We start from the raw sequence: 60,948 nt of genomic DNA, 5'->3' as shown, positions 1-60,948 counted from the left end.
TGTCTTTTTCTGTCTCTCTGATCTTCCAGTATTCACCCCAATAACTGGCCTTAAGTTTGATTTTATTAATAAGAACTTTATTTTGTCAATTTTAAGAGATTTGCTATCATCCTGGAAACATACCTCTTAACATGTCTATGAGGGATTGTCTACACTAGGTTAGCTGAGTGGGAAGACCCTCTCACTATTGTAGGCATTGCTATCCCACTGACTGGGGTTCTCCACTGAATAAAACAGAAAGGCAGATAAGCCTCCACAGTCATTTCTCTCTGCTTCCTGATGACAGATACAAAGTGACCAGCTGCCTCATGTTTTTGCCACCACCCCATGCCTTCTCTGCCATGATGGATGGTACCCTGAAACTGTGGGCCAAAATAGACCCTTCCTTCCTTAAACCCCTTTCCTTGGGTAATTTGTCACAGAAGAGTGACAGATATACTGAGTAATGAAGTTTTTTCTCTCATTGCTGAGGATAAACCTCCACAGCCTCACCAAAAAATGAACTTTTAAGAGTCCCTCTACAGACAGAAGTCTCACATATTCTCTCTGTTCTTTGCACAGTACTTCTGACAAACTTTACCATCACAAGAATCAATTCTAACTTTATGAGGAAGGTGAATATGGTAGCCTTAAAACATGAACTAGAGAGTCAGAATACAATCTACCTGTTGAGAGAAATTGTCAAAGCCTCTCAGAAGGTGATAGTCTGAACTGTCAGGAGGCAAATGAACTCTCACTTTACTGAATGTCATGACTGCTACAGGACTCTCTGAGTGTGAATCCTGCACCTTAGTGGGTGCAAAATAAACTCATTCCACCTGAACACTACGTGTGAGCAATTTGTTTCACCATGGCTACAACTGCCTAAATGTACATAGTTAGAACCAGGATACCTGGTTCCTCTATAGTCCATGACAGAGATTCACCACAAAGACATCTTGGCTGGCTAGGATCTTGAGGATAGCCTGCCTAGAGAGGTTCATGGTGATGGAGACAGGGGATATCTCAGGCTCAGAGATCACATGTTTTGTATGTTGTGATAGAGATATATCAGGGCTTGTTTATGCTATGTGAGTACATGTTTACTAATCTGCACCACAACTCTGGTTGTGCCCTGCTCAACTAAGGTTATTGAACAGATATTATAGTCTTCTACAGAGGAGGAGTTCCCTTTATCTCCCCTGACTTCACATGTGGCTTCACTCTGTTTGTTCCAGATAGTACCAACAACTTGATGATATTCCTCTCAGGTATTGATTTGTATCCAGAGTCAACTCTCAACCACTCCTCAAATATTGCTTCGTACCCACCTGCACTATACTCCTGGTTTATCAATGGAAAACCCCAGATACCAAGACAAGAGCACTTTATCCCCAACATCACTTCTAATAATTGCAGATCCAATGTTTCCTTGTCCAGAACTTAGGCACTATTGTCCATAGGACAAAAGTGAAAAAAAATAGGCCTTGGAACATGAATACCTGCAATGACAGCATTGAGCTTTGTGGTAAAGCCTTGTTTTTATGGATAAACATAGAAAGTAATTCCAAGTCTGTTTCAGGGGTTGAACAAATCCCAGTCCTCTTATGAGATTCCAGTTATGATTCTTTCTCTTCTCCTTGCATGTCTGCTTTCTCTTGGCTCACCTTGTATTGGTATTGAAATGTGAAGCAGGGGCTTCCCCCAGGAAAAAGGAACTTCACAGGCAGGGTAACATTGTTCTCTTTATTGTACTTGATCTTATAGTCAAGTAGACTTTCCTATTGTTAACTGAAATCATCCTGCCCCCTCCTTTTGCTTTCATGATTGCCATTACTCAGAAGGATTCTGCAAAGCTTTGAACCATGCTCATGTTCCTTTATTCCAAATGCTCCCAGATCCTGTCCTGTCTAATCATTGACTGGTTGGTCTGAATCCAATGCAGGCAAAAGAGAAAGGTGATAAACAAGCCTGGGAGACCTCTCCTGAGTAAGGGTGAAACCAGTGTTTTGATGATGCTGTTTCAATAACTTTTGACAATGTCTGTGGTGGACATCACAGTGTCCCTCAGGGACACATGGAGTGGGAAAAGTGACACTCAGGGAAGATGTTCTTGAGCTGTTCCCTGAGTGGACAGCAGCACTTGTGATGACCATGACAAACAGAGGTAGAGGCTAACTTGGAGAATGGAGAATGTCCTATGGATTCTACCCTGTGGAAGATGAGGGTTTAAACAGATTTAAAGACTGTCATAGTTAGCATTAGCTATCACCTTGACACATCCCAAGTCACCTGGTTTCAGGAATAGAGTCTTGAAGCTCAGGCCACACCAGTCAGATGAATATATGAGTGACCTATCTGCCTGACAAACTGACCCACTCCCTAGATTCTGCTCCCAGAGTCTCATCCCTCAACTTTATCTTTCCTGGTTCATCAACCACATTGCTGTGGGTTCCTTTCCACATTCCTAACTAAATTCTGATATTCATGCACAGTACACACATGTCTAAAGAACAGATACAGACCACACCACTCAAGGGAACAGAGATGCCCCTGCTGCACCAAACAACAAGCTAATCAACCATCTCCCAACTTGGACAGAGGCTCCATATTAGACCAGAAGTCATGCTGGACACAAGAAATCCAGGCCATGAAGATTAGAAGACCAAGGAGGGAACAGTAACCAAGGAATAAACTGCCAGTCCTACAAAGACAAAATCAGAAATAAGGCCCTAGATCTAATCCAAACCCAGAAGCCTGAACATCAGTGTAGGGATGCAATTAACAACAGTCAGGGCAATATGAAACCACCAGAGCCCAGCCTTTCAATGATAGCAGTCCTGAATATTCCAACTCTGTCAAATCAAAAGAAAATGACCTTGAATACAACTTTAAGAATATGAAAGAGGTCCTTAAAGAGGAAAAGAGAAACACTCTTAAACAATCGAGGAAAAAGGTAACCATAATTGTAGGAAATATATGAATTCCTTAGTGAATGCCAATGAAGCAAAAAAATGACAAGCAACCAGGTGAAACAATTATTGATGACCTAAAAGTTGAAATCAAAGCAATAAAGGAAACAAAAAAGTAAGAGAATTGTAGAAATGAAAAATCTAGGTAAATGAACAGGAACTACATATGTAAATACCACCAACAGAGTAAAGAGATGGAAGAGAGAATTTCAAGCATTGAACATATGATAGAAGACATAAACTTATCTGTCAAAGAAAATGTTAAATCTAAAAATATAGCACAAAATATTCAGAAAACCTAGGACACTATGGAAAGGCTAAACCTAGGAATAATAATAATAGAAGAAAGAAGAATCCTAAATCTAAGCCTCAAGGAGAAGGACTGTACTTTAGGTCAAATATATTTAGATCATCAATTCATGCCTTCCTGTTCCCACCATTTGCTTTCATGTTCTCTATGACCCAGAAGGAACACCCAGAGCCTGGAAACATGCTCATGTTTCTTTATGCCATATGTTTCTAGATTCTGCCTTGTCTCAGCTGGTGATTGGCTTCTACTCTTATTTCAATGGAGCTAGAAGGGGCAGGTGATGAATGTGTGTGGGAGGCTAGACTTGATTAGGGATGAAGCTAATGCTTTGATGATGTTGTTTCACATACTCCTCAGAGTGTCTGTGGTTGACATCACAGTGTGGCTGGGCTCAGGATCTGGGAAGTGTGAAAAGTGAAGCCCAGTTCAGATGTCCTTGAGCTGTGTCCTGGCTCTGAGGGTCCAGATGTGAAGGGCAGTCAATACCAGCACATGTGATGGGCACAGCAAACAAAGAGAAAGACTCCCTTGGAGAATGGAAAACTTCCTGTGGAATATCCATGTGGAAGAGGAAGACTTGGAAGTTTAAAACATTTTCCTAGTTAGCATTAACTATCACCTTGACACAGGCCAAAGTCACTTGGTGGAAAATGATGCAACAGAGTAACTGTCTTTATCAGGTTAGGCGATTGACACATCTGTGAGGGATTGTCCTAATTGATTCAGGAGGTCCCATACCACTGTGGGCAGCCTCATCCCTAGGCATATGGTCTTTTAGTTTTATAAGAAAGCTAATTAAGCATGAAGCAGAGAGGGAACATCAAGCAGCATGTTCTCTGGCTTGACTTCCTCCAGTGCTACACTCTGTTCCAAACCAGAAAGAAAATGGACTGTTTACTCTCTCTTAAACTGTGGTTGCTTTATTCCAGCAAGAAAAATAAATAGAACAGGGTTTAGGGAAGAGCAGAACACACATCCATGTGAATCAATGTTCTTTGTACTAAAGAGCAGACCCTTCAGCACCTTGTGGGCAAAGAGAAGGAAGGATTTAGACAGCAGTGATGGGCCCAAAAGTGCATGTGCCACCATACATTGTTGTCCTGTATGTTGAGAGAAATTTTTAGGACTTTCCTCAAAAATTTTCTGATAAGGATGCCTAACCTCTGTATGCACACTATTTCAACTTTTGTCATTGATTTCCCAGGAAAAACCTGAAACATTACTTAGACCCACTATTGAGCTGCTGGTAGCAAAGTCCATGGGAGTATGCAGGAGGTGACAAGTGGTGTTCAGAAGGTCAACCTCTGAAAACCAAAGTTCTGTTGGAGGAATCCATCATACAAGGTGTTTTGGAATTATTGCCTTTTGAAGGAATTGGCTGTTTCTTGTTGCAAATTTCTTGTACAAGAACAGCAAGGATCTTCCCATTACCGTGCATCTTCATGTAATGTATTTATGTCATCTCATGATTACATCTCAGTCTTATGGGCACATGTATCCCTGGGTGGTGAGGAACATGACTTTTCATTTAGCTGTATAATTTTGATATATAGAAAATATACTAGGATATGCTTCGTAGGTAGATCCATTTTCCCATGAGACTGTAGACACTTAAAGCCTGCTTTGTTCCTTTTGCTCAGACTAACAGAGAAAATAATAATTTCTCCTCAGTCTAACACAAATTGCATACATTTAGCTCATTTCTACGTCAGAGAAATTTCAAACTAGACTAAAGTTCTCTGTATTGATTATAAGTTTAAAACTTCACAGTTGTGCACAAGGTAAGAGTTGCAGGTGTCTTCCAAGGTTACTAACACAAAGCACCCTAAAAAAAGCCTGCCAATTCCTTGCTTTCTAAATCTGCTGAAGAAAAGCTATGTCTCAGAGTTTGTTGCATTGGGCATTGTACCCTCTCCCTCTGGTCTTGAGACTTAAAACCTTGTGTTACTATGGTAATGGCTCTGCTCCTTATCAGCTATTCTAGGAATGTGCTATGACCTTGATGGTTTTAAAACTTTTCTCAGGACTGTGAGGAGTCTCCTGTTAGAAATGTGAGAAGTCAGGCAAGAGAGAAGGATGAGAGAGAGAGAACTAAGGGAGAACAGCAGAGAGATCAGAGGCAGAGAGGATTGACCTAGAAGAATAAAGTGAAATAAACTGAAAGAGATCTGCATTTGAAGATTCATTTGATATCCCTCAGAGTAGATATCCATCCACTTGTAAGCATCTTCCCCAAGTCTCTGGGAGAACAACCCATGGGGCAGGTACCTGGAGAGCTACTGTTAACCCACCCTACAGTAGACGGAAAGAGGAGTTCTGGAGAGAAGAGTGAACAGGATGACAGGCCCTGCTTCACACTTGTGTTGATGGAGTCAGGGAAGATTACAGTTGCCCTGGGGATTCACCTAGGCAAAGGACATAGGCGACCCAGGAAGATCAGTGAGGACACTGGCTCACGTAACATACATCTCAGCCAACATATAATGCTGAAGGCTGCCTTATAGCTCTCCATAAAAAGAGTGGCCCCACATCTACCCCAACACTGAGGACATGAAACTCCTCACACAAAGGCTCCTGGGCCACTCTCCTGGGTCAGGAATTTGAATAATGACATTAATGATAAAGGATTACTCTTCATCCCTAATCATTACTCAGCTGGTTCCTTTGTAGTCCTAAGAGAATGACCACTTCTTTGGGGAGTAATACCACCTTCCCATAGCACTGAGGATGCAGGGCAGACCAGATTCTCAGCTAGTTCTCTGTGTTACAAGGATACACGGGCAGGATGGAGGCCCCTTCTTGGGTGCTGACAGACCCAAGGCCAGGACAGAGCAGATGTCAGGCCTGAGATGAGTGATTCTTCTCTGAGGGCATGGGGATGCTTATCAGCCTTGTTGCTCAATATGTTACTTGGAGGCTAAACATAAAGAAAGAAAAGATGAGAGGAAAGTGGGACAGCCCTGAGAGTGGAAGGGACAGAGCCGTGCCTTGGACACAAATCCAACAACTGTCAGCCCATTGTGGTCTGTGAAGTGCTCCAGCCTGGTAGAGTGCTCATCTCAGAGGAGGAAGGATAGAAGTGCCTGGGAGCTGTGTAGTGGCTGAATCTCTTCTCATACAGAGAATAGCACAGTGAGAAGAGAGATGGTGGAGTCCTCAATGATTCCCTGCAAGGGCTGCACCCCCTGGCAGGGACTACTCCTCACAGGTAAGTGTATCCCCTCTCCGACTGTGGGGGTGGAGGAGAACTCAAGAGGATAGGATCCTGAGAGAAGACTGGGGGTTTCTGATTGCAGTCATGGTGCAGAAGGTACAGTGAGGGACAGAGACTCAGAATCCTAAAGCTCTCAGAGGACAGGAGGTGATGAGGGGAAGAGAAAAGCCCCAAACACTCCTCATTCAAACTGAGTCTATTAGTTGCCATGTTCTGAAGCTTAATGTCCCCAATCATGGCACAGTGATTCCAGATAGAGGAGGAGGTCAGAGTGGCTTCATCACACCACATAATCCTTATGTGAGGAGAGATATGGGAACACTGAGGAGGGGAGCCAGGAAAAGAAGTGAGATTATTTGGTGAAAATGAAAGGACAAAGTCAGAGGCTTTAAAAAATGGAGGTCATATTGCTCATCTCAATCAAGGAGGGTGGACACACCACCAGCCAGATGCCTCAACTGTGTTATGATCACACCTGCTCAATACTGATGCTTTCTTAATTTTTATTTTATTTTACAATATAATTTAATTCTACATATTAGCCATGGATTCCCTTGTTCTCCCCCCTCCTGCTCCCCTCCCCTTTCTCCCAGCCCACCCCCCCTTTTCCCATCTCCTCCAGGGCAAAGACTCCCCCAAGGATTGAGATCAACCTGATAGACTCAGTCCAGGCAGGTCCAGTCCCTACCTCCCAGGCTGAACCAAGCTTCCCTGCATAAGCCCTAGGTTTCAAACAGCCAACTCATACACTGGGCACAAGACCCAGTCCCACTGCCTGGATGCCTCTCAAACAGATTAAGCCAATCAACTGTCTCACCTAGTCAGAGGGCCTGATCGAGTTGGGGACCCCTCAGCCATTGGTTCATAGTTCATGTGTTTCCATTCATTTGGCTATTTGTCCCTGTGCTTTATCCAACCTTGGTCTCAACAATTCTCGCTCATATAAACCCTCCTCTTTCTCACTAAGTGGACTCCAGGAGCTCCACCCGGGGCCTAGCTGTGGATCTCTGCATCCAGATCCCTCAGTCATTGGATGGGATGTCTAGCATGACAATTAGGGTGTTTTGCCATCCTATCACCAGAGTAGTTCAGTTCGGGCTGTCTCTCAACCATTGCCAGCAGTCTATTGTGGGGGCATTTTTGTGGATTTCTGTGAGCCTCTCTAGCACTTTGATTCTTCCAATTCTCATGTGTGTGTGTCTTCATTTACCATGGTCTACTATTCCTTGTTCTCCCTCTCTTCTTGATCCAGCTGGGATCTCACACTCCCCCAAGCTCTCTTTCCCTCAACCCTTGCCCTTCATTACCCCCATTCACGTCCAGGCTGTTCATGTAGATCTCATCCATTTCTCCATCACTGGGTGTTCCCCATGTCTTTCGTGGGGTCCTGTTTTCCAGGTAGCCTCCCTGGTGTTGTGAGTAGCAGTCCAGTCATCCTTGTTCCATATCTAGTATCCTCATATGAGTGAGTACATACCATGTTTGTCTTTCTCAGTCTGGATTACCACACTCAGGATGATTTTTTCTAGATCCACCCATTTGCCTGCAAACCTCGGGATGTCATTGTTTTTCTCTGCTGAGTAGTCCTCCATTGTGTATATGTACCACAATTTATTTATCCATTCTTCAGTTGAAGGGCATCTAGGTTGTTTCCAGGTTTTGGCTATTACAAACAATGCTGATATGAACATAGCTGAGTGAGTGCCCTTGTGGTATGATTGAGCATTCCTTGGGCATTTGCCCAAGAGTAGTATAGCTGGATCTTGGGGGAGAATAATTTTCAATTTTCTAAGAAAGCACCATATTGATGTCCAAAGTTGTTGTACAAGCTTTCATTCCCACCAGCAGTGAAGATTTCCCCTAGCTCCACATCCTCTCCAGCATAAGGTATCTTCAGTGTTTTTGATCTTACCCATTCTGTCAGGTGTAAGGTGGTATCTCAGAGGTTTTTTTTTTTTTGATTTGCATTTCCCTGATAATCAGGGATGTTGAACAATTCCTTAAATGTCTTCCAGCCATTTGAGTTTCCTCTGTTGAGAATTCTCTGTTTAGTTCTATAGCCCATTTCTTAATTGGACTGTTGGGCATTTTGATGTCGAATTTCATGAGTTCCATATATATTCTTGATATCAGTCCTCTGTCAGATGTGGGATGGTGAAGAATTTTCCCTTTCTGTAGGCTGTCACTTTGCCTTATTGACTGTATCCTTTGCTCTACAAAACTTCTCAGTTTCAAGAGGTCCCATTTATTGATTGTTTCTCTCAGTGTCTGTGCTACTGGTGTTATATTTAGGAAGTGATCTCCTATGCCAATACATTCAAGACTACTTCCTACTTTCTCTTTTAGCAGGTTCAGAGTAGCTGGATTTATGTTGAGGTCCTTGATCCACTTGGACTTAAGTTTTGTGCACGGTGACAGATACGGATCTATTTGCAGCCTTCTACATGTTGATATCCAGTTACGCCAGCACTATTTGTTGAAGATGCTTTCTTTTTTCATGGTACACTTTTGGATTCTTTGTCAAAAATTATATGTTCATAGGTTTGCAGATTAATGTCAGGGTCTTCAATTCAATTCCACTGGTGCAAATGTCAGTTTTTAAGCCAATACCAATAAGTTTTTATTACTGTAGCTCTATAGTAGAGCTTGAAGTCAGGGGTTGTGATGCCTCCAGAGGTTGTTTTATTGTACAGAATTATTTTGACTATGCTGGGTTTTTTGTTTTTCCATATGAAGTTGAGTATTATTCTTTCCAGGTCTGTGAAGAATTGTGTTGGTTTTTTGATGGGGATTGCATTGAATCTGTAGATTGCCTTTGGTAAAATTGCCATTTTTACTATGTTAGTCCTGACTATCTATGAGCATGGAAGATCTTTCCATTTTCTGACATCTTCTTCAATTTCTTTTCTCAGGGACTTAAAGTTCTTGTCATATAGGTCCTTCACTAGCTTGGTTAGTGTTACCCCAAGGTATTTTACATCATTTGTGGCTATTGTAAAGGGTGATGTATGTCTGATTTCCTTCTTAGCCTGTTTATCAATTGTATATAGGAGGGGTACTTATTTTTCTGAATTGATCTTGTATCCTGCTATGTTGCTGAAGGTGTTTATAAGCTTTATCAGTTCCTGGGTGGAATATTTGGGGTCACTCAAGTATACTATCATGTCATCTACAAATAAAGAAAGCTTGACTTCTTCCTATCCAATTTGTATCCCCTTAATCTCCTTATGTTGTCTTATTGCTCTGGCTAGAACTTCAAGTACTATATTGAATAAGTATGAGGAGAGTGGACAGCCTTGCCTCATTCCTGATATTAGTGGAATTGATTTGAGTTTCTCTCCATTTAATGTTGGCTGTTGGCTTGCTGTAATTGCCTTTATTATGTTTAGGTATGTTCCCTGTATTCCTGATTGCTCCAAGACTTTTATCATGAAGGGGTGTTGGATTTTGTCAAATGCCTTTTCTGCATCTAGTGAGATGATCATGTGGTTTTTTTCTTTGAGTTTGTTTATATGGTGTATTACATTGACTGACTTTCATATGTTGAACCACACCTGCATCCCTGAGATGAAGCCTACTTGGTCATGGTGGGTAATTATTTTGATGTATTCTTGGAGTCTATTTGCCAGTATTCTATTGAGTATTTTTGCATCAATGTTCATGATGGAGATCGGTCTGTAGTTCCCTTTCTTTGTTGTATCCTTGTTTGGTTTAGGAATCAGGGTAATTGTAGCCTTATGGAAGGACTTTGGTAATGATCTTTCTTTTTCTATTATGTGGAACAATTTAGAGAGTATTGATATTAACTCTTCTTTGAAAATCTGGAAGAATTCTGCACTGAAACCATCTGGACCTGGGCTTTTTTTTGCTTGGGAGATTTTAATGACTGTTTCTATTTCCTTAGGGGTTATTGGACTATTTAAATAGTTTATCTGGTCTTGATTTAACTTAGGTATGTGGTACCTATCTAAAAAATTATTGATTTCTTTTAGATTTTCCAGTTTTGTGGAGTAGAGGTTTTTGAAGTATGACCTGATGATTCTCAGGATTTTGTTATGTCCCCCTTTTCATTTCTGATTTTGTTAATTTGGATGCTCTCTCTCTGTCTTTTGGTTAGTTTGCTTAAGGGCTTGTCTCTCTTGTTGATTTTCTTAAAGAACCAACTCTTTGTTTCATTGATTTTTTTGTATTGTTCCCTTTCTTTCTATTTTATTGATTTCAGCTCTCACTTTGAGAATTTCCTGCTGTCTATTCTTCCTTTGCTACTTCATGTTCTAGAGCTTCCATGTGTGCTGTTATATCACTACTGTGAGATTTCTCCAACTTCTTTATGTGGGCATTTAGTGCTATGTATTTCCCTCTTAGCACCGCTTTCATGGTGTCCCATAAGTTTGGGTATGTGGTGTCTTCATTTTCGTTGATCTCTAGGAAGTATTTAATTTCTTTCTTTATTTCTTCCTTAACCCACTGGTGATTCAGTTGAGCATTATTCAGTTTCCATGAGATTGTAGGTTTTCTGTAGTTTTTGTTTTTGTTGAAATCTAAATTTAAACCATGGTGGTCTGATAGAACACAGGAGGTTATTCCAATTGTTTTGTATCTGTTGAGATTTGCTTTGTGGCCAAGTATGTGGTCGATTTTAGAGAAGGTTCCATGGGGTGCTGAAAAGAATGTATATTCTTTTTTGTTAGGATGAAATGTTCTGTAGATATCAATTAAGTCCATTTGAGTCATGACATCAATTAAGTCCTTTATTTCTCTGTTAAGTTTCAATTTGGGAGATCTGTCCAGTGGTAAAAGTCAGGTGTTGAAGTCTCCCACTATTATTGTGTGGGGTTTTATATGTGGTTTAAGCTTTACTAATGTTTCTTTTACATATGTGGGTGCCCTTGTGTTTGGGGCATAAATGTTCAGAACTGAAACTTTGTCTTGGTGGATCTTTCCTGTGATGAGTATGTAATGCCCTTCTTGATCTCTTTTGATTGATTTTAGTTTGCTGGATATCAGGATGGCTACACCCGCTTGTTTCTTAAGACATTTGATTGGAAAATCTTTTCCCAGACTTTTATTCTTAGGTAGTGTCTATCTTTGAATTTGAGGTGTATTTCTTCTATGCAGCAGAAGGATGGGCCCTGCTTTCATATCCATTTCTGTAAGCCTGTGTCTTTTTATATGTGAATTAAGTCCATTGATATTAAGGGATATCAATGACCAGTGATTGTTCATTCCTGTTATTTTTTGGTGGTAGTGTGTGTGTACTTCTCTTTTTTGGGATTTCCTGATGTGGCTTTATCTATTGCCTGTGTTTTTGAAGGTGTATCTGACTTCCTTAGGTTGGAATTTTCCTTCTAGTGCTCTCTGTAGGGCTGGGTTTGTGGATAGGTATTGTTTAAATCTGGCTTTGTCTTGGAATGTCTTGTTCACTCTATGGTGATTGAAAGTTTTGCTGGGTATATTAGTCTAGGCTGCCATCCATGGTCTCTTAGTGTCTGCATTACATATGTCCTGGTCCTTCTGGCTTTCAAAGTCTCCATTGAGAACTCTGGAGTTATTCTGATGGGTTTGCCTTTATAAGTTACTTGGCCTTTTTCATTTGCTGCTCTTAATATTCTTTCTTTATTCTGTACATTTAGTTGTTTAATTATTATGTGGTGAGGGGACTTTTTGGGGGATCTAGTCTGTTTGGTGTTCTATAGACTTTTTGTATCTTCATAGGCATGTCCATATTAAAGTTGGGTATGTTTTTTTCTATGATCTTGTTGAATATATTTTCTGTGCCTTTAAGTTGGTATTCTTCTCCTTCTTCTATCCCTATTATTGTTAGGTTTGGTCTTTTCATGGTGTCCCAAATTTTGTGGAAATTTTGGGTCATGACTTTGTTGGCTTTAGTGTTTTCTTTGACTGATGAATCTATTTCTTCTATTGCATCCTCAATGGCAGAGATCCTCTCTTCCATCTCTTGCATTCTGTTGGTTATACATGCATCTGAAGTTCCCGATCTTTTACTCAGATTTTCTATTTCCAGCATTCCCTCTGTTTGTGTCTTCTTCATTTTTTCTATTTCCTTTTTCAGGTCTTGGACTGTTTCCTTTATCTGTTTCATTGCTTTTTCATGATTTCTTTCAGGGCTTTATTGATTTCTTCCATGGCTTTTTTATTTTCTTCTACTTTATTTGTCCTTTCCTCTAGTTTTTTATAGCATTCTTCCCATTTTTGTTTGTCTTTTCCTCTATATAAGCCTCTACCTTCTTCATGATGTTATTCATAAGGATGTTTTCTTCTTCTTCTTCTTCCAATTTTTGATGTTGAGGTCTAGATGTTGGAGGAAGGCTAGGTGCTGGTGATGCTGTATTGCTCTTCATTTTGTTATATGTACTTCTGCCTTGATGTCTGCCCATCTCCTTGTGATTCATTCTTGGTCCTATCAGAGCACTTGATCCAGACAGAGCAGACAGATTCATGAAGTCTCTCTCTCTTGTCCAGATGGTAGCTCTCTTGTCCAGATGGGAAGTTTGGGGCAGGATGGGCAGTAGGGGCTGGTCTCTATGTCTCAGAAAGTGGCTGGGGTCTTGGGCAATGATGGGCGTGGGGGCATGGCATGGAGATTGCAGAATCTGCTGGCAGTCTTGGAGAAGGGGTGCCTTCCTGGTAGGGGTGGGGGTATAAGGGATCCTGCCCGGTGGCCAGAACCTGGGGCCAAGTTGGGCAGATCTTCCCTGGAGTGGCTGGTGCCCAGTGATTGGATCTAGGCTGAGCCCAGGCACTCACATCTTGTCCAGATGGGAAGTCTGGGGCAGGATAATATTGATGTTTTTATCCCTTTCTTTCTAGCCTCCCTTTTAGCCTGTTGGTACCACCTCACCACTGCCCAAGTCATCATTGCATCAGTGCCTCTCCATGTGGTCGAAGGAGAAAGCAACCTTTTTCTTGTTCACAATCTTCCAGACAATCTTTTAACCATATCCTGGTTTAAAAAAAGAGCAAATATGGACCATAAAATTGCGACCTACACACTGAAATACAATATAGCTGTGCCGGGGGCAGCACACAGTGGTAGAGAGACTGTGTACCCAAATGGATCCCTGTGGATTCAAAATGTCACCCATAAGGACACAGGAATCTACATACTACAAACCAGAAGTAGACAAGTAAAAATTGTATCAACAAAACATACATACCTTCATGTGTACAGTAAGTAATTCTTTGTGAATTCTCCATGCTGGGTGAGGTTCAATCTACTGGACACACACAAGTGTCAGATCTGGCATGTGCATACCTCCTCTCTGCACTGTGTCCCCATGTTGAGGTTTGAGAATTTAATGCAGGACACATTAAATTGTGCAAAATAACTGCAGTAGAATAGAGCCCTTGCACACAAGAGAATGTGTGGTAGGTAATTCACCTAGGATATCACACTCTGTCTAGATTCTTGGAGTTCTCACCAGGAATGTGTCCATGAGAAAGACCTTGAGGAAATCAACACTGGGCCTGAATGAGGATAACACTGGATGTTCAGGGAGAGGCGAGCACTGGGAGTTCCTGGCTCCAGTCCTCTGTCACAGACTCAATTCCAGATGTCCATGAGAAGCATTTTTCAAAGTTTGGATTTTGACATCCAATGATCAGGAACAGTGATTTCCACTAGCTCAAGTCTTGTGCCATGTGAAACCAGCCAGTGCACTGTCATGAGATCCATAGTTAGGCTAAATGTCCTGGACATCTTCTCCAGAGACTCAAAAGGAATGCATAGCTGAACAGGTGCCCAGGCCATTAACAGTCCTAATAGGTTTATGAGACTTCACAGGAAGGTCAGGGTCATGAAGGAGTGGGCCAGAGGACAAATGTCAGCCTGACATGTGCTTATCCTCTGTGGTTCACCTCAGGGAATTCTTTCAAGGAACTCTTTCTTTTTGGTAAATGTCTTTAAGGTCTGATCTCAACAGCTGCCCAGAGGTGAGCTACAGTTCCCCCAGTGGTCACCAGGGGAAGAATCAGGACACACAATCAACATTCTAAAAGTTATTTCCCTAAAATGGAACTTACCTTGTATCCTGGCTCCCACCCCTCTCCCCTACAGACTGGAGGTCAGTGACACAGACTTCACATACATACTCATTGCTTTCTGCAACTTCTGCAGTTCCAGGGGATCGTGTTCCATACCAGACCTTGTATATTTCCTTCAAGAAAAATAGGATAGCCAAGACGAATCACCAAGCAGAGGTCCAAGGCATCTTAGAGGCCAAAGAGCACATGGACTCGGCACATAGCTCAGTAAAGAGAAATGGGAGCATCATCATGAAAACCTGCATGGGATGATGGAGCCCAGAGCCCTCTTTATAGGACCCAGGTCACCTCCTCCCACACACATAGGATGTGAGGCTCCTGACACATCTGCACAAGAGCCTTTGTCTGGGTCAGAACCCTGACTAATAATTGCAGTGAGAATGGATCTGTCCCCTTCTTCCTGCCTCACTCAACTGGTCCCTTCAGACCTAGCAGAAACCTCTTTCACCTTCCTGCTAAGAGGATATTCCTTCTTTTCATAGAACCAAGCACACAGGACAGACTGGTTGCCCAGCTGGGATTCTCTCTTGTACATGGAGTACAGAGGCTCCCTCTTTGGTGCTGACAGTTCAAGGCCAGGACATAGCAGAGGGCAGCCCCAGGGTGAGCTGCTGTTCTCTAAGGGCACAGGGATGCTCATCTGCCCTTCTGATCATTGTGTGTTCTGGAGGACTGATACATAAAGAGAGAAGTAGAGAGGGATATGGGGCAGCATTGAGAGTAAGGGGACAGAGTAAGGTTTTGAATAGTGAACCCCACAGCCCATGGAACCCTGGGAGATGCTCCATCCAGGGAGAGGGCTCAGTTCACATGACAGAAGTGTAGCAGAGTCTGGGAGGAAATGTTCCACAGGATCTATCAGGCCACAGAATCTAGGGATGTATCTTTGTTTCCCTTTGTAAAGAGTCACAGACTCTCAAGGGTACCTGATCACAGGTGAGGACATCCTGAGTGGATAGCATATGGGAAGAGAGGAGTGACCTACCCTCTGGAGTCTCCTAAGGGAATAAGGACCTGAGAGGAGTCTCAGTGTTTGTAGAGAAGAAGACAAAGAGTAGGCCAGAGGCTCAGCAGCAGGTAACTTATTCTTATCCTTGGTGAATCTGAAAAAGTAAGGTGGTAGGGGATTGTTGTTACCCAAGTTTAATCAGCATGATGAAAAAAATGAACACTGATGTCCTCAACTTGGCATCCTAAAGAATAAATAATCACGCTCGTACTGATCAGTGACATGGCTCACTGGATACATGCACTCGCTTCAATGTCTAACATACTGAGACTAATGAGCACAAGTCCTCTGATGTTCACCTAGGTACTGTATCCTGCACTCACTCCTATATCCTAAATAATGGCCTTGAACACAAACTCACAGACAAATACAATTGAGTGTAAAAAATCAAAGCAATTGGAAACGTTCAACTCTGTATTCCAAAACCTATGAATTTCTTACACATTCATTGGCATACACGGGATATCATTCATTCATTCATTCTCCACATGTATCTGAGTTTTTCTAGGCACCATTTCTTTAAAAAAAAAAACATAAGATGAATCCAGGTTCTTACTATTCCCTAGTGCTAGTAGACTGGAATTAAAGAAAGCTAGAAGATGAGGTCAGGTATTGACAAGATCAACAAGAAGAAAGAACGTAAGAGTCAGAGAGTCAGGTGTCAAGGTCTGTAGAGAAGAGGTAAGGGAGACACGTTCCCAACACCAATCTACACTCTTGTGAGAAGTTTGAGGCTTTAAGCTCATGTGGTCATGTTGACACCTGAGCAGAGAGTACCAGACAAAGGAAATGACATGTGCAGGGACACTGAAAACATGGAAGTCAGTAAATGACAGGAAGTCACTTACCCACACACCCAAGCTAAGCTATGGACACATCTACTCAGGACACAGGGCCTCATCTAGGCCAAATATAAAGGTCCAATTATTGATCAATCTCTACCTTCCCTTCCAGCCTCTCTTTCGAACTGTGGGCAGCCCTCTGTCCAGCCCTCTATTGAATCAGTGCCACGCAGAGTAACAGAAGGGTCAAGTGTTCTTCTGGTGGTTCACAATCTCCCAGAGAATCTTCAAGCCCTTTCCTGGTATAAAGGAATCAATGTGTTCAAGAACCATGAGGTTGGCCGACTCATAATAGCCAAGAATTCAAGTGTGCCAGGTCCTGCACACAGTGGCCGAGAAACAGTGTACAGCAATGGATCCTTGGCTCTCCACAATGTCACCTGGAAGGATGCTGGATTATACACCCTATTAACTCTGACCACAGATATGACAGCTGAAGTAGCTCATGTGCAGCTCCAATTGGACAGTAAGTGATTCTCAAGATCATTCAGTCCTGGGGTGTGTGTGGACTCACAGGACTCTCTTGCTTGGCCTCTGCATACCTCCACTCTAAACTGCGTCCCCATTTTGGTGTTTTAGCACTTAGTGCAGCACACATATACTAGAGACAAATGGCCATAGATCAGATGCCTGCCCTCACTCCATCCTCAGAAATGTGTGTGTGTATGATTCTCTGTGTGTGTCTGTGTGTATGTCTATGTGTGCATCATGTGTGTGTGTGTGTGTGTGTGTGTGTGTGTGTGTGTGTGTGTGTGTGTTAAGAAATGGTATCTGTACAAAATCATTAGACTCAGTCTTGTCTTTTGGGGTTCTCACTATGAACATAATTCACAACAAGACCATGTTGGCATTAGGCAGATCTTGCCATTCTCAAAGAGAGGTGAGCACCAGGAAGCCCTTTTTCCAGACTTCTGTCTGAGGATTGACTACAAGTGATCCTGGGGACACTTGCTTTCTTATGTGCCAGGTTTGGACACTTACTTCCTTATGGAGCTGACAGGGAATAATGGTTTTCAGATGTTCACATCTCATAGCACTTAAAACCAATCAGTGCATTGGCATGAGAGTCACATTCAAGGTGTGTCACCTGGTTACCTCCTTCTGAGATTCAGCATGGAGAGCAGAGCTGGACATGTGCACAGGCCAGCAGTCAACTGTCCTTATGGACTTATAAGACTCACAGGAAGGTCAGGGTCTCCAAGGTGAAGAAGAGAGGACACAGATCCACCTGGCAAGTGCTTGTCCTCTGGGGTCCAATCCAGGGAGTTCCTTCAGGCAGCCAAATAGTAACAGGCATTGCTGGTCTTGACAGCTCCCAGACATGAGCTCCAGTCATCCTATCAATCTCCAGGGAGTGATATTAGCTCACAGTCAAACTCTAAGATGCTGCTTTCCTGGAGAAGATGAAAGAAACTTGTATGATTTCCATTTCTGTCACTACAGATGTAAGGTCTGTCCTACAAGGCCATTCTGACCTATGGTGCTTTCTCTGTCTGAGAACAGTACTATGCTAGGGGATATGTTCAGCCTCATTCCTTCTAGCATCTTCCATAGGGAAACAGAGGCTAACCACAGGGGAATTACCAAGCAAACAATAGAGACATCCCTAAATTTTCTGGGTGGATATGGGCAGACCTAAGCTACACCTCAGCCAACAGAAGAGGCTGGAATTCATGTTTCCCTTTAAAACCCTCCATTGCAGAGCAAGTCCACACCTCTTTAAGACATAGGTGACCTTCTCTACACACAGGGCATGGATTTCCTGATATAATGCTTTCTGAATATCTATTCTGGATGAGACAACAAAGGATGACACTAGTGAAAAGTGATGAGTATCCTTCCCCTGGCATCACTCAGGTGGTCCCTTTCTAGCCCTCACAGACATCTGTCACTTTCTGGCTGAGACTTAATTCCACCTTTCCAGAGCACTGAGGACATGAGGACAACTGGGTTGACAGAGGAGTTTCTGTGTCACAAATAATGCAAAGGAAGGACAGAGTTCCCGTCTTTGGTGCTACAGAGCCAAGGCCAGGACACAGCAGAGGTCAGCCCTGGGGTGAGCTATAAGATTTTGGGGCACAGGGATGATTATTGGCCTGTTTCTCACTGTGTGGTCTGAGGACTGCAACATAAAGAAAGAGATTGGGGATGAATATCACCAAGCAATGCCAAGAGGTTGGGGAGACAGCAGTACCTTGTAGAAAGACCCACCTACAGACCAGGTGACGTTGGGAGGGATTCTGACTTGTAGTAGGCTGAGCTCAGGGTGAGGCAGGACAGTGGTGCTGTCTCCAGGACAGCAGATCTGACTCCAGGAAATTGGAGTTGATTCTGAAAAGGAGAAGTGACTCCACAACAGTGGAATGTGGTGGCATTGCTGGATCCCTTGGAGACACCCCTGTTCCAAGGGATCAAGATCACTACATTATTGAAGGGGCCATATTGACAAGAGCTCATCTCATAAATGAAGAGAGAATTCTCTGACAGTTTGTGGGAGTGGGGAGCTCAGGTCCTGGCTGGAGTCTGCAAGGAGGACAAGAGTCTGAAGGAGAATCAAGGTGTCTTCTTTCCCCCTTAGTGGAGATGACACAGAGATGCATAGAGGTTCAGCAGCAGGATATTCTCAGTGAACAGGAAATGGTAAGGGGTAGGGATGAAAGCCAGATTGTTCTCTGTTCAGTGTTAATCACATTGGCTACTGTATTCTGAAGACTGATGTTCCCACTATGACAGTGTGACACAGAAAAGAATCTGATCTGGATGGGTCAGTGAGGTGTTTCAGTGAGTGAAGCCAAACTACCAGGCCCAATGACCTGCGTTTAATCCTCAGTCTCCATGTGGTGGAAGGAGAGTTCACTCTTACCTCTCAAACCTGTTCTCTGCCCCACATATAATTACTGTGGCATGCACCCAGCCATACAGATATCTATGTAGGAATGCACATGTACTCACACCGACATGCACTCACACACACAGGCAGGGCATCACACACGCACACATGAAATGGAAATAGATGTAAAAATTGAATCAAACTGGGATATCATTTGGCCACAAAGCTGAGAGTTTCATAAATAAAACCCGGTTCATGCTGGACCTTGGAAAACTGATTATTCATTCTCATGGTCATTCATTCATCATTCATTAATTATCCACAGGTGTCAGATAAGAGAAAAGCACATAAACTACATAAAGCCAGAGAGTCAGTTCTCAAGGTCTATAGAGAAGCAAGCCAGGATGTCATCCCCCCAACAGCAATCTACAGTGAAAGTCAGCAGGGGTCTGAGGGCACTGAGCCAGGACTCTGTTGACAACAGAGCAGATAGTGCCATACAGAGAAAATGTCATGTGCAGGGACACTGAATGCATGGGTCATGTGCTGACCTTCGCCCAGTAGGACAGCAACACACTCACACACCTAGGCTGAGTAATGGACACATCTTCTCAGGACACAGGGCCGCAACTTAGGCAAACACAAAAGTTCTGCTACTAATGGATCTTTCTTCTCTTCTAGGCTCCCATTGTGGATACCATCCCACCTCTGCCGGTCTCACTATTGAATCAGTTCCCCCTAGAATTGCTGAAGGTAGAAGTGTTCTTCTAGTGGCTCACAATCTCCCAGAGAATCATCGATCCTTTTACTGGTACAAAGGAGTTATTGAGTCCAAGAAATATGAGATTGCCAAACATATAGTAGCCATAAATGCAAGTGTGCTGGGTCCTGCACACAGTGGCAGAGAGACACTATACAGCAATGGATCCCTGCTGCTCCATAGTGCCACCTGGAAAGATGCTGGATGGTACACTCTACACATTCCGAACATAGATACAGAATCTGAAACAGCACATATTCAACTCCAGTTGGACAGTAAGTGATTCTTTGTGATTTTTCACTGTCCTGTGGTTTTTAGACACACAGCACAGGCTTTTAGGGCCTATACATAGTGTCTCCATGTTGGTGTTTAAACACTTAGTGGAAGGCACACCTGATGGAGACAAATGTTGATAGATCACACTCCATCATCTGACTCACCCCTGTATCAAGAAAGTCCTTGGCACAAAAGTAACTCAGCAGAAGATATCAGAATATGTTCAGTCTCATGGGCATCTCAATGCAAATTTCAGTTAGAAAGGCCCTGTAGGCATTAGTGAGGGGATCATTGAGGAAACCATGATATCTTAACAGAAAAGTGGGCACCAGGAGGCCTGGCCATACTCTTCTGTGCTAGGCTCAACTACTAGTGATCATAGAGCTCATTTTGACAGGACTAGACTATTAATACCTTGGAGAGCTAAATGGGAGCAATGCTTCTAGGCCGTACATGTCAAAATGGGGTATTCATTTTTCCAAACATGAATTTCATAAATAAAATCTATGACTAATTGCAGAGACCATGGAAGAGCAATGCCTATCAGATTTTTCTCGATTGTTTGCTCAGCCATGTCTCTTATAGCATCCTGGAACCCTTAGTGTAGGAGTAGAACTGCTTTCCATGGACTGGATCCTCCTACATCCATCACCAATACAAACATTGTACTCTAGACTTGCCCACAGACTCATATGGTGGTGGCATTTTCAGCTGAGCCCCCCCTCATTCAAATCGACTGTAGCTTGTGTGAAGTTGACATAAATCCAGCCATCCTAGTCTCTAAGTCTTTCCTAATACCTGAGCCAGCAAGAATATCAGACTTCTCCTGGACCCCACCCAGTTCTAGACTTATGGGCTTCAGGACAGAGCAACAAGGACATCTAGAAGGTGAAGTCAGGGGTTGACTGGAATCACATAGGAAACTGAGAAAAAAACAAGAATGAATGTGGGGTTTGTGGAGAAAAAGTTCAGAGCAGGCATAATCTCAGTGTGCCAGGTGTACACAGTGCTTGACTGAGGGCAGTGAGGGGCAGCCATGGAGACACCCCATGAGGGAGTTCCTTGTAGAGGAGATGACATATTCCAGGGCACTGAGGGACTAGTGGTCATGTTGTTGACATCCACCAGGTGGGTTAGAAGCACCCACACCTGCATCTACAGGGTGAGTGATGAATCCACCTGCCTAGGATGAAGGTTGCCATCTTTCCACACAACACAATGATCTTTGTGATAACTGTTTTTCTTCTGTGTTTCAGCCTCTCTTTCTGCTTGCTGCAAGGATGTCACTTCTGCCCAAATCACCATAGAACAGGTGCCACCAGATGCTGCTAAAGGGGAAAGCATTCTCCTCCTTGTTCATAATCTGCCAGAAGACCTGCATACATTTTCCTGGTACAAATCAAAGTATAGCCTCCAGAATTGTAAAATCGCATTATACAACAGAGCCATGAATTACGTCACCCAGGGTGCTGCCCACAGTAGAGAAACAACGGTGTACCCCAATGGATCCCTGCTCCTCCAGGACGTCACCGAGAAAGATGCAGGAATCTACACATTACAGATTTTAAACAGAGATTTCAAAACTGAAAAAATACATGTGGAGCTCCATGTGAACCGTAAGTGATTCTCTATGGCCTCCAGTTGTGGTTTATCCTACTTCATACACTGGACTGTCAGGACTGAGCTGTGCCTGCTTTCTCTTTACTGCACTGTGTCCTCCTGCTGGGGTTTTAATCCTTACTGCAGGACACACAGAGGGTATAAAAGCTGTAATGTATCAGAACCCCTCATCTGTCTTTACCTGCAGAGTGGAATACCTGTGCTGGGTAAACTCAGCCCCAGGTTGTCACCTTCAGTGCAGACCCTTGGAGCTCACACCATGCACATGATTCCTGAATGATTCTGAGAGGGTCAGGCAGGTCCTTGTTGAGGAAGCCATGGGATCCTCACACAGAGCACTGGGAAGCCCTGTCTGCAAATCTCTGTCCCTGGATGGACTCCAGATGACATTTGGGAGCCTTCTGTCACTTCTTGGTCTTAACTTCCTGTTAGAGGCAACAGGGAACAGGGCTTTATTGGTATGTAGAACCAGCTAGTGCCCTGTCATGAGAGGTATGGTTAGGCTAGGTCCTCTGGATTATCTTCACCAGAGACCACATGTGGAGAGTATAGCTGTTCAGGTGGCCAGACCATTAATTAACTGTCCAGATGAAATCACGAGACCTCACAGGAAAGCAAAGGTCCCCAAAGGGATAAAAAAAGACACAAATTCTCCTTGCAAATGGTTGTCCACTGGGGTCCAACGCTGGAATTCTCTCCTGCAGGCAAATAGTAAAAAAGATGCTGCTCTGGACATCTGTGCAGTTCCTCTATATCACTAGGTTATAGAAGAACACATAATCATCATGTAGAAAAGTATATTCTGGAACCATGAGCCTGATTATAGTCTAGCTTCCATCCACGTCCCTTACAGACCTGGAGGTCAGTGCCAGTCTTCTTGGACCTACTGGTTCCTTCAGGTGTTTCTAAGTATAATTCCCAGGAGAGGGCCCTGTGTTACCACTCCTCATCACCTCCTGGCACATCCTTGAGGACTTCATATAGTCAAAGGTCAGCATCAGCCCAGGAAGGACACAGAGAGACCCAAGGAATGGCTCAGCCATCACAGAAAGATGGAGTTCCCTATGAACTCTGCCTAGGATGATGGAACCACTGCCCTCTCTCTGCATAATTCACATTATCTCCTGCTCCACATCTTCATGAGTCTCTTACTAGGCTTCAAAACATTGTGCCCTGACTGATGGCTCAATTGAGAATGAGTCTGTACCCTTTCCCAGCCATCACTCAGATGGTTCCTTTCAGTACTTACATACATCTCTGTTACTTTCCTGTAGGGAGTAAATCCTACCTTTCAGAGCAGTGAGAACACAGAGCAGACTGGGCGCTCAACTAAGATTCTATGTCATAAAGGACAGGTTGGTAGAACACAGCAGAGGAGAGCCCTGGTGTGAATTGTTGTTGCCCTAGGGCACAGAGATGATTATCAACCTTGTTGCTCATTGTATGGTCTGGAGGACTGAAAAAAATAGAGAGAAGTTAACTGGGATACCAGGCAGGACTAAGAGTTGAAGGGACAGAGAATGGCCTTGAGCTTCCAGCCTGTCAGGAGGCTGAGCTCAGAGGAAGAAAGGCTGTAGGGATGGGGGAAGTTCTGGACCAAAAGCTGTTCACCACTGAGGGAGGGTAGAGCAGGCTGTAGCCACCATGGAGTTTCACTGTGTGCTTCTCTGCAAAGGTTGCAGTCCTGGTATTGGCTTCTGCTCCTAGGTGAAGAGAACGTTGCTTGATGGTGTGTTCATAGACTAGCTAGAATCTTTTAATGTGGAAAGTTGGGAAATCCTCCCTCAAGTTGTTCGCTGACTTTCATCTAGGTGTTGTGACCTGCATTCACCCATACACACAGGATGTCATCCACCTGCTCCTGCAAAAACACTCATAATCACATCCACCTAGACACACACACTGACTCCCCACACATGCACAATTTAATGTAAGCTAGAGTTGTAACTGGTGTCAGTAGCTCCACACATGAGAATTTCATAAACACCAGGACTTGCAAATCTGTGGACAATCATTCTTCTATCCAGCCACATTTTTTTCTGAGCCTTTCCAGGTCTTGGGTCTTCCAGAAATATCAAACTAATTTTTCCAAATATGGCTCCATCTCTAGTGAATTGGAAGATGGATCAGAAAGCCCATCTGAAATTGAAGACAAGTGTTGATGTCATCCAGAGAGGGAAGCGATCAAAGACTTTAGAATGTGAAGACTGGGGTTTGTAGAGGAATAAGTAAGGGAAGGCACCTCTGTGGTTGTCAGACACTTTGACCCACATCAGCTGAGTGATGGACCTAAGCTATTCAATACACCGAAGACCAAGTTCTCAGTATTGATGAATTTGTCTCTCTTCTCTTCTATTCTTCCTTGTAGCCTGCAGGCGCCCTCCCATCCTGCTCACTATTGAGTCAATACCACACAATGTTGTTGAAAGGAAAAATGCTCTCCTACTTGTTCATAATATCCCAGAGGACCTTCAATCTTTTGTCTGGTACAAAGGGATACCAATTGACAACGGACATAAAATTGCACAGAGTGTATTAACCAGTAATAAAAGTATGCTGGGGCCTGCACATAGTGGTAGAGAGACTGTATACCCCAATGGATCTTTGCTGCTCCACAATGTTGCCAAGGAGGACACTGGATTCTACGCCCTACGAACCTTAAATGCACAGTTTGAAACTCAAGAAGCACATGTGTACCTCCACGTATACAGTAAGTCATTCTTGTGGGCCTATAAGTTCCTGTGGGGTTGATTTCTCTTTACACACACAATACTGTCCATTGTGGACTGAAGGCGTCCTCTCTACATTGTGTCTCCACATTGGGGTTTGAGAACTTAGAACAGGACACACATCAGGTAGACATAGTAAAGTAGACCAAATCCCTCACCTGACTACAGCTACAGAGGAGGATATATGCTGGGTAACTAAGCCCAAGGATGTCAGTCAACCTCAGAATATTGGGGCTCTCACCAGGATCAGGTCTTGAGCAAGTACTCTTGGGAGTCTGGTGTGGCTTATCTTGGATAAGTGGTTTCATCATAGTGAGGTGAGCGACAGAATGTCCTCGTCCCAGACCTCTGTTTCAGACTCAATCCCAGGTGACCAAGGAGAGCTTTTCTCCAGAGCCAGAGTTTGATTTCCTGTTACAGATCACACGAAATAAGGATTTACTGACCCTCCAAGACCCATAGTGTGTGGCACCAGCTGTTCAGTGACATGAATCTACAGTTAGGTGAATCACTTCAGCATCTCCTAGTCAGTGGACAGGTGCCTGAACATGTTAACTCTTCTGACAATGGGCTTAAAATACTTCACAAGAATATTAGGGTTCCCAAGGGGAGGGACAGAAGACAGTTCTCTAAGCAGCTCTTTGTCCTCAGGGGTCCAGCCTAGGAATTCCCTGCTGCAGACAATAGTAACAGATGCTTTGGACTAGAGCAGCTCCCCCATCCAAATGTCATGCCATTGCTCATAACTAGGTTTAACCCAGACACAAGACAATGACCATAAACTGTGTGCACTAGTGAAGGGAAACAGAGACCCAGGAAACCCAGAGGCTGAATCAGGTTCACACGGGCCATGGGTGGCAGATCCAAACTACAAGAAAACTCTCTAATGTCATAGCCTCAATGTCTCCACCCTAGAGGCTTTATTAAATACCTGTTGCCTACAGAGGAGATTGTTGAGATCTCTGAAGGGCTATTGTCATTTCCCCCTCCTTTTTTGCTTCACAGGGCCTGTGTCAGTGCCTTTTATCCGAGTCACCAGCACCAAAGTTACTGTGCGGAGCTCTGTTGTGTTCACCTGCCTCTCAGCTGACACTGGAATCTCCACCCACTGGATCTTCAATAACCAGAATCTGCAGCTCACAGACAGGATGACCTTGTCACCGAAAAAGTGCCAACTCACCATAGATCCTGTCAGGATGGAGGATGATGGAGAGTATAAGTGTATGGTCTCCAACCCAGTCAGTTCAAAGACCAGTCCTCCAGTCTATCTGGATGTGATGAATGAGTGACCTCTCTCCTCTCACACTATAGCAGAGTAGGGGCATTTCTTTATCAATGGGGTACAACAAGGAGAAAATTTTTTTGGTAGAAATGGTCAATTACTACTCAGGTACAGCTGGTTTGGTGGCAGATGACTGTAATCCTGGCATAAACATGTGTCTAAAGACAGGCCAGGATATAAACAGAGACTTGGTTTGCAAAAGGGAAAAGAAGACATCAATATAGTAAACAGAATTGCAAAGGAGTTTAGAGCTGGGTTTTGGATTAAATATATAGACAACTCTCAGAATCCATGGACATTAGTCTCATGAGCCCCAAAACTTATGGATGCTCTGAGTCCCCTGGTAACATGCTTCAGTGTTTACATGAAGATAAATGCATCCTCTCCTGTATCCAAATACATTCCATTTAGAACTCACTCACATTATGCTGCCTAGACAACAGTCATTTATGTGAAGTGAGGAAGAGTGACAGGAGAAGGGACTGTCCTTTTTCCCCAAGGACATACATTGTTACTAAAGAGTTTTGATCCACAGTTTATTTTAGGTACACATGTGAAAAAACATGACATGTCAAAAGGCTGACCTAGACTGCTTCTAACTTGAGAGTGGCATTGACAGGTTGACATTACACAAGGTTCCTTTTCCTCTCAACATTTTTGAGACATATATGGGATTTTCCATTTGGCCATTTTGAAGTGGGCAACTAAGTGGCATGAACATATGCATATTTTCATGTGACCATCACCATTGTCCATTCCCAAAGCCTTGTTAATCCAATCCCATTCCCTCCAGCCCTGTGCAACCACATCTATTTCTTTCTCTATGCCTGTGATAAATCAGTATATGCAGTTATTTGTGGTCAAAATTAATTTACAGAGGTATGGGTAAGATGGGTGTGTGTGCTCACCAGTTTCACAAATTTCTGTAGAATCTTAAGGATTTTCTACAGATAACTTCAAGTCATCTACAGACATATATTACAGCTGATTGATTGACCACATTCACTTCTTTGTCTTGTTTAATTGTTATGTGTAGGACTCCTAAGAGTCCTACACACTGAACAGATGTGGCCACAGCAGCATCCTGGTGTTGATTGAGGTCTTAGAGGGAAAGCTCAGTATCCTCCCCAATACAGAATTGGCTGTGTATTTTCATGTGTTTCCCTACTGCACTAGAAATTATTCTATTCCTGGGTTGCCTATTTTCATCCTTAACAACTGTTCACTTTACCTGGGTGGTGGTGGCACTAACCTTTAATCCCAACACTTGGGAGGCAAAAGTAAGAAGATCATCTCTGTGAGTTTGAGGCCAGCTTGGTCTACAGAGGGAGTTCCAGGACAGCCAGGGCTATTCAGAGAAATCCTGTCTTGAAAAACCAAACCAAACAAAAAGACCGCTCATTTATGTGAGATGGCATCAGTTTTGCGTGTCCTCATGCTTCTATCTCTGTAGTTTCTGGGCTCCTTGGATTGTGTCTGTTTCATCTAGGTCAGTCAACAATTAACAAGTAACTATTGAGTAGTCATGGAATTCTTAGAATTCTGAAAATGGAATATAAGGTGTCACTTTTTACTTCTAATATTAATAATGTTAATCTTTTTAAAATAAAGCAAATCAGATTAAAGTTTGTCAAAAGTGTTAATCACTTCAAAGAACCAACTTTTGATCCATTGATTTTGTAGAAGATTATTATTAATTGTATTATTGTTCATACCAACAGGAAGTCAAGTAGAGACTATGGAGGAATGATGCTTCTTGGTAAATTCTCCATGATTTTCTTAGTTACCTTCTCCTTTTATACCCTAGAACAACCTGCCTGGGATTGGCAGTATCCAAGGTGTTTTGGGTTCTCACACATCAATCTATAAAACGTAAATAGTTCCCATACCAACAGGCCAAGCTGAAGGAGGCAATTACTTGAGATTCCTCAGGTGTCTAGATCTTAAGTTATGAGCTACCACAAAACAAGCACACATGCTGAACATACCAGGTCCATCATTCCAATTTCAGCAAGTTATTGCATTTATGTTCTATATGAAATATAATCACTATTCATTAGAAAAGTGTACTACGTGGTCCATACATACTAGAGAAGAGACATTACAGCCCAAGGAAAAAGGTGGTTCTGTTAAAAGCCTGTTCTAATCTTCATATTTTTAGATGATTCCTAGATTCATGCTTCATCCTTAGGTAACCAGTGGCTTATGTCACTCATCATCAACCACCTGAGCAGAATGGCTCAAGTTGTAGTCCACCTGGACCACTGATCTCAAAGCAGGCCTGCTGCTGGTCTCCTGGTTGAGATTTCTGTTCACACATCAAGTCCTGAGGATAGGTTGTGAGGATAACCAGTGAAGCCACATGGGAACTCTAATCATCTCCTATATTTAGTACAGTATTAGACAGCAAAGGTTTGGAGGGCACTGGATCATAGTGCAATGGTATTCAGTGCATTTTGAGAGACACAGCACTTTGGGCTGCCTGACCCCCTAGGGTTGTCTACCACCAACCTCTGTTGCTTCTATCCCATGCAACAAGTCTGTTTCTCTCTCATGAAAAGGAGGGCTCACCATCTTGGAGCATTCAGATTTCCCTGCATCTCCTCTGATTTAGCTTCTCACTTATTTCATACTCTGGTTGGCAAGAATAGGCCAACACTAGTTGAATTAGACCCTTGCAAGTGTCAGAGGTCCCACACAGGTCAATCTCCTCTCTGTTGTCTACACTGCACTGTTACATACAACCACAAGAACAATTCCCACTCAGTGGAGGGTGAGGACATGGTAGCATAAACATGTGAACCTGAGTCTGAGGATATAAACTACCCTATGGTGAATAATCTTTCAGTACCTTTAAAGAGTGTCAGGTTGAGGCTGTCTGACATCAACACGACTTTCAATTTTCCTAGTGTCTTTATGTCTGACTCAGAATGCTATGAGTGTATAACCTGGCACACAGTGAGTGCATCAAAATGTGACCCAGTCAACATAAATGTTACCTGTGAGTAAATTTTTCCGTTTTATAATTATTAAGAGGTTTTCAATTCATTTTACATACCAACCCCAGATACCCCTCTCCTCCCTCCTCCTATCTCCCAGCCTTCCCCACCTGACACACTCCCTATTCCCACCCCCTCCAAGGCAAGATCTTCCATGGGGAGTCAGCAGAACCTGGTACATTTAGTTTAGGCAGGTCCAACCCTCTCCTCCCTGTACCAAGTCTGTGCAAAGTGCCCCACCATAGGCACTATGCTCCTCAGAGCTGGCTCATGCACCAGGGATGTTTCCAGATTCCATTGCCAGGAGGTCTCCAAAACAGTTTGAGCTAAACAACTGTCTTGCCTATCCAGAGGGCCTAGTCCAGTATGATGGGGGCTCCTCAGATATTGGTCCACTAGTTTGGCTGGCTGTCTCTGTACTTTTTCACTTCATGACCTCAAAATCCCTTGCCCATAGAATCCCTCCTCTCTCTCATTGATGTTACTCCTGGTGTCCGGCCATGGATCTTGGCATCCACTTCCATCAGTCACTGGATGAAAACTCTATGATGACAGTTATGGTATTCATCTATCTGATTACCAGAGTAGGCCAGTTCAGTCACTCTCTCATCTATTGCTAGTAGTCTAATGAGGGTTTATCCTTGTAGATTCCTGAAAACGTCCCTAGCACTCTGCTTCTCCCAATTCCCATGATGTCTTCATCTACATCATTGTATCTCTTTCCTTGCTCTCCCACTCTATCCCTGTTCTATCTCAAACCTCACATTCCCCTATGTTCTCATGCTCCATCCCTTACCCAACATTATTTGCCTTTACCCCTGTTTGCTCATGTAGATCTCATCTATTTCTCTTCATTGGGTGATCCATGTGTACTACTTACAGTCCTTGGTAGCTAGCCTCTCTGAAGCTGTGGGTTGCCCACTGCTTATCCATTGCTTTACATCTAGTATCCACTTATGAGTGAGTACATACCATGTTTGTCGTTCTGAGTCTGGTTTACCTTACTCAGGACAATATTTTGTAATTCCATTCACTTGCATGCAAATTTCATGATGTCATTTTTTCTCTGTTCACTCAGTGCGAGTCAGAGTTCTTTGCTCTCGCCTTGTTGACCCTGCCTCAAAGGAGCTAAGCCACTAGACTGTACCTGTCTTAGGTTGGCTTGCTAAACAAGCTCTTACCCATCTTTGACTAGCAACCCTAAAAGAGCAACCATCTCTGGGTACTCACCTCAGGTGGGGAGGATCAGGTAGTAGTCTTTTGAGTTGCATGTCTAAGAGCCATTAACACCTGTAGAGTCACCTTAATGGTCATTCCCTGGGAAGAGGAACTAGATTAGATCCCCATGAGTAAACTGGGGATGAGGAGGAGCAATAGAGGGTGGGTGATAGGGGATGAAAACATAAGGGAACAGGATGATCAAGCTGAAACAGGGACAGAGTGGGAGAACAGTGAAAGAGATACCATGATAGAGAGTGACAGCATGGGGATGGGGAGAAACTTGGTGCTAGGGAAGTTCCCAGGAATCTACCAGGATGACCCTACCCTAGATGACTAGCAATAGTAGAGAGGGTGCCTGAATGAGCCTACCCCAATAATAAGATTGGTGAATACCCTAACTGTCATCATAGAGCCTTCATCCAGTAGCTTATGGAAGCAGATGCAGAGATCCACAGTCAAACACCAGATAGAACTCTGTGAGTCCAGTCAAAAAGAGAGAAGAGGGATTCTATGAACAAGGGGCATCAAGATCATGATGGGAAAACCTACAGAGACAACCAAACCAAACTAGTTGAAACTCATGAACTTTAGAGCAATTGCTTTGGAGCCTCCAAGGGACTGGACTAGGCCTTCTGCATAAGTGAGAGAGTGGTGTAGCTTGATCTGCTTAAGAGGCCCCCTGGTAGTAAGATCAGGATCCATCTCCAGTACATGAGCTGGCATTTTGTAGTGTACTACTTATTGTGGGACACCTTGCACAGTCTTGATGCAGGGGGAGGGGCTCAGGTTTGCCTACACAGAATGTACCAAGAACTGCTGACTCCCCAAGTGAGGCCTTATCTTATCAGAGCAGGGAATGGGGGTGCCTTAGGGGGAAGGCTGGAGGGTCAGAAGGAGGGAAGATAGGAAGATCTGTGATTGGTATGTAAAATGAGTAAAAAAATTCCTTTAAAAGTATCATTTTAATTGTCTAAATCTCCCTACAATCTTCCAGAACTAAACTGAAAAAGATGTCCACTTACTAATAAACCTTCAGGAAGGCAACCATATCTCAAACATGTAGATCATGGCACCACTAAGGGATTTGCAGTCTCTAGTCTATGAGGGAGAACTCTAGAATAACGTTATATGATAAGTGTCCTTGTTAATCTGTGTTATTTCCTTTTTAAGGGTGAGTAAACCATGAGCTAAGAGCATCAAGGAGCTAAACAAAAATGCAAGCTGAAACTTGCCACTTACATTCTTTACTTAAAACCATTAGGATATTGTCTTCTAGAACTTTCACTCAGAACTCATTGCTTTCAATGCTTCTATAATATGTAGTGATTATTTAATTACATTACAAAAGATTGGCTACCACAAAATAAAGTCTGACTTTGGTCAAGCAGAGAATGCCACTTTTCCTGAAATCTTTCCTTCAAAATACTTGGTTTATGAACATGAATTCAATGGGAGTGTGATACTTAACACTGATTTTATAACAAACTTTTATTTTCTTTCAAATTTTATCATCTCTAAAATTAAAATACACTTTAAAATTACCGTTGACAAAATAGCAATATTTATCTACTTGTTTTTCTGACACAAATACATCTGTACATGTAGAATAAGTTTTAGTGATTTGGATGAAAGTTATTGAGACATTACCAGGAAATAACTGAATAACATCATTAACACTGATTTTAAAAAAGTTACCTATCTGTGATTTCTGTATACATTTGTGCATCTGTGTAAGTCTATGTACATATTCATGTTTATGCAGATTTGCATATCTGTGTATGTGTAGAGGCCAGATGAGGGCATCTTGTGTCCCCAACAATTACTGTCCATCTATTTCTTTGAGCCTGGGTCTCTCCCTAGAATAGAGACAGGAAGCCCCAGTGATTTTCCTAACTCTGTCCACCATGGAACTGGGTTTCTGGCATGTTCAGGATACTCAGCTTGTTTTCTGGATGCTGGGGTCAGAACTCTGCTGGTCATGATTGTGTAGTGCGCACTCTGGACTGCTAAGGCATCTCTGTAGGCACTTATTCATGCTCTTGATGGTTCAGGTAAGGATAGTAATGGAGCATGAGTTTCAACCACTCCCAGAAAAATGTAGATGAATCTGAGACCTTATTATCAAGTTTTGGCAATTCCTTAAATATGTTGAGTTTCAGTGATAAAATGCAATACTTACCTAAACAATTTTGAAAATTTTCTTTCAAAGAAAACATTGTCTCAGCTAAGTTGATCAATACTTTTTTAATAAAAATTTGGTGCAACTTATAATAGGTATGATAAAATAAAGCAATCTGTAGAAGCATTAGTCTGCAAAGAAAATATATTGTAGGGCTTCTTAAGACTTGAATATACTATATTTTGAATCAGCCTATGTTGGGACACCTCATGCACCCTTGAGGCAGGGGAGGGCTTGGACTTGCTTCTACTGGATGTGCCTCCACATGGGAGGTCTTGCCTTCTTCTGGGGTGGTGTGGGGATGGGTTGGGGGAGGTTGGGGTGAGAAGAGGGAAGGGGGATCTTTAATGTGTAAAATGAATGAAAAAGTTCTTAATAAAAAAGAAAATACACACACAAAAAAAACAAAAAATACACTATAGGGCTTCTTAAAACTTGAATCTACTACATTTTCTGAAATTTAATTAACCACAGAAGTATGTGCCTCTCAAAGACATATTTTAGAAAATATGAGCTAGTTTCTAAATATTGTGAAATAACAGAAGACAATCATTAAGTATTGTTATACCTTGCAAATATTTGCTGAAGATACCCCCAAGAAAGAAGTTTCTATAACATTTAAGAGGTTAGAATATGTTGCAGAGGCATATGCAGTCTTCAGAATGATTTAAAAAAAACATTTAGCTGAATGGCTAAGTGCTTCAGTGGCATTTCAAGGAGTGTTTCTACTTCTTTCTTCTTAGATCAATGCCGATCACTCTTTAGGAAATGTCTATTTTGGCACTTCCAAGTGGGCTGTAACTTTCCTCAGAGGATTCTTATCTTTGTTTTCAAAACATTGAAGACAAAGACCCAACCCAGAGCTCTTAAAAAAATAAGTGAAAATCCAGGAGGAATAAAGCAGCATTTTTATATTATGCCAAAACTTTTCAAAAAAATAAAAGTCAAAAGCCATGACCTCTGCCCTTGTCTAATTTAACTGGAAAACTTCATGTGTTAGCTGTCTACATTGACTACAAAAGCTTCTATGGGCCTATTGACTGACAGTGGCACAGGCTCTGAGGGTTGTAAGATGCCTGGTGCTATGAGTGAGTAGCCACCTCCTGAGGTAGCCATGTACTGGGGAAGATTGACTCAAGAATACAATGGTGGAGGTTTAGCCACCCACAATGGTGGTAGGGCAGAGTGGGGAGCAGCACATGACTTAATGATAGATGCCTTCTCCTTGACAGGTTTTGCTGGGCCCAAACTGACAGCTGCATTCTCACTGACAGATTCTGTGGGTCCCAAACTGACATGTGTGTTCCCCTTGACAGATTTTCTGGGGTCCAAACTGACAGCTATGCTCTCCTTAACAGATTTTATGGGGCCCAAACTGACAGACAAGTTCTCCTTGACAGATTTTGCAGGGCACAAACTGACAGCTGTACTCTCCTCATCACTGAATATCATAGAGATATCCAACATGGAAGAGGTGGGGTGCAGAAAAGATTATCCATCTTTTAGAGGGAAACAGCAAGCAAACAATAGTCAGAGAGAAGATGACAGCCAACAGGGGTGGAATTTTTATGGGGCCCTTATGTCTTGTGTTTAGTGGAAGGCTTCTGTGTTTTTTTTAGGCCACAGCCATATGCCCATATGGTCTCTACAGATGAAGTATGGCATTCTGGAGCTGAGCCATGGTTCTAACAAGTGGGGAGTAAACTCTTATGAAGAGGTGCTGGGCCAACTGAAACAGAAAAAAAAAGGTGCCTTCCTATTGAGATGGGTAGACATCATGACAGAGAACACAAAAGAAGGAAAGATATCAGGGTCCCAATGCCTACATGTCAAAGGTACCAAAAGAACACAACACTGAGGGCCATTCTCTTTAAAATATGCTGTTTTGGGGTTGTCATGAATTGCAAGTGAAGGGAGGGAGACAATCAGAATCTGCACCTAAAAAGAGAGGAAAGAGAAAATAAGGGAAATTCCACAATCAGGCACCAGATGTTGCTGGATCCTAAAGACACCCTTGGAGTAGAGGTGAGAAGGCACAGTGTCAATGCCAGAGACACTGGGAGTCATTTGAAGGCAAGCTGCAGACTCCTTTTTACAATAACAGGGAAGGCCTTGTATATCTCTGGGAGTGTTCCACCTGTGTTCCAATCTGGTGGCATTGCATGGTCATCACTCATTGGCTGAACATGATCAGGAACTCTGATAGTGACAAGGAACTCTAACAGTGCCTGTTGCTAGGCTCTCAGGTAGACTCTACATGATCAAGAACTCTAACAGTGACCAGGAACTCTGACATCACCTGTTGCTAGTTCCTCAGGCAGACTCCAGGTTGTCTCATAAGGAAGTATGTACATGCCTTGGCAACTGGTTTGAGCCAATTTCCTCAACCCTATGGGCCTATCCTACTATACCAAATAATGATACAAAAGCTTCTTATTAATTATGAAAGTTTGGCCTTAGCTTAGGCCTTTTCCCATGTAGCTCTTAAAACTTAAGTTAACCCACTTATATTAATCTATGTTCTACTGTGTTCAAGCAAACTGTACCTTATCAAAGGTTTTCTCAGTCTGGACCTGGCTTTATGCATGCATGGCTCCCAGAAAATGTTGCAAAGCCCTAATGTACATCTGTAGGCTCCTTCTATGGCTTCGCTAAGCACATGATACTAGCAGCTAGGTCTGTTCCACTTGATTCCTTGAGAGCCAAGTCCTATGCACATGGGCACCAGCGGAAAGCCACACCTACCTGCCCCACCTTTTGGAAGTTACTGAGCCCACTATGAGACTGGCATTTCTATCTATTCTCTCACTGAGAAACACAACAGCTGCTCATAGCCTCTACACTTGGATATACATGCCCAAAGATGAGCACCAAAAATAGTCAGAATTTCTTTGGTTAGTCTGCTCCCAAATAATGACACAGACTTCTTAATAGTTATGAAAATTTGGCCCAGCTCTTAAAAACTTAAATTAACACATTCATATTAATTTATGTCATGCTACATGATTTATTACATCCTCCCCATTTTGTATGTCCTACTTCCTCTGATCTAACTGGTGAATCCTTGCCTCTCTGAGTCCTCCCCTGAGTTCCTCTTTCTCCCTGGAAGTCACATCTATCCTCTTCTGCCTAGATATTGGCCATTCAGCTCTTTTTTTAAAAAAAAGATTTACTTTTATTTATTATGTATACAGCATGTATGACTACAGGCCAGAAGAGGGCACCAGATTCCATTACAGATGATTGTGAGCCACCATGTGGATGCTGGAAATTGAACTCAGGACCTCTGGAAGAGCAGTCAGTGCTCTTAACCTCTGAGCCATCTCTCCAGCCCCGATGACTCAGCTCTTTATTAAACCAATCAGAACTCATAGGCAGGTGAGGTAAAACAGAGACATCATCACAGTATGAAATAAGAAATGCTGAAAGTGCTAGAAGAAAAAATAGTATCCTACATGATATTAGTGTAAAAGAGAATTTTCTGAACAAGAATCCCTTTGCTAGGAATTATGAAAACAATTGACAAATGGGATATCACAAAAATAAAAAGCTTCTATACATTAAAGAAAAGAAGCCAGCAAGTGAAAAGAGAGTGGGAGAAAATCTTTTCCAGCTGTACATCAGACAGAGAACCAAATACAGAATATTTTTTAAATAACAAAAAAGATACAAGAAAACAGAGCCTGGTATGTTAGAACTTGCCTTTAATCCTAGTATTCAAAAAGCAGAGACAGGAAGATCTTTATGAGTTTGAGGCCAATCTGGCCTACAAGTGAGTTCCAGGACCTAGGGGGCTATTAAAGAGACCCTGTCTCCAAAACTAAAGAAAGAGAGACAGAGACAGATAGTGGAGGAAGAAAAGAAACAATTGAGTTTTAAAACTGGCCATGGTTCTGTGCAGAGAATCCCCCCCCAAAAAAAAACAATAAAAATGACTAAGAACTATTTCGTGAAGTGTTTATCATCCTTAACAATTAGGGAAATATAAGTTAAAACAACATTGAGATTTCACATTACACCAGCAAGATTGACTAACAGCCTACAACAAATGCTGATGAGGGTATGGAAAAAGTAGTGGTGGTGTTCCAAACTGGTACAAACACTCTGCAAATCAGTGTGGAGAACTCTCACAAAAACAAACAAGCAAACAAGCAAACAAACAAACAAATCAATCAATTAATCAACCAATAAATCTACCACAGGACTCAACTGCACCACTCTGGCTTTTGATCAAAGGATTTGACATCCTACTCAATAAATACATGCTCAACCATGTTCAATTCTACAGTATTTACAATAGCTAGAAAATGTAAAAACTTAATGGCCTTCAGCTGATTAATGGGCAACAAAAATGTGGTATGTATACACAATGGAATAATTTTCTGAATGTTAATTCTGTGTCATTGTGTTACCCTCTCGAGAACAGCAGGAGACCTACAGCTTGTGTCTGTGGCTACAGAGAAATGGCCACCAGGTTCAAATGCTATGAAGTGGCCAGATGCTTGGGCACAAGTGCATTGGAGAGCTACTCATCATGCTCACAGTGACTCCAGGCAATGTGGAATGAATCTAGGGAGAGTTTGTGATATTTCCTTGTAATTCCTGAACCAAAAATAACAAAGGAAAGTCCTATCACTTTGTCTTAAACTGAAGGCAGCCTGTGTCAGAATATGGGTTGCACCTGCACCTAACTGGTCAGCCTCTTGATCTAATCTCTTTGTCAAAAGGATGACAATGGATTTGCATATGAGTAAGGGGAATACTATTATGATCCAAATAGATGTGCTTTGTGCTCTCAACTAAAGACTTTGTGTTCTAGTTGTGCTTCTGCTGTTGTGTAAACACTCTAAAATCAGGGACTTAGGGATTGAAGGATTTACTTGTCTGACACAATGAGGTCAAATCCATCACTGATTGAAGTCAGGATAGAAATTCAAGGCAGGAACCTGAAGGCAGGAACAAAGAAGGAAAGTTGCTTGCTACCTCTCTGTCCTTCTGACTCCCTGTCTCTCTCTCTCTGACTCTGTCTGTCTCTGTCTCTGTCTCTGTCTCTCTCTCTCTCTCTCTCTCTGACTCTCTGTCTCCCCCTCTCTCTTTCTGGCTTAAGCTTAGCTAGCTTACTTAGATAATTCATGACCATCTGTATAACCATGGCACTACCTGAAATAACCTTGGATCACTTACATACATTAGGACGATCAAGACAATCCGTCACAGACAAGTCTGCAGATAATCTGAATAGGACAATGGCTCAATTGAGACATGGTCACCACAATGTTCACTTTATGCTGTGTCTGTTTGACACTTACTGCTAACTAGGACAGGAAGTTCCCCATCTATGACCATCACATATGCTCATGACCATAGCCTTGTACAAATGGACTTTCAGAGCTGGGACTCAGTTGAGAGGCATTCTACTCTAAGGGTCCCTTCCCCATTTCTCTTCTCCTGAACACAGGAACTCTTTAATGTATTGGTGAAATTATTATGGCCACTCCACATAGTTAAAAGAAAGATTTATTTAGTGGGTAACTTACAAAAAAGGGAAAGGTAGGTTGTGGGGGTCTGGGGAAGGTGTATCTTAGTCCAGTGGTGTCCTCTGGAGCTCTGCATGGTCAACCTCCATTGTCTAGGCTCCCAGAACTGAGAGAGCACTTGGTCCATCCAGATCTCGGGTCTCCAGTTGCCTCCCCTAGCCCAGCCTCGTAGGCGTGACTGTTGTCAGAGTCTCAATGGGGGTTGGACTTCCAGATCTAAGCTGGAATGGCTACCCACTACATCTCCTCATTTTTGTCTAAATAAGGATGTTCTAAACTAATAAAAGACTATATACAAAGGAATGGTTATAAAATATTGTTCAGGAATTATGAGGGATAATGACCTAGATAAGATGGAACTACAACCAATGCAAACAATATCAAGCAAGAAACACATACTAAAATCCAGAGAAGTAGAGAGCATAGGTAAATGGCATGTTATAAAGATCATTCCAAAAGGTGTCCTATCCTAAAGAACCTGAATCTAATACTTAATATGTTCTATCTAAGATATTATATATACTAAGTTGTAACTATAACTGTTAGTCTTCAATCCCATCAAAGACCTGAGAAGGAACATAATGGTACCTGAGAAATGGAAGATGGATGCAAGCAACTTTCGGAAATCTTGCAAAAGTAGACCAAGACAGCTGGCAGCCTGGACAGTCACCTAATGTTTCTCAGTATTGTTGGTGCATTCAAATTGGCTACAGGCCTAGAGTATCTTACAGACCATTTTCAGAAGCAAGAATTCTGAAAGACCATCTTACCCTGTCTTGGCAGAGTACAGTGGTCACTTTCCTTGTGTCCCACTGGTCCAGAAAGGACAGCATTGCATTTGTACTGTCAGCCGTCAAAGCAAGGGCAATTCTTTGCCCAGTAGGCCATTTTGTGCCAAAAAGACAAACTCCCAAATGGAAATGTCTTAGAAGCCCAACACTCTCTTGGGATCAATTTGGTGCAGCCAGGAGCAATTGTGTCTCACGTCAACAGAATTCTAAGTTATTTAAATGCCATATTCTCTAGGTCTATGAAGTGTTTGAAGATTACCTGTCTATCTGACCTATAATCTGTAAATCTGGATAACCTAACTAACATAACTATAGAGATGACAGGCATAGGTGACTATAAATCTATAAGTCTTATCTACCAAAATAACCTAAGGACTGAGGCTTCACGTAAACAAGGTAAACAGTTTCTAAGCAAATGTATGGTGAAGAACAATGACTTCAAAATTGTGACAATACACAAGATATTTATAACAGAGGTAGGAATATATAATGTGATATGCAATATGACAATAATCTTAAATATATATCAATATACCAAATATACTAAACAGAAATAGAATATACATAAAGTATAACAGATATAAATTTATATTTGTATCAATATAAAAATATTTCAAATAAGAGTAGAAATATATGTACATTATAACAAATATAGTTCTGTATTTGTATCCATAAACAAGTTACCTTTTTTTTTTAGTAAATTTATTTTACAACATCATTTAGTTCAACATAATAGCCACAGATTCCCCTGTTCTCCCACTCTCGCCCCCCTACCCCTACCCCCACCCCACCCCCCATTCCCATCTCCTCCAGATCAAGGTCTCCCCCGAGGACCGGGATCGACCTGGTAGACTCAGTCCAGCCAGGTCCAGTCCCCCCCTCCCAGACCGAGGCAAGCGTCCCTGCATAGGTCCCAGGATTCAAACAGCCAACTCATGCAATGAGCCCCGGACCCGGCACCAACACACAGCTGCCTCCCAAACAGATCAAGCCAAATGATTGTCTCACCCATTCAGGGGGCCTGATCCAGTTGGGGACCCCTCAACCTTTGGTTCATAGATCCTGTGCTTCCATTCATTTGGTTATTTGTCCCTGTGCTTTATCCAACCTTGGCTTCAACAATTCTCGCTCATATAAACCCTCTTCTTTCTCACTAATTAGACTCCCAGTGCTCCACCAGGGGCCCAGCCGTAGATATCTGCATCCAGATTCCTCAGACCTTCCTTGGATGGGGTTTATGGCACAACTAACAGTGTGTCTGGACATCCCATCACCAGAGTAGGTCAGTTCCTGCCGCCTCTCGACCATTGCCAGTAGTCTTTTGTGGGGGTATCTTTGTGGATCTCCGTGGGCCTCCCTAGCTCTCTGCTTCCTCCCCTTCTCATGTGGTCTTCATTTACCATGGTCTCCTATTCCTTGTTCTCCCTCTCTTTTCTTGATCCAGCTAGGATCTCCCACTCTCTTTCCGATGACCGTCGCCCTTCATTGTTCCCACTCATGACCAGGCTGTTCATGTAGATCTCATCCATTTCTCCGTGTCTTTTTTGGGGTCTCGTTTTCCAGGTAGCCTCACTGGTGATGTGAGTAGCAGTCCAGTCATCCTTGTTCCACATCTAGCATCTTCCTATGAGTGAGAACATGCCATATTTGTCTTTCTGAGTCTGGGTCACCTCACTCAGGATGATTTTTTTCTAGATCGATCCATTTGTCTGCAAAACGTATGATGTCATTGTTTTTCTCTGTTGAGTAGTATTCCATTGTGTATATGTGCCACAATTTATTTATCCATTCTTCAGTTGAAGGGCATTTAGGTTGTTTCCAGGTTTTGGCTATTACAAACAATGCTGATATGAACATAGCTGAGCAAGTACTCTTGTGGTATGATTGAGCATTTCTTGGGTATATGCCCAAAAGTGGTATAGCTGGATCTTGGGAGAGATTGATTCCCAATTTTCTAAGAAAGCACCATATTGATTTCCAAAGTGGTTGTACAAGCTTGCATTCCCACCAGCAGTGGAGGAGAGTTCCCCTAGTTCCACAACCTCTCCAGCATAAAGTGTCTTCAGTGTTTTTGATCTTAGCCACTCTGACAGGTGTAAGGTGGTATCTCAGAGTTGTTTTGATTTGCATTTCCCTAATGATTAGGGATGTTGAGCAATTCCTTAAATGTCTTTCAGCCATTTGGGTTTCCTCTGTTAAGAATTCTCTGTTTAGTTCTAAAGCCCATTTCTCAATTGGACTGTTGGTCGTTTTGATGTCTAATTTCTTGAGTTCCTTATATATTCTGGATATCAGTCCTCTGTCACCTGTGGGGTTAGTGAAGATCTTTTCCCATTCTGTAGGCTGTCACTTTGCCTTGTTGACCATATCCTTTGCTCTAAAAAAGCTTCTCAGTTTCAAGAGGTCCCATTGATTGATTGTTTGTCTCAGTGTCTGCACTACTGGTGTTATATTTAGGAAGTGATCTCCTATGCCAATGCGTTCAAGACTACTTCCTACTTTCTCTTTTAGCAGGTTTAGAGTAGCTGGATTTATGTTGAGGTCTTTGATCCATTTGGACTTAAGTTTTGTGCACGGTGACAGATATGGATCTATTTGCAGCCTTCTACACGTTGATATCCAGTTATGCCAGCACCATTTGTTGAAGATGCTTTCTTTTTTTCCATTGTACACTTTTGTCTTCTTTGTCAAAAATTTTATGTTCATAGGTGTGTGGGTTAATGTCAGGGTCTTCAATTCGATTCCATTGGTCCACATGTCGGTTTTTATGCCAGTACCAAGCTGCTTTTATTACTGTAGCTCTATAGTAGAGCTTGAAGTCAGGGATTGTGATGCCTCCAGAAGTTGTTTTATTGTACAGGTTTCTTTTTGCTATCCTGGGTTTTTTGTTTTTCCATATGAAGTTGAGTATTATTCTTTCCAGGTCTGTGAAGAATTGTGTTGGTATTTTGATGGGGATTGCATTGAATCTGTAGATTGCTTTTGGTAAGATTGCCATTTTTACTATGTTAACCCTGCCTATCCATGAGCATGGGAGATCTTTCCATTTTCTGACATCTTCTTCAATTTCTTTTTTCAGGGACTTAAAGTGCTTGTCATATAGGTCCTTCACTTGCTTGGTTAGTGTTACCCCAAGGTATTTTATGTCATTTTTAGCTATTGTAAAGGGTGATGTATCTATAATTGTCTTCTCAGCTTCTTTGTCCATTGTATATAGGAGGGCTACTGATTTTTTGAGTCGATATTGTATCCTGCTATGTTGCTGAAGGTGTTTATAAGCTTTATCGATTCCTGGGTGGAATCTTTTGGGTCACTCAAGTATACTATCATGTTATCTGCAAATAGGGAAAGCTTGACATCTTCCTATCCAATTTGTATCCCCTTAATCTCCTTATGTTGTCTTATTGCTCTGGCTAGAACTTCAAGTACTATATTGAATAAGTATGGGGAGAGTGGACAGCCTTGGCTCATTCCTGATTTTAGTGGAATTGCTTTGAGTTTCTCTCCATTTAATTTGATGTTGGCTGTTGGTTTGCTATATATTGCTTTTATTATGTTTAGGTATGTTCCCCGTATTCCTGATTGCTCCAAGACTTTTATCATGAAGGGGTGTTGGATTTTGTCAAATGCCTTTTCTGCATCTAGTGAGATGATCATGTGGTTTTTTTCTTTGAGTTTGATTATATGGTGTATTACATTGATGGACTTTCGTATGTTGAACCATCCTTGCATCCCTGGGATGAAGCCTACTTGATCATGGTGGATAATTGTTCTGATGTGTTCTTGGAGTCTGTTTGCCAATATTTTATTGAGTATTTTTGCATCAATGTTCATGAGGGAGATCGGTCTGTAGTTCTCTTTCTTTGTTGCATCCTTGTTTGGTTTAGGAATCAGTGTAATTGTAGCCTCATAGAAGGAGTTTGGTAATGTTCCTTCTGTTTCTATTATGTGGAACAATTTAGAGAGTATTGGAATTAACTCTTCTTTGAAGATCTGGTAGAATTCTGTGCTGAAACCATCTGGTCCTGGGCTTTTTTTGGTTGGGAGACTTTTAATGACTGTTTCTATTTCCTTAGGGGTTATTGGACTATTTAAATAGTTTATCTGGTCTTGATTTAAATTAGGTATGCGGTACTTATCCAGAAAAATGTCCATTTCTTTTAGGTTTTCCAGTTTTGTGGAGTAGAGGTTTTCGAAATATGACCTTATAATTCTCTGGATTTCCTCAATGTCTGTTGTTATGTCCCCCTTTTCATTTCTGATTTTGTTGATTTGGATTCTCTCTCTCTGCCTTTTGGTTAGTTTGGATAAGGGCTTGTCTATCTTGTTGATTTTCTCAAAGAACCAACTCTTTGTTTCATTAATTTTTTGTATTATTCTCTTAGTTTCTAATTTATTAATTTCACCTCTCACTTTGATAATTTCCTGGCGTCTATTCTTCCTGGGAGACTTTGCTTCTTCTTGTTCTAGAGCTTTCAGGTGTGCTGTTATATCACTACTGTGAGATTTCTCCAACTTCTTTATGTGGGCATTTAGTGCCATGAATTTCCTTCTTAGCACTGCTTTCATAGTGTCCCATAAGTTTGGGTATGTGGTGTCTTCATTTTCATTGATCTCTAGGAAGTCTTTAATTTCTTTCTTCATTTCTTCCTTAACCCATTGGTGATTCAGTTGAGCATTATTCAGTTTCCATGAGATTGTAGGTTTTCTGTAGTTTTTGTTGTTGTTGAAATCTAACTTTAAACCATGGTGGTCTGATAGAACACAGGAGGTTATTCTAATTGTTTTGTATCTGTTGAGATTTGCTTTGTGGCCAAGTATGTGGTCGATTTTAGAGAAAGTTCCATGGGGTGCTGAGAAGAATGTATATTCTTTTTTGTTAGGATTGAATGTTCTGTAGATATCTATTAGGTCCAATTGGGTCATGACATCAGTTAAGTCCTTTATTTCTCTGTTAAGTTTCGATTTGGGAGATCTGTCCAGTGGTGAAAGTGGGGTGTTGAGATCTCCCACTATTAATGTGTGGGGTTTTATATGTGGTTTAAGCTTTAGTAATATTTCTTTTACATATGTGGGTGCCCTTGTGTTTGGGGCATAAATGTTCAGAATTGAAACTTCATCATGGTGGATCTTTCCTGTGATGAGTATGTAATGCCATTCTTGATCTCTTTTGATTGATTTTAGTTTGAAGTCTATTTTGTTGGATATCAGGATGGCTACCCCTGCTTGTTTCTTAAGACCATTTGATTGGAAAGTCTTTTCCCAGCCTTTTATTCTTAGGTAGTGTCTGTCTTTGAATTTGAGATGTGTTTCTTTTATGCAGCAGAATGTTGGGTTCTGCTTTCGTATCCATTCTGTAAGTCTATGTCTTTTTATAGGTGAATTAAGTCCGTTGATATTAAGGGATATTAATGACCAGTGATTGTTCATCCCTGTTATTTTTGGTGGTAGTGTGTGTGTACTTCCCTTCTTTGGGGTTGACTGTTGTGGCTTTATCTATTGCCTGTGTTTTCGAGTGTGTATCTGACTTCCTTCAGTTGGAATTTTCCTTCTAGTGCTTTCTGTAGGGCTGGGTTTGTGGATAGGTTTTGTTTAAATCTGGCTTTGTCTTCGAATGTCTTGTTCCTTCCGTCTATGATGATTGAAAGTTTTACTGGGTATATTAGTCTGGGCTGACATCCATGGTCTCTTAGTGTCTGCATTACATCTGTCCAGGTCCTTCTGGCTTTCAAAGTCTCCATTGAGAAATCAGGTGTTATTCTGATGGGTTTACCTTTATAGATCACTTGGCCTTTTTCCTTGGCTGCTCTTAATATTCGTTCTTTATTCTGTACATTTAGTTGTTTAATTATTATGTGTCAAGGGGACTTTTTTGGGGGGTCTAGTCTGTTTGGTGTTCTATAGGCTTCTTATATCTTCATAGGCATTTCCTTCTTTAAGTTGGGAAAGTTTTCTTCTATAATTTTGTTGAATATATTTTCTGTGCCTTTGAGTTGGTATTCTTCACCTTCTATCCCTATAATTCGTAGGTTTGGTCTTTTCATGGTGTCCCAGATTTCTTGGACATTTTGGTTCATGACTTTGTTGGCTTTAGTGTTTCCTTCGACTGATGAAACTATTTCTTCTACTGTATCTTCAATGCCAGAAATCCTCTCTTCCATCTCTTGCATTCTGTTGATTATACTTGCATCCGAAGTTCCTGATCTTTTACTCAGGTTTTCTATTTCCAGCATTCCCTCTGTTTGTGTCTTCTTTATTTTTTCAATTTCCCTTTTCAGTTCTTGGACTGTTTCCTTTGTTTGTTTCTTTGCTTTTTCATGATTTTCTTTCAGTGCTTTATTGTTTTCTTCCAGGACTTTATTGTTTTCTTCTAATTTGTTTGCCCTTTCCTCTAGTTGTTTACAGTGTTCTTCCAATTTTCTTATCTTTTCCTCTACACAAGCCTCTACCTTCTTCATGAAGTTACTCATAAGGCTACTTTCTTCTGTTTCTTCCAATTTTTGTTGTTCAGGTCTAGATGTTGGAGGCAGGCTAGGTTCTGGTGATCCTGTATTGCTCTTCATTTTCTTGTATGTACTTCTACCTTGATGTCTGCCCATCTCTTTGTGGTTCCTTCTTGGTCTTATCGGTGTACTTGTTTCAGAAAGAGCTGACAGATTCAGGAAGACTCTCTCTCTTGTCCAAAAGGGAGTTCTCTTGTCCAACTCTCTGGTCCAGAAGGGAAGTCGGGGGCAGGCTCTGGTCCAGAATGGCAGTCGGGGACAGGCTGGGAGCTGGGGGCCGGTCTCTAAGTCTCAGGAAGTGGGTGGGGTCTCAGGCAGATGGGCATGGGGGCAGGGCACGGAGATTGCAGGGGCTGCCGGGGGGCCTTGGAAAAGGGGATCCCTTCCGGTGGGGCTAGAAGAGGAGCTGCCCGGTGGCCAGAACCTAGTGCCAAGTTGGGCAGGTCTTCCCGGAGTGGCTGGTGCCCAGGGATGGGGTCCGGGTTGGACCTGGGTACTCACCTCTGGACCAGAAGGGAAGTCGGGGGCCAAACAACTTATCTTAAACAGGAATATAAAAATAGTTTACATTTGTATCAACCTATAAGAATCCAAGGCCGGGCGGTGGTGGTGCACGCCTTTAATCCCAGCAGTCGGGAGGTAGAGCCAGGCGGATCGCTGTGAGTTCCAGGCCAGCCTGGGCTACCAAGTGAGCTCCAGGAAAGGCACAAAACTACGCAGACAAACCCTGTCTCAAAAAAAAAAATTACAGTGCAAATTATCTAAGATTGCTATTTTACTAAATTTGTTTACTAGTATATACAATGAACTACCATAATATCTTATACCTGTCCATTCCATTTCTTCTTTTCCCCCCTTTTTTTAGAATACTGAGTCTAATATTTTCTTCCACCCCCAAGCCTATAACCATCATCCATAACCCTGAGAATTATGAAACCTAAGGGAGAAGGGGCGTCGTTTTCTTAGAATTGCTTCCTGTCATTTAGGGGGTGATGTTATCTCTGTTGGGTGCTGTGAGAAAGCTCAGATAGTTAAATCTCCGTTAGACTAACTGTAGGTTCTGCAGCAAGTTTTAGAATAATGGGTAAGATTGTCTGAAATTCTGGCAAGAAGTGTAGTATGATGATGATTACCAAGGCATCATTCTGGATTGGGTAGAGTTGTTGTTGTTGAGGCCCCATCTTCCTTCTGGAGACTTCTGAGATTGCTATTGGAAAAACTTATTTGTTATCAAAAATTGGGGGTTTGAATTTTAAGAGGACTTAGCATGTAAGAAAGGATTCTGAGAAATCAAGAATAAGCATGGAGAGAATTAGAATTTAGAAGACAATGGTACCTTTTTATTGGTTTCCTTCTGTCCCACACCAGAGGGCTCTTCTGATATGGGACTGAAGAATCTCTCAAACTTTTCTTTTAGCAATATGCTTGGGTTTAGAGAAGGAGTGAGCCAATTCCATTTCCAAAGCCAGCTGGGCTTATAATTGAAATGGAACCATAACTTTTCTAGATTGATATGGAGATAGATGTTAGACAGTGAGATTTTACCATGTGTAGATTGGTACCAATAGATTCTTTCTTTCTGCTGTAAACATCTGGATATCCAAGGCCTTATGATTTTTGGAAGATTTTCATTATCCTGAAAAGACAAAAACAGAACCCTATCCCACCCTTTGATTGTTAAATTTCTCTTACAACTTGTAGAGATATCACATTGGTAGATGATCTTTCACTTCTCTTCATCAAGGTGTTTTTCCTGTTCGAATCAAATTTTTATTAATTTTGTTGGTATGCATAGCTTTTCTTCTGCAGAAACAAAGGTAAAACCCCTTCCCCAAAGTAGAACATATCCAGGTTTCCATTCTGAGATCAGCACATCCTTGAAATAAACCAGTTGGTTTAGCTCACGAGTTTTGTCTCTCATCCAATGTCTCTCCACAGCTGTTGTTCCTTTCTCATTAGCATTAAGAAAATTCAAGGTCAATAAAGCACTATGCAGTCTGTTTCTAGGAGTCATTGTTACCTGTTGCTGTTTAGCATATCCTTTAAAGTTTGATTGGATCTTTGTATGACTGCTTGGCCTGTGGGATTGTGTGGTATACCTGTAACATGCTTTATATTGTAATAAGCAAAGAATTATCGCATTTTATTGGAGACATATGCTGGGGCATTGTCTGTCTTAATTTGTACAGGTATTCCCCTGTTGGTCATAACTTCTAATAGGTGTGTAATCACAGAATTAGCCTTTTCAGAACTCATAGGAGTTGCCCATTGAAATCCTGAATAGGTGTCAATGGTATGATGCACATACATTAATCTTCCAAATTCTGCAAAATGAAACACATCCGTCTGCCAAATTTCATTTCTTTGTATACCTTTTGGATTGTTTCCTGCAGGTAATGGAGTTTGGTTATAGATGGAACAAGTAGGACATTTTTTTTACAATATCCTTAGCCTGTTGCCAAGTGATGGAGAAATCCTTCTTCAAACCTTTGCTATTTATATGGTGTTTCTTATGACATTCTGAGGCTTCTAGCACATTACCTATTAGTAACTGATCAATCTCATCATTATCTTATGCTAGAGGTCCTGGCAGACCTGTATGGGATCTGATATGTGATATATATATATATATATATATATATATATATATATATATATATATATATGTGTGTGTGTGTGTGTGTGTGTGTGTGTATGATGTTCCCTTTTTCAGATGATTTCCTGCAATTGTGTGAATAATGAAGTTAATTCTGTATTATCAGGAATAAATTCAGCAGTTTCAATATGTAAAACAACTCTCTCTGCATATTGAGAGTCAGTGACTATATTGAGGGGTTCTATGAAGTCCATCAGTACCATAAGAATGGCATACAGTTCTGCCTTTTATACGGAGCTATATGGACTTTTACTACTTTACTTAAGTCTCCTGATTTATATCCTGCTTTTCCTGATTTATTTGCATCAGTATAGAATATGAGGACTCCAGAAATTGGCTTTTGTCATACAATGTGAGGAAGGATCCATTCAGTCTTCTTTATGAATTCTATTCTCTTGCTTTTGGGATAGTAGTTGTTAATCTCACCCAAAAAGTTACTGCAGGCTCTCTCCCAGTATTCATTCTTTCCATAGTGATGAAATTTCCTCATTAGTTAAAGGTACTACAATTTCTGCTGGGTCCATTCCTGTCAACTAGCAAAGTCTTAATTTACCTTTTTGAATCAAATCAGAGATCTTTTCTATATAAGCCTTCAATTTCTTATTTGGTTTACATGGTAGGAATATCCACTCCAATATAATATCTTCCCTCTGCACCAAAATACCTGTTGGGGAATGTCTGGAGGGGAAAATGAGAAGAATGCATTTAAGTTCTGGATCTACACAATCCACTTGTGCTTCTCGAATTGTCTTTTCTACTAGAGCCAATTCCTTCTCAGCTTCAGATGATAATTATCTTGTACTATTTAATTCTTTGTCCCCTTCTAGAGTATTAGCCAAATTTTGCAGTCCATCTTTGGGTATTCCCATGATACTCAGTAAGTTGGAAATGCTTCCTAATAACTTTTGAAAATCATTAAGATTCTTCAATTGATCTCTTCTTAGTTGTACCTTTTGGGGTCTAATTTTTTGTAGCTCTACCTTATATCCTAAGTAATTAATAGAATGTCCTCTTTGTATTTTTTCAGGAGCAATTTGCAGTCCACAGTGAGGTGAAACTTTTTTTACTTCTTCAAATGTGCTTTCTAATGTATCTAACTTTGGATCAGCTAATAGGATATCATCCATATAGTGATGAATTATGGATTGTGGAAACTTTACACAAATTATCTCCAATGGTTTCTGAACAAAGTATTGGCACAAAGTAGAGCTGTTTAACATTCCCTGTGGAAGGACCTTCCATTGATATCTCTTGACTGGCTGAGAATTATTATAATTAGGTACTGTGAAGGCAAATTTTTCTCTATCACTTTCTTGTAAGGGTATGGTAAAGAAGCAGTCTTTTAAGTCAATAACTATTATAGGCCATTCTTTGGGTAGCAGAGAGGGCAAGGGCATCCCAATCTGCAGAGAGCCCATTGCATGAATTACTTTATTAATAGCTCTCAGATCTGTCAGCATTCTCCAATTACCAGATTTTTTAAAATAACAAATACAGGAGAATTCCAAGGGCTGGTAGATTCTTCAATGTGTTGAGCATTTAACTGCTCTTGAACCAGCTGTTCTAAAGCTTGTAGCTTCTCTTTTGTCAAAGGCCATTGTCCAACCCAGACAGGTTTATTAGTTAGCCATTTTAAAGATAAGGCAGTTGGTACTTCTGAGAGTTTAGCAGCAGTTGTGCTCTGTTTGTATACAGCCTGAATGGTTGGTAACTGTTTTTTATAGCATGTTATGATATTATTCCTAGAAACATGCATTGGTCTGTATTCCTTATCTGAGAGTGTAGGAATTTTAATCTGGGTATTCCACTGTTGTAACAGATCTCGGCCCCAAAGATTTACTGCTACATTTGCTACATATGGCTTCAGCCTTCCTCTCTGTCCTTCTGGCCCTGTGCATTCAACCCATCTCGAACTCTGTTTTATCTGAGATAGGGTGCCAATCCCTAACAGTTTGACATCTACCTCTTGAAGAGGTCAATTCAGATGCCATGATTTTGGTGTAATTATAGTCACATCTGCACCTGTGTCTACCAGGCCCTCCAGAACCAGGCCATTTATTCGAATTCTAAGCTTTGGTCTTTGTTCATTTATGGAAGTCTGCCAAAATATTTGTTTTATAGTGTTCTTTGTAAACTGTGATCCATCTATCAGAGCTATGTTATCATCCGTTGCAGTATCGGTTTTTACCATAGGCTTTAGTTTATTCAGTTGTCCTGGAGAGGAATTTCTTCCACATTGGCTGGGAATGTTCATACTATGTTTGATTTGGGGGCCTGCAAGAAACACCCTGAGGCGTTTCCCACCAGTAAAGGGTTGCCTTTTATATCTATTTTTGATCTGCACTCACTGGTCCAATGCTGGCCTTTGCCACACCTTCTACATAATCCAGGAGGTGATTGGGGTCTCCTATTTAGGCTACTCCTAAAAGGAGTATTACATCTAGGAGTACCACACATACAGTTTTTACTTATATGACCTGGTGTACCACATTTAAAACATTTGTTAACACAGGGCCTTCTTTCACCTCTTTGATTTGTCTCTCCTATCCAAGCCTCAGTACTGTAGTTAAGAGACTCAACACCATTAGTATACTGAATCCATTCTTCCAAAGGAGCTGATCTGATCTTTAATGGTGTAAGTATTCTTCTGCATTCTGCATTGGCATTGTCAAATGCCAAGGAATCTGTTAATACTTTTCTTAATTCTTTATCTGATACAGTTTTTGTTATAGCTGTGTTCAGCTTTGTAAAAAAAAAAATCAGTGAAGGGTTCGTATGGTCCCTGAAATATCTTTGTGTATACCTCAGTTGGTTTTCCAGGTTCTGGAATTTTTTCCCAAGCATTTAGAGCTGCTGTACGGCATAGGGATAGTATATGCTCATCATAAGTGGCTTGTACATTCCTGTCAGCGAAACAGCCCTCACCAAGTATTTGATCTTGGGAGATCACAAAACCTTTGAGTTTACCTTGTTATTCTAAATTTTTTGCCTCTTCTTTCAACCAGCTTTTCCACTGTAGCAGCTGGCTATATTCTACAACAGCTGAAATTAACTGATGCCAGTCATCTGGGATGATTCTATATGAGGTAGAGCATGAATTTAACATCTGTCTTACATATGTGGAGTGTATCCCATATGTAAGTACTGCTTCCTTTATATTTTTAAAGTCCCTTGTTGAAATTGGTTGTAATGTACATGTATTATATGACTCTGGGTGTGTGTCATCTGCTGGCTTCTCTTGGACGATAACAAGATAAGTCATTGTATGAGAGCCATTTGGAGATGTTACAACCTCTATGGTCTTGACCTTCTGCTTATTAGTTCCCCTGTCATGTTTACTGAGAGTTTCTTCTAGGGCTTACAAATGAGCACCTAGGGTATGTTCTAGGGAGTGAACCTCCTCTCTTGTAAGGGACTCCAGATTTCTCATGGAATTATAGAAGTTTTTATGTTCCTCAGAAACACATGATTCCATGGACCTTATCTTATCAATTAATGATAATCTTTCTTCTTTATGTAGTATCTGAGTAGCCATAACCTCACTCTGGAGAGTTAGTGTTCTATCCATTAGATATTCATATTTATTATCAATAAAATCAATTTTGGGTACAAGCCTGTTTTGTAAATCCTGTTTAGCAGATTCCACAGAAAGAATCTTTTCCTGTAAGCCTTCATGGCTATCTTTGAAGGCAGATTCCATAAAGAGATTCTTTTTCTGTAAGCTTTCATTGCTATCTTTTAAAGCCTGTATCAGTCCCAATAATGACTCATCTTTGTTCTTATTATTAAACCAGTGTTTGAGCACTGTGCGAATTATTACAATGAATGCCAAATTGGTACAGGCCAGATATGCCTTAGGAAGGTCATATATTTCCAGGAAAATGTCATTCATCATACAGGCAAAAAGGTTTTTAAATTCTTGTGAGGTAATGTTGTCAGCCATATTACAATAATTACTCAAAATTTGTTAGTCAATTTTAAAGTGTAAAATTATCAAGTACTTTTACTTGACAAGACGCTGGTTTGCCTATCTTACCTTTTCATGGTTTTAGGGGTGTAGTAGCGCTTTTCAGCCAGCAGCAGGCATTGGTATAGCTCCAAAGCTGGTCTTGTTGAATGCCTTGGCTGGCCGCAGAGTGAACACAGGCAGGAGGCTGTGGTAGGCAGTTGTTTTTGGTTACTCCCTGGAGCTTCAGGGAGTGGAGAATTCCAGGCTGCTCTAAGCCCTCTCTGTGCCTCTGTAGGATGCTGCCACTGCAGCCACCGGGGACAGTGTCTTGTCTATTTTAACTAGGTGAAACTGTGGAAACCTCAGGCTGAAGGGGAGATGGCGTTCAAGGAGGAGGAGGAAAGCCTCACTCACAGTGGTTTGGCTGGTCTGGGGGCTAAACTTGTGGAAGTAAGACCTGACTAGCTCATTTTCAGGAATGGAAACATGTAGGTTTTTCCTGGTTTTACAGAGCTCTGAAGGCAGTACCCTACAGCTTCAAGTGCCTTCCAGCCAGCCAGGGAGGAAGCTGGGAGTGGGAGCCATCACCCAGGCCTTTGGAATTTGCCCCACTTGAGTGCCAGATATTGGTGAAATTATTATGGCCACTCCACATAGTTAAAAGGAAGATTTATTTAGTGGGTAACTTACAAAAAAGGGAAAGGTAGGTTGTGGGGTCTGGGGAAGATGTATTGCAGTCCAGCAGTGTCCTCTGGAGCTCTGCTTGGTCAACCTCCACTCACTAGGCTCCCAGAACCAAGAGCGCTGGCCCTTCCAGATCTCGTGTCTCTAGGTGCCTGCCCTGGCCCCAACTCGTAGGCGTGACAGTTGCCAGAGTCTCAATGGGGGGTTAGAACTTCCAGATCCAAGCTGGAATGGCTACCCACTACAGTAATGTCCATCAGTGACATTTTCACCCTTTAAAGGAATCATTACATGGCATCAACAAATCATTGGGGATGCATCTTACCCTGACCCATAACAGAACTACCACAGATACTCTTCACCCACAGAGTAGAACTAGTCACCTTGTGAGACAGGAACAGAGCTGGGAGCAAAACTCTGAGCTGCTGGTCACCTTCTGTGAGGAGTTGTTTCTTTCTTGTGGGAAAAGAAGAGTGTGAATGTTTTTCTAATCCCGGTGTCCCCTCTTTATAGGGGCTGTTGTAGAAGTTAATGAAGGAGACAGGAAGTCATGAGTTTGTGATAAAAAGAAATCAACTTGCCTTTAAAGACATTTCACCCCCTAGAAAGTCCTTCCAACTATGTGAGATTGCCAGGGAATAGGAAATAGTGGACTCAAGCTCCAGGATTGATCCATATTTTGACAGAAGCAAACAGGAAAACAACAAGGGTTGTGACTCAGGGTGAAAATTCAAGTCAGGGAGATGAAGATTTGCTGGTACCCAGGGACACAGGCTAGGAACAAACTTCTGTATCTTTGAAAAACAAAACAAGTTCACATCAAAGCTTGGTGCTGACAGTTTAGGGTTCCAATGAAAATGACTGTGATTTTCTTTTTTCTTTTTTCTTCTTTTTACATCCCAACCAAAGATCCCCCTCTCATCCCTCCTACCACTTCCTACAGCCTACCCCCAAACCACCTCATTCCCCTCCTCCAAAATTCCCATGGGGAGTCAGCAAAGCCTGATACATTCAGTTGAGGCAGGGCCAAGCCCCTCTCCACTGCATTAAGGGTGAGCAAAGTATCCAACCAATTTTGTTGGGAAGATTAGGATGTGCTGGTACCCAGGAACACAGGCTAGGAAATAACTTCTATATTTTTTGAAAACCAAAACATTTCACCTCAAAGCTTTGCTGTTGACAGTTCAGGGTTCCAATTAGAAGGGACTGTGATTTTCATGAATATTGTCTCACTGAGATCAGTGGCAAAGATATTGGGTCTGATTACTAGAAATGATATTGGGGATAAAGACTTTTGGCTGAGATTCTTCATTAATAAGGCAAGATTTTGGGCAGATCAAACAGACACTGCACAGAAAATAGCTGGTGTTTGTCACTTGTAGTGGGGACAGATGTCCACCATCATCTCAGGCACATAAACTCTTGGCTCCTGGTTGGTGGCACTGTTTGCAGAAGTTTAAGAGCCATGACCCCTGCCAGAAGATCATCACTTTTCAAACATTGAGACATAAAGTCATGAGAAATTTTTAAATTTTTAAAATGAAAAGGGATGATTGCCAATGGTCACTGGAGTATACAGCAGGTGACAACTAGTGTTTCACAAGTTGACACACCAGATATATAACTCCCTGTTGAGGAGACCACCTGGCAAAGCCAGGAGGTCACAAGGTGTGGAAACTGGTTATTTTCTGTTTGTAACTTTCTCATGTGCCACCATTATACCCTGCAAAAGAATATCTGTGAGGTGCTTTCCACCGCCCTTTGATAGTGTGTTTTATATCTTTGGGCATACTTATAGTTGTGGATGGTCAGATTATGACTTCTATTTAAGTTGTATAATTCTGATGTACAGAAATAATATCAGAATATTCTTCTTTACTGGCATAGGAAAGTAACAGTATTCTCAGTCTCAAAGAGCCTTTTACACATTTTGCAAAGACCTTAGAACAAATTCAATACAGACTAGACTGCCCCTGCAGAAAATACACAAAGTCTAATTCCCAGGTGTTATTTATTGCTGAATCATGACCAGACTGTTTACATTGCTATAGCTCCCTGCAGAAGCTCTTTTTCTACACGTATCCTGACTGCTCAAGGGTCAGCCAATTGTTTACTGTCTAGGATTGCCCAACAACTCAGAGCTACGTGCATGGGTCAACATGATATTACTAGCCTAAGAGAAACTACGTGACTTACCTTGTGTTGAGAGAATGGGTAGGGCTCTGAAAATGAAACATAATTATCCAGAGTTTTGTCTGTGAGAGAGCAGGTGCAGTGGTGTGGAGAGAGACAGCTGTGTAGAGCTACGTGAGACCTGCAGAATGTGAGTGAAGTGTGTGTGTGTGTGTGTGTGTGTGTGTGTGTGTGTGTGTATGTGTGTTTGTATGTGTGTGTGCTGAGTGACAGATGAAGAAGAAGCATGAGAGAAGTGTGAGGGTGTGAGATGGTAAAGAGTGAGTGATTGACTAAAGAGTGGGTGAATATTGTAAAAGAAAGATGTGTGAGTGCGTGTGAGAAAGAACTGTATGAAAGAGCTGCTGCTGCACAGAGGAGCTATGCCTAAGAACTGTGTAAAGTTCTGTATTGTGAGAGAGGTATGGAAAGATGAAGCTGAGTGCCCATGTAATAAAATTAAAGGGTGGATATGTAGTAGGACAGGCACATAGGGTTAAGGAAATTGGCTCAGACTAGTTGCCAAGGCATGCATATAACATACTCATTAAGAGACAACCTGGAGTCTACCTGCGGACCTAGCAACAACAGTTGCTATCAGAGTTCCTCATTGATGTCAGAGTTCCTGATCATGCCCAGCCAATGAAAGATGACCACACAGACTGGTCATTGGGAGCAGGGTATATATGGCCTTCCCTGTTATTGAATAAATGAGTTTGTTTTTCCCCCTTCAGTGGACTTCCCGGTGTGTGTGTCATTGATGCTGTGAGGAAGCCATTAGAATACAAGCAACAAAGTGATATTGGGGATAAAGAGTTCTGGGGATTCTGGCTGAGATTCTCCATTGAGAAAGGCAAGATTTTGGGCAGATCAAACAGACACTGTACAGAAAATGGCTGATGTTTGTCCCTTGTAGTTGTTTGAATAACAGATGTCCACCATCATCTCAGGCACATAAACTCTTTGTCCATGATCGGTGGCACTGATTGGTGAGGTTTAGAAGCCATGACCTCTGCTGTGAGATCATCACTTTGCCAAATTCTGAGTATAAAAATCCCTAAGCTATTTCAAATTTATTCTGTTTGTGGTTGCAGCTTCCTGGTCCCACTACAATACCTGTAGCTTGCTGAAGTGCCTCCCTGCCACTATGGAACATAAACCCTAATAAATAGTTTTCTTCATACATTGGCTTGCACATGGTGATTTATCACAGCAAAAGAAATAAAACTAATATATTTCTAAATAAATACTTTAGGAGGCAGATCATTTATGGACTAAACTGAACAATTCCAAATGAGGAATCATCAGAGAGAAAGTGAAATTCCTGCCTTTAGAAGGCAAAAATAGCTCTGAGAGCCATGTCATCTTTCAAAAGTATCACCCAATTGAGTCTAGGAGTGTACTGAAGTAGGTGTGTGATTCTGTACCAACCATTACAGCCTGGATTCTAACATCAGCAGATCATACATACTAAAAATCTCCAACTACACTCACATGTGTTAAGTGATCTGAGATGTCACATTTCTCCATGACCTGTGGTAACTCTTAGCTTTGCCAGACAAAAGAAGTGCCCCTATGTCATACTTGGCTCCTGCATGGACCTGGATTGATGTGCATGAGTCTTGTATAGTATTAGAGGGACCAGCCTTAATATTCTACATCCCAGGGGCTCAAAAGAGAGAACTACTAACAGCAAGGACTATTTTCAGGAAATAGTATCTCAGCACACTGAGTTCTATTGTCCACTTGCTTTAATTCCTCTGGCATAGCATCCTATGTACACAGCTTCAGTTCTATTCTTGTGCCTAACTCCTTTCTTGCAAGATTTCTCTCTATACTTATCTATTGATCCCTCTAAGTTCTATCTTAATTCTCTTTTCTTAATTCTGCCTCATCTAGGTCCTTTTCAGCTTGTTCTTACCCAGCTAGTACTTCTCCTTCTGGCTCTTCCTCATCTTCCATCTCATTCCTCTAGTATTTTCTTCAATCTAGTTCTTCCCCATCTCAATTTGCTCCTTTCAAGTTCTGACCCAACTAGTTCTTCCATTCTCTTTTCCCTTCTCCATGCTGTTCTCTCTCTTTCTACAGAAAATACCTGCCTTTTTCCCCTAGACACATGGTTCCCTGCCTCCTCATGAATGTTGTTTTATCTCTCACCTTGATATGCAAGAACCTCTTTTGTTCTCAAAGTGCTCTGGAGAACCACTAGGCCTCCTCAAGGCCAGGGGATGGTCTGAGCTTCATTGGCACAGGAAACAAAGCTAGGCATCTCCCACCAGCTTGTCTCCTAAACTCAGCAGAGCAGGTAGTAACTTAGTAGGTTCAGCAGGTCTAGGGAGCTGAACTGTTTACCAATTGGTCTGGGCATGCAAGGATTTCATAGCAGAAGACAGCTGGAATATTAAAGGTTGGTAAAAGCAAATATTCATAATAAATGGCTTTGCCTTTTGACAGACTCTTGGCCTGTCAAAGTTCAGCTTTATAACACAGCTGAATCTGACATGGCCAACCTACATGTTGGTGGAGGTGGTTTTATGTCATGAAACTGAAAGGAATTGAGGAGTCTGTCTCTGGCCCTGTGTAAATACACAGAAGTTACTCACAGGTAACATTTATGTTGACTGGGTCACATTATGTTGCACTCATTGGGTCCTAGGTTACACACTCATAGCATACTAAATCAGTCTTAAGGACACTGGAAAACTGAAAGCCCTGTCAATCTCAGACAGCATCAACCTAACACCCTTCAAAGGTTCTAAATACTTGTCCACCACACGACAGTTTATATCCTGAGACTCAGGTTCACATTTATGCTACTAAGTCCTCACCCTCCACTGAGTGGGAGTTGTTCCTGTAGTTATCGGTAATGGTGCAGTGCAGACAACAGAGAGGAGATTGCCCTGTGTGAGACTTCTGACGCTTGCAAGGGTCTCATTCAACTAGTGTTGACCTACCCCTGCCAACCAGAGTATGAAGTAAGTGAGAGGGTAAATCACAGCAGATGCAAGATAATATGAATGATCCAATGTGGTGAGGCCTCCTTGTTATGAGAGTGAAACAGACTGGTTACATGGGATAGGAGCTACAGAAGTTGATGATAGACATCCCTAGGAGGATCATACAGCCCAAATTGCTGTGTCCCTCAAGATGCATTGAACTCCACAGTTCAGTATGATCCAGTGCCCTCCAAACCTTTGCTAAGACTGTACTAAATATAGGTGATGATTAGAGTTCCCATGTGGCTTCACTGGGTATCCTAATGACCTATCTTCAGTACTTGATGTTTGAAATCTCAACCAAGAGACCAGCAGCAGGCCTGCTTTCAGATCAGTGGTCCAGATGGACCACAACATGAGCCATTCTGCTCAGGTGGTTCATGATGATTGACATAAGCCACTGGTTACCTAAGGATGAAAGCATAAATCTAGGAATATTCTAGGAATGTGAAAGATTAGAGCAGGCTTTCAACAGAACTATGTTTTCCCATGGGCTATAATGCCCTTTCTCTAGTATGTGTGGACCTGTAGAGAGCTTTTGTAAGGTTCAGATGGATAGTGACTATGTGACATATAGAACAAAAGAGCATAACTTGCTGAAACTGGACAGATGTACCTGGTGTGTTCAACTTTTGTGCTGGTTATGTTGTGTCTCATTACACAAGATCTAGACACCTGGGGAACCTCAAGTAATTATCTCCTTAAATTTGACCTGTGGGTCCATTTGGAGACTATCATTATAAATCGATATGTGAGCACCCAGCACACCTTGAATATGACCATTCCTAGGCATGTTTTCCTAGGCTATATAAGGATAAGGTAGCTAGGGAAATCCTGAAGAGTTTTCCAGGAAGCACCATTCTTCCATGCTCTGTAATTGACTTCCTGTTGGTTTGAATAATGATACAAATAAATAATAATCTTTTACAAAATCTATGGATTAAAAGTTGGCTCTTTGAACTGATTCACAGTTTTCACAAAAATTAATCAGATTTTCTTTATTTTTAAAATATTAACATAATTGCCAGGTGGTGATGGCACATGCCCTTAATCCCAGCACTTAGGAGTCAGAGTCAGGAGGATCTCTGTGAGTTCCAGGCCAGCATGGGCTACAAAGTGAGTTCCAGGAAAGGCACAAAGCTACAGAAAGAAAGCCTGTCTCAAAAAACCAAAAAATTAACATTATTAATATTAGAAGTAAAATTTGACACTCTATATTCCATTTTCAGAATTCTAAGAATTCCATAAGTACTCAATAGTGATTTGCTAATTGTTGACTGACCCAGATGAAACAGACACATTTCAAGAAACCCAGAACCTACAAAGATAGAAGCATGAAGAAACACAAAACTGATGCCATTTCACAAAAATGAACGGTCTTTTTGTTTGGTTTGGTTTTTTAAGACAGGATTTCTCTGTATAGCCCTGGATGTCCTGGAGCTCCCTTTGTAGACCAAGTTGGCCTCAAACTCACAGAGGTGATCTGCCTCCCAAGTGCTGAGAATAAAGGTGAGTGCCACTACCACCTAGCTAAAGGGAACAACTGTTGAGGATGAAAACAGGCAACCTAGGAATAGAATAATTTCCAGTGCAGTAGGGGAACACATGAAAACACACAGCCAATTCTTTATTCAGGGGGATACTGAGCTTTCCCTCTAAGACATGGATCAATACAAAGATGATGTTGTGGCCACATCTGTTCAGTATTCCCTTAGGAGTCCTAGACAGAACAATTAGACAAGACAAAGAAGTGAACGTGGTCAATCAATCAGCTGTAATATATGTCTGTAGATGACTTGAAGTTATCTGTAGAAAATCCTTAAGATTCTACAGAAATTTGTGAAACTGGTGAGCACACACACCCATCTTACCCATACCTCTGTAAATTAATTTTGACCACAAATAACTGCATATACTGTTTTGTCACAGGCATAGAGAAAGAAATAGATGTGGTTGCACAGGGCTGGAGGGAATGGGATTGGATTAACAAGGCTTTGGGAATGGACAATGGTGATGGTCACATGAAAATATGCATATGTTCATGCCACTTATTTGCCCACTTCAAAATGGCCAAATGGAAAATTCCATATATGTCTCAAAAATGTTGAGAGGAAAGGAACCTTGTGTAATGTCAACCTGTCAATGCCACTCTCAAATTAGAAGCAGTCCAGGTCAGTCTTTTGACATGTCATGTTTTTTTTTTCACATGTGTACCTAAAATAAACTGTGGATCAAAACTCTTTAGTAACAATGTATGTCCTTGGGGGAAAAGAACAGTCCCTTCTCCTGTCACTCTTCCTCACTTCACATAAATGACTGTTGTCTAGGCAGCATAATGTGAGTGAGTTCTACATGGAATGTATTTGGATACAGGAGAGGATGCATTTATCTTCATGTAAACACTGTAGCATGTTACCAAGGGAATCAGAGCATCCAGAAGTTTTGGGGATCATGAAATTAATTTCTATGGACTCTGAGAGTTGTCTATATATTTAATCCAAAACCCAAGCTCTAAACTCCTTTGCAATTCTGTTTACTATATTGATGTCTTCTTTTCCCTTTTGCAAACCAAGTCTCTGTTTATATCCTGGCCTGTCTTTAGACACATGTTTATGCCAGGATTAGTCATGAGCCACCAAGCCAGCTGTACCTGAGTGGTAATTGACTATTTCTACAAGAAAGTTTTTCTCCTTGTTGTACCACATTGATAAAGAAATGCCACTACTCTGTTATAGTGTGAGAGTAGACAGGTCACTCATTCATCACAGCAAGCCTGACTGGGAGACTGGTCATTGAGCTGACTGGGTTGGAGACCTCACACTTATACTCTCCATCATCCTCCATCCTGACAGGATCTATGGTGAGTCGGCACTTTTTTGGTGACAGGGTCATCCTGTCTGTAAGCTGCAGACTCCGGTTATTGAAGATCCACTGAGTGGAGATTCCAGTGTTAGCTGAGAGGCAGGTGAGTACAAGAGAGCTCTGCACTGTAACTTTGGTGCTGGTGACTCGGATAAAGGGCTGTGTCACAGGCTCTGTGAAGCAAAAAAAAGGAGGGGGGCATGACAACAGCTCTTCAGAGATCTCAACAAGCCCATCTGTAGTCAGTGGACATGTAATAAAACCTCTAGGGTAGAGACATTGGGCTATGACAATAGAAGTCTTCTTGTAGTATCCATCTGCCACTCATGGCTTGTGTGACCCTGATTCAGCCTCTGGATTTCCTGAGTCTATTTCCCTTCACCTGAGCACATAGTGCATGATCATTGTTTTGTCTTTGAGTAAGCTTAGTTATGAGAAATGGCATGACCTTTGGATGGGAGATCTGCTCAACTCAGCAGCATCTGTTACTTTTTGCCTGCAGCAGGGAATCC

The 60,948-nt window shown here is 41.8% G+C and overlaps 2 protein-coding genes across 3 annotated transcripts in view; one reads left to right on the top strand and one right to left on the bottom strand.

Moving 5' to 3' along the window:
- The first annotated feature begins 6,202 nt into the window (after positions 1-6,202).
- On the top strand, positions 6,203-27,512 carry LOC121827501 (cell adhesion molecule CEACAM3-like). Of its 2 annotated transcripts, XM_042272594.2 has the most exons (7): positions 6,203-6,469; positions 13,307-13,666; positions 16,503-16,856; positions 19,902-20,255; positions 21,513-21,872; positions 24,245-24,586; positions 25,611-27,512. In XM_042272594.2, the coding sequence occupies exons 1-7, from the start codon at positions 6,406-6,408 to the stop codon at positions 25,892-25,894; spliced, it is 2,118 nt and encodes a 705-aa protein (XP_042128528.1). In that variant the 5' UTR covers positions 6,203-6,405; the 3' UTR covers positions 25,895-27,512. The 2 variants fall into 2 exon arrangements, with proteins under 2 accessions (XP_042128528.1, XP_076424953.1); XM_076568838.1 differs by lacking the exon at positions 13,307-13,666.
- Positions 27,513-59,180: 31,668 nt separating this feature from the next.
- The window catches only part of LOC102905983 (cell adhesion molecule CEACAM3-like), a 14,689-nt gene continuing 12,921 nt past the window's right edge, over positions 59,181-60,948 (bottom strand). The window contains exon 7 of the mRNA XM_006997648.3: positions 59,181-60,609. Coding sequence (XP_006997710.1) covers positions 60,326-60,609 — 284 coding nt within the window. The 3' untranslated portion in view covers positions 59,181-60,325. The remainder of the gene's footprint in view (positions 60,610-60,948) is intronic.

This window comes from Peromyscus maniculatus, chromosome 1 (assembly GCF_049852395.1).
Source record: "Peromyscus maniculatus bairdii isolate BWxNUB_F1_BW_parent chromosome 1, HU_Pman_BW_mat_3.1, whole genome shotgun sequence".
Lineage (NCBI taxonomy): Eukaryota > Metazoa > Chordata > Mammalia > Rodentia > Cricetidae > Peromyscus > Peromyscus maniculatus.
Note: the sequence above shows the minus strand (reverse complement) of the source record. Positions and strands in the feature narration are given on the sequence as shown.

Excerpts from the sequence above, each read along its gene's own strand:
- LOC121827501 (XM_042272594.2), top strand. The coding sequence starts at position 6,406 with ATGGTGGAGTCCTCAATGATTCCCTGCAAGGGCTGCACCCCCTGGCAG. Across the intron at positions 6,470-13,306 it reads GCAGGGACTACTCCTCACAG|CCTCCCTTTTAGCCTGTTGG; the intron begins GTAAGTGTATCC and ends CTTTCTTTCTAG. Across the intron at positions 13,667-16,502 it reads TACATACCTTCATGTGTACA|CCTCTCTTTCGAACTGTGGG; the intron begins GTAAGTAATTCT and ends CTTCCCTTCCAG.